Source organism: Triticum dicoccoides, chromosome 1B (genome assembly GCF_002162155.2).
Source record: "Triticum dicoccoides isolate Atlit2015 ecotype Zavitan chromosome 1B, WEW_v2.0, whole genome shotgun sequence".
In the NCBI taxonomy this organism is placed as follows: domain Eukaryota; kingdom Viridiplantae; phylum Streptophyta; class Magnoliopsida; order Poales; family Poaceae; genus Triticum; species Triticum dicoccoides.
In genome coordinates this window covers 327,631,837-327,703,925 of record NC_041381.1, presented here as the reverse complement: position 1 = coordinate 327,703,925, position 72,089 = coordinate 327,631,837, and positions in this window count along the sequence as shown.

Genomic DNA, 72,089 nt, shown 5'->3' with positions numbered 1-72,089 from the left:
CAGCCACCCATTTAGATGTGGGTGGTTAAGAAGAAGAATTAATCTCTTCTGGAGGGTTAGGTCTTCAGACACAATAAATGTCTGATGAATTTGTTGAAGTCCTGACACAATGCTTGACTGGGATGCAAGCTAATCATGATGAAATGAATTACTCATTTCACACATCCCTATGCTGCTAGTTATATGCTTACTGATGAAATTCACTAACAAAATTGATCATCATATTCTTCAACTGAAGTATATGAATTTGTAAGTGAAACTAATGCTTCTACAGGATGACACTCCAAAAGCTACTGAATGGGTATTGGACAGGGCTACACCAATCATATGACTAGTGACAGGAATCTCCTTACGAATGCTCTCCTTACTCCATCTCATCTAAAGCATATCACTTACGCAGACAAAGGAAAAAGCAAGGTATTGGGTCTAGGTAAGGTTGCTATCTCAAAGGATTGACACATGGAAAAAGTGATGCTTGTCGAGTCCCTAGGATACAACCTCATGTCTGTCTTAATGCTTTGTGATCTTGATATGATTGTCATCTTTGGCAAATATAGATGCACTGTGCTAATGGAACTGACAAGTCCAAACTCTTTGAAGGCTTTAGGAGATGTGATTTGTAAATTGTAGATTTCTCTCTAGGTTCTCAACCGGCCGCATGTCTACTGGCAAAATCTTCAGAGTGATGGCTATGGCATCGATGATTTGGACATGCTGGCATGAGGAATTTGAGCACACTCGTCAAGAAGAAGCACATCATTGGCAACAAGGGCGTCAAATTTGTCAAAGATCACCTTTGCGGTGCTTGTGAGGCCGGAAAGATGACCAGATCCAAGCACTCCGCGAAGACAATCATGACCACTACTCATCCCTTTGAATTACTTCATATGGATCTGTTTGGTCCTACTCATTATGCCGTAATAACCAATGTAGCATCACTTTATGGATTCGTCATTGTTGATGATTATTCTCGTTACACCTGGGTGCATATCATTACCTTTAAGACATAAGTGTAGAGTGTCTTCACACGATTAGCTAACCATGCCATGATGAATTATGGCATCAAGATCAAGCATATCAAAAGAGAAAACGACACCGAGTTCAAGAATACACACCTTGATAACTATCTTGATGAACTTGGTATTGCTCATGAGCTATATGCCCCTTATACTCCTCAGCATAATGGAATTGATGAACGCAAGAACATGACACTCATTGAGATGGCTTGCACTATGCATAATGAGTACATGACACCTCGTCGATGGTGGCCTGAAGTAGTTGATACTGCTTGTCACATCATCAGTCGGGTATATCTTCACAAATTCCTCAAGAAGACTTCATATGAGCTCCTCACTGTCAAAAATCCCAATGTAAGTTATTTCAAAGTCTTTAGTACTAAATGGTGGATTAGAGATCCTCATCACAATTCCAAATTTGCACCGAAAGCACATGAGGGTTTTATGCTTGGTTACGGAAAGAACTTGCACGCCTAGGAGTCTTCAACACCTATCATAACAAGGTTGTTGAAACTGTAGATGTACGGTTTGATGAAACTAACGGCTCGCAAAGAGAGCACCTGCCTCTTGTGCTATATGAAATGCCTCCTCAGGAATCTATCAAGCTGATGGGCACCGGCGAAATAGTGCCTAGTGAAGAAATAGCTAAAGAAGAAGTGATCATTCCTAGTCATGAATAAACTGCTGCTACTGAAGAAAATGACTCTGAGGAAAATGCTCAACCTTAACAAGGCCCTCGTCCAGCACATCCACGAGAGTGCAGATTGAGAAGATCCTCGACAATATCAATGCACCTGGCCCCCTCACTCACTCAAGAGCTTCACATCTAGCTAACTTTTGTGGGCATTTTGCATTTGTCTCTATCACAGAGCCCATCAAAGTTGTTGAAGCATTCTTGGAGCCTGAGTGGATTCAAGCCATGCAAGAAGAATTGCAACAATTCGAGCTCAACAATGTGTGGGAACTTGTGAATCATCCTGATCCATGCAAGCACAATATCATCGGCACTAAGTGGATCTACCACAAAAAGTAAGACAAAAATGGCCAAGCGGGTAAGAAATAAGGCCTGTCTTGTAGCACAAGGATACACACAGGATGAGGGTATTTATTTCGATGAAACATTCACACCTATTGCTAGGATTGAAGCTATTCATATATTTCTTGCATATGCTAACCATCACAATATTCTCTTATATGAAATGGATGCAAAAAGTGCATGCCTCAATGGTAAGCTTGAGGAAGAAGTATATGTTGCTCAACCACGAGGTTTTGAAGATCCAAAGCATCCTGACAAAGTCTTCAGACTGAACGAGGCTCTCTATGGCCTCAAGTAAGCCCCAAGGGCTTGGTATGATACTCTGAAGGAATTCCTAAAGAAAAAGGGTTTCAAACCCGATTTACTTGATCCTACTCTTTTCACTAAGTCTTATGATGGTGAACTATTCATATGCCAAATATATGTTGATGATATTATCTTTGGTTGCACTAGCAAGCGTTTCAGTGATGAATTTGCATATATGGTGCATGAAGAATATCAGATGTCTATGATGGGAGAATTGAAATTCTTCCTTGGTCTTCAAATTCGTCAACAACCCAATGGCATCTTCATCTCTCAAGAGAAACACCTCAAAGATTTCCTGAAGAAATTTGGCATGCAAGACTGCAAAGGCCTCACAATTCCAATGCCTACTAATGGTCAACTCGGCACCGGCGAAAATGGTAAAGATTTCGATTAGAAGGTATATCGCTCCATCATTGGTTCGCTTCTTTACCTATGTGCATCTAGGCTAGATATTATGCTTAGTGTTTTCATGTGTGCCCCATTTCAAGCGACACCAAAGGAATCACACCACCAGGCCGTGAAACGAATTCTTCTATATTCAGCTCACACACCAATGCTTGGATTATGGTATCCCAATGGATCATCTTTTGATCTAGCTGGATTTTCTGATTCTGTTTACGCTGGAGATCATGTGGATCATAGATCTACATCAGGCACATGCCATTTCCTCGGACGTTCTCTTGTCTGTTCGTCCTCAAAGAAGCAGACTAGCGTGGCACTTTGCACAACTGAGGCTGAATACATTGCTGCTGGTGCCTGCTGCTCGCAGCTTCTATGGATGAAGCAAACCCTGAAGGACTATGGCATCAATGTGAAGAAAGTCCCTCTCTTCTGCTACAACGAGAGTGCTATCAAGATCACCCACAACCCAATGCAACATTCCAAGATGAAGCATATTCAGATTTGTCACCATTTTCTTTGTGATCATGTGTTGAAGGGAGACATTGTCATCGACCACGTGAAGACTAAAGACCAGCTTGATGATATCTTCACTAATCCCTTGGATGAAAAGAGATTCTGCAAGTTGTGGTGTGAGCTAAACATCCTAGAATCTTCAAATGTCCTCTGAAGTGGACACACATCCTAATGCTTATGCATTTTTGATGACTTTGATGCACAACACACGAGTAAGGTTTTTCTTCAACCATTGAAGACTTACCCTCTAAGTGTGAAGAAATTAATGAAGAACTTGACTCTCAGAACCCTACGACAATTGTACGCGGTGTCTGAAGTCATCACAATTCTTATACGGTGGGTAACGCCACCACCTCTTTATGACATTCCTCAAAATTGAGTTTTTTTCATTTGCAATTTCGTCAAACTTTTCAAATTCATCATTTAAGGTTATTCTTCACTGTTTTTATTAATGGTTTTATTCGAGCTTTTCATGTCCTCAACATCATCCACATATTGCTAATTCTTCAATTCAATTTCTTCAACTATGTGGATGTGATTGGACCCGCTCCCCTATGTGCTAAGCTCAACCCACCCTGTTCACAAATTCTTCATATGCGTTCTACTTGACACCGTTCAAAGTCTTCACTATGTCCTTGACGGCTGAAGAAATTGTGAACACAATTTAAAACTCTCAAAGTTTTTCTTCTGGCGGTTCCAACAGTAACTTAATCCCGCGCTTCACATGCATGGATAAGTGTGAAAATGCATGCATGACATGTGTCACCGAGATGCGAATGGTCAGGGGCTTATCCGTCCAAAATCTTCGGACCCTCAGTTTTCATTGCAGCTATAAATAGCCTTGACCCTGTCAACGTCAGTTCACTTTGTTCCCTTGCTCCCTTCGCTCTCAATTCTCAAACCCTAGCACCACCGCTGGATATCATCGCCACTGGAGAAAAAGTGCTTCACTGCCTTGATGTCTACTACACAACCTTCTTCTTGTAGAGGTTATTGGGCCTGCAAGTGCATAGGTTTGTAGGACAGTAGCAAATTTCCCTCAAGTGGATGACCTAAGGTTTATCAATCCGTGGGAGGCGTAGGATGAAGATGGTCTCTCTCAAGCAACCCTGCAACCAAATAACAAAGAGTCTCTTGTGTCCCCAACACACCCAATACAATGGTAAATTGTATAGGTGCACTAGTTCGGCGAAGAGATGGTAATACAAGTGCAATATAGATAGTAGATATAGGTATTTGTAATCTGAAAATATAAAAACAGCAAGGTAACTAAAGGTAAAAGTGAGCGTAAACGGTATTGCAATGATAGGAAACAAGGCCTAGGGTTCATACTTTCACTAGTGCAAGTTCTCTCAACAATAATAACATAGATAGATCATATAACAAGCCCTCAACATGCAACAAAGAGTCACTCCAAAGCCACTAATAGTGGAGAACAAACGTAGAGATTATTGTAGGGTACGAAACCACCTCAAAGTTATTGTTTCGGATCAATCTGTTAAAGAGTCCGTACTAGAATAACACCTTAAGACACAAATCAACAAAAACCCTAATGTCACCTAGATACTCCATTGTCACTTCAAGTATCCGTGGGCATGATTATACGATATGCATCACACAATCTCAGATTCATCCAACCAACACAAAGTACTTCAAAGAGTGCCCCAAAGTTTCTACCAGAGAGTCAAGAACGTGTGCCAACCCCTATGCATAAGTTCATGGGCGGAACCCGCAAGTTGGTCACCAAAACATACATCAAGAAGCACATGATATCCCATTGTCACCACAGATAAACACGGCAAGACATACATCTCGTGGAGTCCTCGAGGATCTTATGACGTGCACTCCAAGTCTCCAGGATCATATTCTTCCAAAAAATCACGCTGCCGAAGGTTTCATTCCCTTTGGACTCCGTTTGATGTTCCTTTTCCTCGAAATACTGAAACAGGCAATAAAACAACAATATGGGCTGGGCCTCTGGTTAGTAGGTTAGTCCCAAAAATGATATAAATATGTAAAATAAAGCCCATAAACATCCAAAAGGGGTAATATAATATCATGGAACAATCAAAAATTATAGATACGTTGGAGACATATCATGCCTCAACTTCTTCATCGATGTACTCACGCCAGACGCAGATTTCTTCGCCTCCGTCGCCGCCATACACATCTTCCATCGCCGAGTTAGGGCACGAAAGATCTAAGCTGACGATTTCCATCGCCTCATCGTCCAATTTATCGAGTTCATCTCTGGGGTAAACTAGATGCTTATTTACTGCCCCATTTTGATCTTCACTCTACTCAAAAATCTTCAAGTGCTATTTTTACCACTTTTTCAATTCTTCAGCACTTCCTTCTGGCAAGTCGTATATTTCATCAATGTTATGCTTAACATCTAGATTCCTCAATTGTGCAAATTGCTTCAATCTGTACAACTCTGGAACCTTAGTCAAGAACACTTGATGAAATTCTTCAAGACGATAAGGGTCAATGTCCTCAACTGGTTTATTTTGAAATTCTCTGAGAACACATGTGACTCTTCCTATTTCCTCGCAACTATACTCTGTTCATAGGTACAATGTCTGCTAACGAATATCTAGGTTCTCATCAAATTAAATCATTTGCAACACAACTTCAGGAAAACCTTTAAACATCTTCAGAGTCCTCACGAGTGCAAAATCCTAAGTTGAAGAAAATGGCTGAAGGAAAGAGGCCACAAAAAGGTGGCAAGAGGATAGAGGAACACACTGCTTTTGAAATCCCTGAGGATATTTACTGAGGATAGTGTACGCTAGATGAAGCAACTCATGGCAAGGCAACAAAAGAGCAGCGCAAAACGCGTCTGCAAAAGATCAAACGATACTGGATGTATGAATGGAGGGATTACAGATTCGTCACCTCCAAATACATGAAAGACTTTGCTGTGACACCTTCGTGCAATAGGCCACTACTTGGTCCTGGTCAAAAGGCTGATCCCACAAGTATCATAAGAGGTGAAGAATTTCCCAAGGAATGGAAAGGCGCCAGGCCAAGTTGTCAAAACAAGCCAAGAAGGTTGTTGAAGATTTCAATAGGGCAGCAAAGGCTTCAGCTGAAGCCAGTGCTAGTGGAAGTGCTAGCGCAAGCGCTCCTAAGAAGGCTATGCAGAAGAAACCAAATACAAAGCCAAAGTCTTTTGTACCAATGCCCTCAAAGGCCCAACCAGCTGCTTCAAAGTCTTCAGCACCTAAGATTTCAAAGTCTTCAGTGCCTCCTCCTGCATCAAGTTCCTCAAAGGCTACAACAAGAGCTTCAACACCGGTTGTGCTATCATCTTTCCAACGCACCAAGGGCTTCCCAATAGCCTCCATTGTAGCATCAAGTGCCTCTGTTAGAGGGCAACCAACTGCCTCAACGCCCAAGCTGAAGCAAAAAGTCACTGCAGGCCGCTGAACTAGGACAAGTTCCAAGAGCAAGGTAGTGGTGCCTCAAGTTGACGAACATGGGCTAGCTGATGAGGATGAACTCGTTGAGTTCCTCAGATGAAAGCAAGAGCAATATGAAATAGCCAAGAACTCTTGAATTCCTATGCTACTGGATCCTAAGAAGCTCCTAGTCTTCATCAAAATCTGGTGCACCAACCCAGAACTCCTCTTGATGACTTGAATCTGCCTCCTGGACCAAGCCACATGATTTCCTCATTCATCTTGAATGAGAAGCACAACATAGCTCAGGCAGAACTTGTGAAGAAACAACAAATTCAGAAGGAGAAGGAACTAAGGAAAAATATGATGTCTATAACCCCTCAGCAGCTGTTGCAATTGCAATATGAAATTCTTTAGTTGTCTGAAGAATATGAAAGACAAGCCAACCATTGTTGTGGCATGAAAGAACGATTCATCACGGCCTCAACCAAGGTGGTAGAAGACCACAACAAATGAGAAGCTGCCAAGTTTGGCATGACACCACCACCCAGCTGCTCAGTTCCAACTACTAAACCACAAGCCAGTGAGACTGCGCCTCCATCTTGTCAATAGTTTGCCAGGGAAACTAAAGAAGTTGCGCCTGAAGAAATTGATCACACAACTGCTAATGTTGTGACTGAAGAAATTCCTAGGGCGACTGCAAGTGTCGTGCCTGAAGAATCTGCTAGGGTGACTGCAACAGTCACGCCTGATGAAATTGCTCCAACCAGTTCCTCAGCAGCAACTCCAACACAGTCTTCATCTTTAAAGCTTATCACCCTTCCTTGTGCATCAGAAGCGAAGAAGACAAAGGTTGTTGAGCATGAAGCAAAGAAGAGAAAAGCCAGCTCCACATGCGCCTGAATCCCTGAAGAAATTGAAGATGGCCTCATTATCTTCAATTGTTATTCCTATTGATGCAATTCCAATCTCACTGGCGCCCCTGCTCGCAATCTTGAAAATCTTCAAATGGTTCCATATGGCGTGGCTTAGCAAATCCCCTAGGCTGATGAAGAAAGAAGAAGATACCCATTCTGTGCTTGCACAGAGCAAATGGATGAAGAAATAGAGGTTCATACTGATGTATCGATGCCTCATGAACCTGTATAGACTCCTCCACAAGAATCAACGGGTGAACAAAATGAATAAGAAGTGGATATTTATGGAGATACCACTCCACCAATACATGACAAATTTTGGGAAGCATCTCACAAAAATTCGCCCCTCACCACACCCCTCACCTGAGAGCCTCAGTCGCCTGTGTGCACTGAAGAAATACACACTAGCTCTGAAGAACAACCACCATCAGTCCACAGTATTCCTGGAGAGATTCTAGCTACAATAGCTGATGATATTGCTCATGATGATCCTGATGTTGATGTCATCAATGCATCTCCTCCACGTGCAGACTCAATTCCCTCAGCCGACACTGACACAGTTCCAACTGCCACAACGGAGGAAGTTACTCGAGATCTTGCCATCACAGATCCTAATGATTCCACTGGGTCTCCAAGACCAGTGCTTGATGTCAGAACCAAAAGGAAAAATCTTCAACCAGTTCCCGTGATGCTCGAGATTGGCAAAGGACTCAAGCGGCCAAAGTTTGATAGTGCCAAATTTTTCGAAGGGAGGAATTTCTTCATTGGCGAGTCTCCCTATTACTCGTCCAAACTCAGGCATTTGAGGTTCTGGACAAGGACACAGATGAATTTCTATGCCTCATTGCCTTTTGACAAGAAGAAAGTATTCCCATATCACCATATTCCTCATGTGGATATGGAGTCAATTCCATGCTTTCGGCCAGTTTTGGTTGTTCTTCATGATGCCAGTCTACTGAATTTCTGCACTAACGTCTGTGACTGGAATGAAGAACTCATTCTTTAGTTCTATCCAACTGAACACTTCTCACGCAATGCTGACGACACCGCAACCTGGGCTCTAGACTGGATGAGTGAAGACACTCACTTCAAGGCACCAATTGACAAATTACTTCGTGCTCTTCTAGTTGATCCACCCCAAGAAGGAGCAAATAAAATTTATGAAGAACCGGAGCTACCAAATCATCGGATGCAATTGCTCATGAAGCTGATGGCTGAAGAAAATGCTCCAAGGACAACCTTCCTAGTGAAGGATTTGCTATATGTGCCAAAGACTGTCTATCGCATTCTAGATAAGACCCTCAGTCCGATCAAAGGCCACAATTCCAACACTGAAGAAGTTGTGGGAGTTATGAAGAACCCGTTGTTCCACATCATTCATGGAACTCCCATCAACATTCATGATTTCCTCCTAAGGAATTTGGTCGTTGTCGCTCAGTCCCCTTTTGAATTGAAGCCATACGCACAATGCATTATGAGATTCATCAGAAACCGGTCTTCAATCCACTACAAGGCTGATCGTTAGAATCACTTGAGTTATTTTTTTGAAGTTGAAATTCTTCAAAGCACGCTGTCCACAATACCTAGCAAAGGCAAGAATGTCATCGATGAAGGAATTCTTCCCCTTCATGGGCAATTCCGTCAGCCCATTTCCAGCTCCAATGCTGATGAATCTGCTAATGACCCACAATTATAGGGGATCAATCATAGTCCGTTCGATAAATAAGAGTGTCGAACCCAACGAGGAGCAGAAGGAAATTACAAGTGGTTTTCAGCAATGTATTTTCTGCACGCACTGAAATTGTCGGTAACGAGTAGTTTGATAACAAGATAATTTGTAACGAGCAAGTAACGGTAATGGCAAGTAAAGTGCAACAAGGTAGCCTAATCCTTTTGTGGCAATGGACAGGCCAAAACGGTCTCTGAAAGGATCGAGAAGAGATGTCTAGGGGGGGGGGGTGATTAGACACTCAACAAACAAAGTTGACAATTTTTAAGTTTTTCAAGTTTGGATGGAGTTTAATCACAAGTTTGACCATTCACAATACAAATCAAGCAAGCATGCAAAGAGTATATGGGCAGCGGAAAGTAAAGCATGCAACTTGCAAGAAAGTAAAGGGATGGGATTGGAGTGTGCAAACGCAATTGGAGACACGGATTTTTTTGTCTGGTTCCGATAGGTGGTGTTATCGTACATCCACGTTGATGGAGACTTCAACCCATGAAGGCTAACAGCTGCACGAGTCCACGGAGGGCTCCAGCCACGAAGGGTCCATGAAGAAGCAACCTTGTCTATCTCACCATGGCCATCGCCCACGAAGGACTTGCCTCACTAGGGTAGATCTTCATGAAGTAGGCGATCTCCTTGCCCTTACAAAATCCTTGGTTCACTCCACAATCTTGTTGGAGGCTCCCAAGTGACACCTAACCAATCTAGGAGACACCACTCTCCAAAAGGTAACAGATGGTGTGTTGATGATGAACTCCTTGCTCTTGTGCTTCAAATGATAGTCTCCCCAACACTCAACTCACTTTCATAGGATTGGATTTGGTGGAAAGATGATTTGAGTGGAAAGCAACTTGGGGAAGGCTAGAGATTAAGATTCATATGGTTGGATTGGAATATCTTGGTCTCAACACATGAGTAGGTGGCTCTCTCTCAGAAAATGGGTAGTGGAAGTGTAGGCACGATCTGATGACTTCCCCCTCGAATGAGGAGAGGGCGGAGGGGTATATATAGCCTCCACACAAAATCTAACCATTACACACATTATACCAAACTCGGTGGGACCGAATCAGAAAACTCGGTCGGACCGATTTAGTACATATGTGACCGTTAGGCAATTTCGGTGGGACCGATGTGATCAACTCGGTGGGACCGATATGCAAGGGTTAGGGTAAAACCTCATCCCGGTTTGACCGATTACACAACTCGGTGAGACCGATTTGGTAATAAGTAAAACAGAGAGTTGGTCAGGCAAACTCAAAACAGAGAGTTGGTCAGGCAAACTCGGTGTGACCGATTACATCTTCTTGGTGGGGCTGAAAATGTTGCAATAGATAACAGAGAGATTGCAAGCCCATCTCGGTGAGACCGAGATCCCATCGGTGTGATCGAACTGATTAGGGTTTTGGCAGTGGCTATGTCAAATGAACTCGGTGGCGCCGGATGGATCAAATCGATGGGGCCGAGTTTGACTTTTGATTTGGGACATATGTGGATATGAGAAAGTGGCTGAGGGCTTTGGAGCATATCACTAAGCACTTTGAGCAAGCAAGCCATTAAGCAACACCTCATCCCTTTTTAATAGTATTGGCTTTCCTATGTACTCAATGTGATCTTGGATCATTGAAAATAGAAAATGTAGAGTCTAGATCTTTGAGCTTGAGCCAATCCTTTGTCCTTAGCATCTTGAAGGGGTTCCACATCCTCTTGTCCATGCCACTCCATTGTTGGGCTTATCTGATATATACTAGATGAAAGTATTAGTCCAACAAGAGATATGTTGACATTAATTACCAAAATCACCCAGGGAGCACTTGTGCTTTTAATCTCCCCCTTTTTGGTAATTGATGACAACATACATCAAAGCTTTAGATAAAGATATAGAGAAAAGCAAGTAAAGCTTTGGAAAGGCATGTAACATGCATAGGCTCCCCCTACATGTATGCAATCATGTAAATATAGAACATAAGATCATGTGAGCGCATAATCATGACAGAGCAAGCAATGAGTTACATGTATCTTGGCTATATGCATCAGAGCAAATGGTGTGAACATGGGAAATGTACCTTCATGCTCATGAGTCCTTGCAAACAATATTTACATCAACAAGAGATCCTCATGTACATGAGTGTGATGCATATACTTACCTTTTGGTCTTGAACTAGCTTTGGAAGAGATAAACCTAAGTAAACAAGGTTAGACAACACAGAAACATCTACTAAGCAGAGCAAGAGCAGTAAACCACAAGAGTACCAAGATATGGGATGACATGTATAGAGTGAGTACTAGGTACTCTATTTGAGTGTAGACATGTCCCCAAAGGTAAAGATGTGCAATGAATTTTAAGATTTCCTTCCCTTAGATGTCTTGCTCCCCCTGAATCTTATAGTAGATATTGGGAGAAGATAAGGAAAAGAAAATCAGAGCAAAGCAAACACGAAACAACATAAACATGTCTTTCCCCTCTAAAGACATGTAACTTCTCTCCTCTTTGAATACCAAGCAACTGGGGTTTCTCTTTTGATAAGAATGTTTCTCTCCCCCTGTTGCTCTCTCCCTCTGATGGAGTAATTAAGCTTTGATGTGAACTCTCTCTCCCCCTTTGACATCAATTTCCAAGAAGGGTCTTCTGGAGTGTGAGTCAAAATAGGTTTGGTCCTTGAGTCACAGAACAAAGCAGCACATGGAATATGATGCTGGTAGAGGATAAGAATCATCGAGTGGAACTGGAACGAAGTGTGCAGAATGCATGTGACAGAGTGATTTCTCAGTATTGAAGTCGGCTAAACCGAGTTGGTTCCTTCGGTGGCACTGAAAAAATTCGATTTAACCGAAAGAGGCAAATCGGTTTGTCCGAGTTCATCACAGAGAAAACACTAGTCACCTCAGCTCACTAGGCAAGAATGATCTCACAAGGATTTGCAATGAATTAACTGAAGGATTTGCAATGAATTGGACTAAAGGATGTGCAATGAATTAGATGCAGAGAAATGCAGAACAGAAATGAAAGAGAAGAAATCTAGATGAAGTTTTTTTGAAAGGGGAACAAAAATGCATGAGACAGAATGCAAGAAAATAAAATACTAGAGAACTTCATCTAGAATTGGTCGGCGACAAGATCACCTATGTTAGAGTATATTGACTTAGGAGTCAAGTGAAGACACTTGATCATAGGTCATACTCATCGTTTAAGCTCAAAATGGGGTTGCCATTTTTCGTTTAAGCACTTTGATGTATTCTCATCTTGTTGAGCTGCTTTGACCCATGACTTGGGGTAAAGCTTCTCTAAGAAGCTGCAACCTAATCGGCGCGATGGCTCCCACCCCCACCCCCACCTCCACCCCATCTCCGGCAGCCTTCTCCATCTCCGGTGATCATGATCTCTAGGGTGGCCTCATGGAAGGTTTACTCCATTGGGATTTCAACCCCGGCCTCAAGGTCGAGGACCAGGTTCGTAGGAGATTCAAATCCACGGTTCATTTCTCTCTCCCTTCTGCATCCAAGGAATTTTTCTTGGTGGTCACCTTCTCCTCTGCCTCCTTTCCCCTCTCTTGTGCTTCGGTTGGTTTGGCAATGTTGCATTGGAGGTCTTGCTTCTGGCTTTAACGTGACACAAATTGGAACCAAGAACTTCTGATTCTCTGTGGCATCCAATAAGGTGGGCCATTTTATCTATGCCCTACGGGATAGAGTCTGGTCGGATTTTGTTTGTCATTTTGGTTTATTCAAACAGCCATGGACTGCACCTGTTGATGGGTCTGTGGGTTGGAACACGCCACATGAAATCTCTGAGTTATGGGCTAGAACTCCCAGGGCGGTTCGTTCTAACCTTGCATTTCTTGCGACTAGTGCTGCCAAAGATAATTCATCCAACCGTGAGTTGGCGAAATTTGGGTTTTCCAAGCACATCTCAACTAATCTTATGAATTCATTTGAAGAAGTTTCTTGCTCAGAGGAAATTCCGAGCAACACATCTATTCAGTTTGGCAGTTTGGTAATCCCATCGGTCAGCAATAATGTCCTTGCCAAAAAATATGTTGGAAAGAAACACCGTGAGCACAATTGGCGCAACATACCAATCTCCGTTTTGGAGCATATCTTGGATTTCCGTCAGGCTCAATATGACGAGGCAGCTATCCAAAAAATATATGACTTGAATGACCTGCCATCTTCGGAGATCATTCATGATACTCTGGGCCGATGTTTCCATTGTAGTGCAACTGACCACAGGTCCATAGATTGCCAGGCCAAGCTCTGTCATTTGTGCAACACGTTTGAGCGAGCATGTTTCTGTGGTAAGCAACCCATGGGCCTTTCTGTACGGACCAGTAACATATGCAATAGTCAATCGCATCAAAAAGTTTTCTGCCCTGGTCTCCTGAGATGTTCAAACTGCAACTGAGGGAGTCCTGGACTAGGGGGTGTCCGGACAGCCGGACTATCATCGTCCGCCGGACTCCAAGACTATGAAGATACAAGATTGAAGACTTCGTCCCGTGTCCGGATGGGACTTTCCTTGGCGTGGAAGGCAAGCTTGGCGATACGGATATGTAGATCTCCTACTATTGTAACCGACTCTGTGTAACCCTAGCCCTCTCCGGTGTCTATATAAACCGGAGGGTTTTAGTCCTTAGGACGAACAACCATTACAACAATCATACCATAGGCTAGCTTCTAGGGTTTAGCCTCCTTGATCTCGCGGTAGATCCACTCTTGTACTACCCATATCATCAATATCAATCAAGCAGGAGTAGGGTTTTACCTCCATCGAGAGGGCCCGAACCTGGGTAAAAACATCGTGTCCCTTGTCTCCTGTTACCATCCGCCTAGACGCACAGTTCAGGACCCCCTACCCGAGATCCGCCGGTTTTGACACCGACATTGGTGCTTTCATTGAGAGTTCCTCTGTGCCGTCACCGATAGGCTTGATGGCTTCTTCAATCAACAACAACGCAGTCCAGGGTGAGACTTTTTTCCCCGGACAGATCTTCGTATTCGGCGGCTTCGCACCGCGGGCCAATTCACTTGGCCATCTGGAGCAGATCGAAAGCTACGCCCCTGCCGCCAGGTTAGATTTGGAAGCCTAAACTTCACGGCGGATATCCGCGGAGACTTGATCTTCGATGGATCCGAGCCGCAGCCGAGCGTGCCGCACTGTCACGATGGGCATGATCTAACTCTGCCGCCGGACAGTACCTTGGAGGCCGCACACGAATCCGCTCCGACCCATAGTCCGGAGCCGATTGCGCAGATCAAGGACGAGTGGCTGGACACCGCCTCGAGAGCTGCGACTTCCACGGCGATGGAGCCAAACACTGGCCTTGTCCCTTATAAAGCTCGTGACTCCGAGGTGCCGGACTCCCTGCCGGACTCCGAACCTCCTGCGCCCCTGCCAATCGAATCCGATTGGGCGCTGATCATGGAGTTCACCGCCGCGGACATCTTTCAGCACTCACCCTTTGGTGACATCCTAAATTCGCTAAAGCATCTCTCGCTATCCGGAGAGCCCTGGCCGGACTATGGCCAGGATGGTTGGGATGCGGACGACGAATAAATTCAAAGCCCACCCACCACCCACTTTGTAGCCACTATCGACGATCTAACCGACATGCTAGACTTCGACTCCGAAGACATCGACGGTATGGACGACGATGCCGGAGACGATCAAGAACCAGCGCCTACAGGGCACTGGAAGACCACCTCGTCATATGACATATACATGGTGGACACCCCAAAGGATGGGGACGGTGAAGAAGCAGCGGAGGCAGATTCCTTAAAGAAACAGCCCAAGCGCCGACGTCAGTGGCGCCGCTCTAAATCCCGCCAAAACAAGAATGGAGATTCCGGCACAGGAGATAATAACACCCCAGAAAGTGCCGAAGACAATCCCCTCCTGCAAGATTCAGCGCAGGTGGACGCAAGCTCTCACGAGAGAGCGGCAGATGAAGAGGTTGAGGATGATAATTACATACCTCCCTCCGGAGACGAGGCAAGCCTCGACGACGACGAATTCGTCGTGCCTGAGGATCCCGTTGAACAAGAGCGTTTCAAACGCAGGCTAATGGCCACAGCAAATAGCCTAAAGAAAAAGCAGCAACAGCTTCAAGCTGATCAAGACCTGCTGGCCGACAGATGGACCGAGGTCCTCACGGCCGAAGAGTATGAACTCGAACGCCCCTCCAAGAGCTACCCAAAACGGAAGTTGCTCCCCCGACTAGAGGAGGAAGCATATATACCTTCATCAGCAGCGCACAATACGGCAGACCGACCACCCCGTGGTCGGGACAGAGAGGCACCTAGGCCCTCCACCAAGACCGTACCCCGGCATCACTCAAAAAGTACGAAGCCACAAGGGAACGCGCCAATTTGCGGGATATATTGGACGACAAGGCAAGACAATCCAGATCTATCTATGGATCACGTGGGCGCCCCACGACCCACGACGAATATCGTCGCGCCGGATACAACAACTCCGGCCGGGCCGAACATAGCAGACAACGCTCCCTTGAGCTACGTCGTGATATTGCTCAATACAGAGGCGCCGCACACCCACTATGCTTCACAGACGAAGTAATGGATCATCAAATCCCTAAAGGGTTTAAACCCGTCAACATCGAATCCTACGATGGCACAATAGACCCCGCGGTTTGGATCGAGGATTATCTCCTTCATATCCATATGGCCCGCGGCGACGATCTCCATGCTATCAAATATCTCCCGCTCAAGCTTAAAGGACCAGCTCGGCATTGGCTTAACAACCTGCCCGCAGAGTCAATTGGGTGTTGGGAGGACCTGGAAGCCGCATTCCTCGACAACTTCCAGGGCACATATGTGCGACCACCAGACGCCGATGACCTAAGCCACATAATTCGGCAGCCAGATGAATCGGCCAGGCAATTCTGGACACGGTTCTTAACAAAGAAAAATCAAATCGTCGACTGTCTGGATGCAGAGGCCCTCGTAGCCTTCAAACATAACATCCGCGACGAGTGGCTAGCCCGGCACCTAGGACAGGAAAAGCCGAAATCCATGGCAGCCCTCACATCATTAATGACCCGCTTCTGTGCGGGAGAGGATAGCTGGCTAGATAGCAGCAACAACCTCAGTAAAAATGCTGGCAGTCCGAATACTAAGGACCATAACGGCAGGTCGCGTCGAAGCAAAAACAAACACCGCGTTAACGGCGATAATAATGAGGATACGGCAGTCAATGCCGGATTCCGTGGCTCTAAACCCGGTCAGCGGAAGAAGCCATTCAAAAGAACCACCCCGGGTCCGTCCAATTTGGACCGAATACTCGACCGCTCTTGCCAGATACATGGCACCCCCGAAAAACCAGCTAACCACACCAACAGAGATTGTTGGGTATTTAAGCAGGCAGGCAAGTTAATTGCCGAAAACAACGACAACAGGCTGCACAGCGACGACGAGGACGAGACCCGGCCGCCGAACAGTAGATGACAGAAGGGTTTCCCCCCACAAGTGCAGACGGTAAACATGATATACGCAACCCATATACCCAAGAGGGAGCGAAAGCGTGCACTAAGGGACGTATATGCGATGGAGCCAGTCGTCCCGAAGTTCAATCCATGGTCCTCTTGCCCGATCACTTTCGATTGAAGAGACCATCCGACCAGTATCCGCCATGGCGGATTCGCCGCATTGGTTTTAGACCCAATCGTCGATGGATTTCACCTCACGAGAGTCCTGATGGACGGCGACAGTAGCCTGAACCTGCTTTATCAGGATACAGTGCGCAAGATGGGCATAGACCCCTCAAGGATTAAACCTACAAAGACGACCTTCAAAGGCGTCATACCAGGTGTTGAGGCCAATTGTACAGGCTCAGTCACACTGGAAGTGGTCTTCGGATCCCCGGATAATTTCCCGAGCGAGGAGTTAATCTTCGACATAGTCCCGTTCCGCAGCGGCTATCACGCTCTGCTCGGACGAACCGAGTTTGCAAAGTTCAACGTGGTGCCGCATTACGCATACCTCAAGCTCAAGATGCCAGGCCCTCGTATAGTCATCACGATCAACGGAAATACGGAACGCTCCCTCCGAACGGAGGAACATACAGCGGCTCTCGCGGCAGAAGTACAGAGCAGCCTTCTAAGGCAATTTTCGAGTCCGATCGTTAAACGACCGGACATGGCCAAACGCGCCCGGAGCAATATCAATCAAGACCACCTGGCACGTTCCGAGCACGCATAGCAATGCGGCCCCAACCCCAGCCCTCGCATGATTGCAAGACCAGCCCTCCGCGTACATCATTACGCTCTGGAGATACCATGGGCATAAGGGGAGGGGCACGACCACAACAGACCCAGAGTGCGGCTCGACCACACCAGGGGCTCCCAAGTGTGTCGCTCTTTTTATTTTTATTTTTCTTCTTTTTATACACAGGACTCCGTTCACCAGAGGCCCTGTCCGGTGGCGAACTCGCCGAACTCACGATGCAACAGCCAGGGAGGGAAAAAGGCTGCGACGAACACTCAGGTGGTCTCCACTACGAGCATTAAATTTGATTATATACACCAGTCCGTAGCCCACCCCTGGAGGGGGACATGTTTAATTAGTCCAATCCCTTGCTTACCGCACTATTTGTATCATTCCGCACTCATAGCAGAATTCCTTGAATAAATAATGCAGCACTTTTTGCTTATAATTGCATTACTTTACATATATGTTCATTAATGACATCTTGCACCCGTATATTTTGGTACGGCCGAATACACCAGGGGCTTATGTTCCCCGCATTATGGTGTGATAAGTCCGAACACTTTCACAAGTGCGGCACCCCGAACTTATAGCATTATATGAATCGGCTCTGAATCATGTCTTGGGTCAATAGTTGGGTTTGCCCGGCTCCCATGTTTTGGTACCTTACGTTCCGTTCTGTCGGCTAAGGTAGCACTGGGAGAACCACTGCGATTGCGCCCCGGTTGAGCTGGGCGAGCGCCTCAGTGGAGAAAGCTAAAACTGACTGGCATGATAAGGCGAGAGACTGGTCGCTGTTCGAGAGGTCTTTTCGAGTCCCTAAAGACTTACGCCGCTTCGAGCGAAGGACCGGATAATGTCCGGCCAAGGCGTGGATAGCGCACCGAACTCGGTCTTCCGAATACTAGGGGCTTCACCGAAATTTAAAATTATAGAATTCTATGGATAAGTGAGAGTGTTCAAGCATTATAAGTCCGGTTACCTTGTTCGTTGTGTTGAGCGCCTCCCTAGATGGACCCAAAAATGGGAACAAGAGTGCTCAAATTTATCCCGAACACCCCAGCACTCATGGCATGGGGGCTGAAGCCGACGACTTGCCATCTCTCAGATTTTATAAACGGCCGCACAGAAGGTAATATTTTAAATCAATAAGCGTTGCTTAGCGCATATGAACAAAGTTTTCAGCGCATAGGATAACACATTGCGAGTTTACTCAATAATTACATCTCTGGGGCACTCATCCGCAATCTTGCGGGGACCCTTCAGGACAGTCTTATAGTACATCTCGGGCGTACGATACTCCTTGCCCGCTGGCGGCGCGTCAGTGATAAGCCTCTCCGCATCCAGCCTGCCCCAGTGCACCTTTGCGCGGGCAAGGGCCCGACGAGCACCTTCAATACAGGCGGAGCGCTTGATGACCTCCACCCAGGGGCACGCATCCACCAGCCGCCGCACGAGGCCGAAGTAGCTCCCGGGCATGGCCTCTCTAGGCCACAGCCGGACTATGAGGCCCTTCATGGCCTGCTCGGCTACCTTGTGGAGCTCGACCAGCTGCTTCAGCTGGTCGCTAGGGGGCACCGGATGGCCGGCCTCATCGTACCGAGACCAGAAGACCTTCTCTGTTGAGCTCCCCTCCTCGGCTCGGTAGAATGCGGCGGCATCGGACACGCTGCGAGGCAGATCTGCAAACGTCCCTGGAGATCTCCGAATTCGGGTAAGTATCAGGAAGTTTACATTAACATGCTTGCTTTGCATGAAAAATGCCTTACCCGCCGCTATTTTCTTCACATCCTCAACCTCCTGAAGGGCCTTATGGGCCTCGGCCTTGGCGGCTTTGGCACTTTCGAGAGCCGAGGCAAGCTCGGACTCTCGAGTCCTTGAGTCGCGCTCCAAACTCTCATGTTTTTCCATGAGAGCTTGGAGCTCTTGCTGCACCTCCGCCACCCGCGCCTCCTGCTTCTCTCGCTCTGCCCGTTTCACGGCCGCATTGCGTTCGGCCGCGGACACAGCCTCCTTCAGGGTTGCCACCTCGTTCGTTGCCCCTGCAGTACCCATGTTATCCTTGTTATTTTTATCGCAACCTAAATCCTTTTCTGTAAGGTAACTATTCAAAGGGGTGTTACTCACCTTCTTTGTCCTCGAGCTGCTTCTTGGCACGGCCGAGCTCTTGCTCGGACCGCTCGAGGTCCTGCTTCAAAGCACCGACCTCCGCAGTCAGTGCGGCAGAGGTCAGCAGCGGAGCCTGCACACCCATATTGACATAATTTTTAGCAACCCTGCGCATATCTTTTTAGATCCTCAGTCCGACTTTTCTTTCCGAACACCAAACCGAGCATTAGGGGCTACTGTCTATGTGGTATTACATTGCATATTTTTAACTTCTTACCTCAAAGCCTATTAGAAGGCTACTGCAAGCTTCGGTCAGCCCGCTCTTGGCGAGCTGAACCTTCTGAATCACCGCACTCATGATAGTACGATGTTCTTCCTCGATGGAAGCGCCTTTGAGTGCCTCCAACAAGTTGTCCGGCGCCTCCGGTTGGACGGGGGCCGCCGGCGTCACGGTCTTGCCCTTCTTGCGAAGGGGCCGCCTACCGGACTCCGGAACCACTACGGGTTCCGGCGTGGAGTCCGGCGCAAAGTCCGGGAGGCTGCCTTGCGGCGCCTTCGGAGCCTCCTCCTGATGGGTCCCTTCCTGGGATCCCACCTCGGCATCCTCAGCGGCGCGAGGGGTGGAGGTAGTCGGGATTGAATCTACATCCTACGGAGCCAACGACCCGCTCGACGAAGCGGGAAGATCATCATCGACCGGACTGCAGGCAGAGTGCGGCATTAGAAGGACACTATGTGACACAAAAGAGAAATTATAAATCATTCAGGAATCCGGATGCTTACGATCTTGCCGGAGGCCTGGCCCTTGAGGGCCACTCTTCATCGCCAACGTTGGCGTTGGCGGAGCTGTCTGGGGTAATAGTTCTTCCCCTCTTGGACCCTTCGGCCTCCCCTGTTGGGGAGGCCTTCCTCTTCCTCTCTTCCTCCTCTGGGAGAGAGTCCTCTTCCTCCTCCTCGCCTTCGGGGGAGGAGTCCGCCCCGGAATCGTCGGACACCTGAAAACGGGAACTCTTTCAAGTACCCGTGGCCTCCTTCTTGGCCTTCTTCTCTGGCACCACATGCGGTGCCGGAACCAGCAGCCATGCTAGACGGGCGTCTACTGGGTTTTCTGGCATGGGAGCCGGGCAGATGATCTGCTCGGCCTTCTTCATCCAGTCCTGTCAAAGGAAAAGGAAGATTGAAACCAGCATAGGGTCAAACTATTAAAAACAAGTGTCCCGTAAAGGGGTAGAATCACTTACCTCGTCACCTGGTCACTGCGAGCGAAATCCGTGATCTTCAGTAGCGGATGCGGGAGCTTCGGCGCCCTTGAACAACACCCTCCAGGCGCCTTCGTACGTCGTGTCGAAGAGCCCGCTCAATGCCTGGTGCTGTGCCGGATTGAACTCCCACAATTTAAATGCCTGTTGTTGGCAGGGGAGAATCCGGTGGATGAGCATGACTTGGACCACATTGACAAGCCTGAGCTTCTTGTTCACCAGCTTCTGGATACAGGCTTGGAGTCCTGTCAGCTCCTCCGAACTACCCCATAGCAAGCCCTTCTCTTTCCAGGAGGTGAGCTGCACAAGGATACCAGATCTGAACTCGGGGGCCACCGCCCACTTAGGGTCGCGCGGCTCGGTGATGTACAACCACCCTGATTGCCACCCCTTGACGGACTCCACAAAGGCCCCTTCGAACCAGAGGACGTTGGGCATCTTGCCCAACATGGCGCCTCCGCACTCCGCTTGAGTGCCCTTCACTACCTTCGGCTTGACATTGAAGGTCTTGAGCCATAAGCCGAAGTGGGGCTGGATGCAGAGGAAGGCCTCGCACACGACGATAAACGCTGAGATGTTGAGGATGAAGTTCGGCGCCAGATCGTGGAAATCCAGGCCGTAGTAGAACATGAGCCCCCGGACAAAGGGGTGAAGTGGAAAGCCCAATCCACGGAGGAAGTGGGGAAGGAAAACGACCCTCTCATGGGGCCTCGGGGTGGGGATGAGCTGCCCCTTTTCGGGCAGCCGGTGCGCGATGTCGCCGGAAAGGTATCCGGCGCTGTGCAGCTTTGCGATGTGCTCCTCCGTGACGGAGGAGGCCAACCATTTGCCTCCCGCTCCAGACATGGTCGGAGAAGGTCGAGACGAGATGCGCGAACTTGGGCGCTAGAGCTCGAGTGCGCGGAGATGGATAAGCAAAGGCGGAAGAAGGCGTAGGTGAAAAGGTGGATCCTTATCCCCTTATATATAGGCGGACGAAGACTATGCGTCCCCACCAGCCTAGTAAAACTCGCTTATCTCCCAAGCGCCACCATCAATGGCGCAGTTGGGTTACCCACGTTCGTATTGATGAGAATCCCGGAATAAGGGGAACACGATCTCTGTCGACAAGACGTGCCAAGGAAACCGCTTCGCTAAACGCGCTGAGGTGGTATAATAAAAAAACGATTCAAGTAAAGGCTTGGTAGTGGCGTGACGTCATGCCACGAAATACGTCAGCAGATTGAACTTGTGTACATATTATTCTCTCTACGGTGGAATGTGGAATTTATTTTGCAGAGCCGGACACTATCCTGGTGTTCACAATCTTCTATGGATTATTCGGAGGAGGAACCCGCCTTGCAATGCCAAACATTATGCGCGCCGGACTCATCGTCATTGAAGCCAGGTTCAGGGGCTACTGAGGGAGTCCTGGACTAGGTGGTGTCCGGACAGCCGGACTATCATCGTCCGCCGGACTCCAAGACTATGAAGATACAAGATTGAAGACTTCGTCCCGTGTCCGGATGGGACTTTCCTTGGCGTGGAAGGCAAGCTTGGCGATACGGATATGTAGATCTCCTACCATTGTAACTGACTCTGTGTAACCCTAGGTAAAAACATCGTGTCCCTTGTCTCCTGTTACCATCCGCCTAGACGCACAGTTCGGGACCCCCTACCCGAGATCCGCCGGTTTTGACACCGACATTGGTGCTTTCATTGAGAGTTCGTCTGTGCCGTCACTGATAGGAAGGATGCCTCTTCCCGTCTTCAAGGACGGTATCTTCACCAAAGGAGCCTTGGCCGCCGGCCAAACTATCCGGCTAGGTGGCTTTCTCATGACCGCCTGTCCGGCCACCGCTTCGACAATGACCTCTCAGGTCGTCAAAAGAAATCTTCACGTCAGCTCGGAATTCGCCGAGCGGCTGGATCCAATGGAGCTCTCGTCCGTAAACAAGCTCTTGGACCGCATCGCCGCCCTGGGAGTCGCTACAGACTACAATCAGATTGGGCTTAAAACCGATCTGAGAGAGATTAACTCTCCCCAGGTCACCCACCACGTCACAGTGGTAGAGGAACAATGCGGCGACTCTTCTCCTGTATTGAAAACTAGTCATGTCCGGACTCCCGAACCCTCCATGCCGGATTCCCGCGGAGGGGCGGACTTCGATCAAGCACTGAACCTAAAGTCAGGCACCAGACCGGACTCATTGGACAACATCCAGCAATCCAAGCTTCCAAATTTGGAAGCTCCTCGGCCCTTGAGCCTCGAGATGGGTAGGGTTCTGGACTTAATTCCACCCACCCGCCCAGACATATGCGATCTATCTCTAATCCGGCAAGAGCCTGCTGAAACAGTACATCATTACTGGGCCAGATTCCTCCTGGTTATGGACAGGATAAAGTACTGCCGAGAGGAAAACACAATCTCAATCTTTTGCAATAATTGCACGGACGAGGGAATCTTGAACGCCATCAGCCATCGTGAAGTTACACACTTCGCCGACCTGGCATCCATAGTACGAAAGTACTGTGCGATGGAGAGTTTTCGGAAAACCGAAATTAAGTTTTGGGACAATCCGGCCCCGAATACAACCCCAGTCCGCAACAAAAGGGTGCATTACACTCAGGCACCAGGTACAAAAACCAAAAAGCAAAAACCCCATAAAGGGCACAGAATCGTACTGGAGGGGTGGCTTAGCGGACCCTGTAAAATTCACAGTACAGAGGGCGCCACCCAAACACATAGCCTTCGAGCATGTTGGATATTACGGCAGGTGGCCAAAAGTGGCGAGGAGCTTCTAGCCCCGGGAAACCACTCCACCAATACCGGTACAGTATCAACAGTCTTCGAGACTTTTGCATCAAATAACATGCGGAAATGAACAATCCGCAGCCTCGCCGAAGTCTACCAAGTAGCAACAACAAATCCATGGAGCGACACAGCCATCACCTTCAACGCCAGCGACAAACCTAAATTCCGAACAGCCCGAGCACCAGCTGCACTGGTACTTAGTCCAACAGTGAACGACTTTCGACTCACCAAGGTACTCATGGATGGCGGCAGCGGATTAAACCTCATCTACGAGGAAACTCTTCAAAAAATGGAAATAGACTGGAGCCTCATTGAGTGAAGCAGCACAACCTTCAGAGGAATAATCCCTAGCCGGGAAGCGCACTGCACCGGAAAAATCACACTCGATGTGGTGTTCGGCTCGCCGGACAATTACAGATCCGAAGAAGTCATGTTCCAAGTGGCCCCGTTCAACAGCAGATATCATGCTATATTAGGACGAGAGGCATTCACAATTTTTCAAGCCGTACCCCACTATGGGTACATGAAGCTCAAAATGCCTGGGCCCGGCGGAATAATCACTCTCGTTAGTGATCCGGACATAGCACTCCATGCCAAAAACAAGACAGCCGCATTCGCCCTGGAGGCACTATCCGAAGCCCTAGCGGCAGAAGAACTCACCGCGCTACGCTCTACGGTGAGTAGGGATGATGTGATACTCGATAAGAGATCCAAGTCCACCTCCTTTAAACCAGCGGACAAAATAGTAAAATTCCAGGTCCATCCAATGGACCCGACAAAGACGGCCTCCATCGGGGCACAGTTGAACCCTGATGTAGACGCCGCACTGCGAGAATTCCTTTGGGAAAATTGGGACATCTTCGCCTGGCACCCTTCAGATATGCCGGGAATCCCATGCAGATTGGCAGAGCACATCCTAAACATCCTAAAAGGATTCAAGCCAGTCAAACAGGCTCTTCAACGATTTTTCGAACCCAAAAGACAGGCAATGGGAGAAGAGCTAGCCAAACTATTGGAAGCCGGATTCATCAGAGACATCAAACATCCAGATTGGCTAGCAAACCTGGTAATGGTACCAAAGAAGGACAAATCCTGGCGCCTATGTGTCGATTTTAAAGACCTCAACAAGGCTTGCCCAAAGGATCCCTCCCCCCTCCCCCGCATCAACCAGATAATCGATGCTACCGCAGGACACGATTCATTGTGCTTCCTTGACGCGTACTCCGGCTACCATCAAATCAAGATGGCAGAAGCGGACCAAGCCGCAACGGCATTCATCACTCCATACAGACCATTCTGCTTCAACACGATGCCCTTCGGACTTAAAAACGCCGGCGCAACATATCAGCGCATGATTCAAACATGTCTGGCCACCCAGATCGGCAAAACAATAGAGGCATACGTAGACGACGTAGTCGTCAAAACCAAACACGTCGAAACTCTAGTAGACGACTTGAGGCTCACATTCGACAACCTCAGAGCATATGACATCAAGCTGAATCCGGAAAAATGCGCTTTCGGCATACCAGCCGGAAAGCTCCTGGGCTTCATTGTATCCGGCAGAGGAATCGAAGCGAACCCAGCCAAGATTCGAGCTCTGTCACAGCTGGATATCCCAAAGGACCTCAAACAAATACAAAAATTGACTGGATGCGTGGCGGCTCTAAGCCGCTTTATCTCCCGCCTAGGAGAAAAGGCATTGCCCCTCTATCGCCTCCTTAGGCGCACCGAACACTTCGAGTGGACGGATGCTGCCACTGCCGGACTCGAAGAAATAAAAGCCATATTGGCAACAAATCCGGTCCTGGCTGCGCCCAACCTGGGCGAACCAATGTTGTTATACATCACGGCAACACATCAAGTTGTAAGCGCGGTACTCGTCGTCGAACGAGAGACAGAAGGGCATAAATTCGGTCTTCAAAAACCAGTGTACTACGTATCCACTGTGTTAACCCCCTGCAAGTCCCGTTACCCGCACTATCAAAAGATAGCGTATGCGGTGTTCATGGCATCCTGGAAGCTCCGACACTACTTTCAAGAGTGTTCGATAATAGTGGCCTCCGAAGTACCCCTCAACGACATTATAAACAACCGCAACGCGACGGGCAGGATTGCAAAATGGGCCATTGAGCTCTTACCATTAGATATAACTTACAAACCTCGGCGAGCTATAAAGTCACAAGTTTTGGCTGACTTTGTCGCTGAATGGACCGAAGCCGAACTCCCTAAAGAGTATGGCGCATACTCCAATCGGACTATGCACTTCGACGGCTCTAAAATGTTGGCCGGATTGGGGGCTGGCGTCGTATTGACGTCCCCAACCGGGGACACAGTCCAATACGTACTTCAGATAATGTACACGGACTCCAACAACGCAGCCGAATACGAGGCCCTTTTACACGGCCTCCGAATGGCAATCTCCATGGGCATTCCACGCCTAGAGGTGCGCGGGGATTCAAACATTGCAATATCCCAAGTAAATGGAGACTTTGATGCCAAGGATCCGAAAATGGCAGCCTATCGTAACGCTGTCCTCAAACTGTTAGCTCGAGTCGACGGACTCGAATTCCACCATGTAGCCCGGGATAATAACCAAGCAGCCGACGTACTGGCATGCATCGGCGCAAAACGTGATGCTGTCCCTCCAAACATCTTCCTGGAACGGCTCTTTAAGCCATCCGTACTATGGGAAGAGGAGTCCGGAAATAACAAACCGGAAGCAGCCGCACCAACTGACACAGAGCAATCTGACATAACCGGTGATTCAGCCGATGAAATAACACCTTCAGCCCACGATATAATGGCAGTAATCGCCCCGTGGACAGAGCCATTCCTAGCCTACTTGCTTAGGCAGGAACTTCCCGAAGACCAAAATGAGGCCCGCTGCATAGTCCGGCGATCTAAAGCCTACAAGGTCCATGAGGGAGAACTCTATAAGAAAAGCACAACCGGAGTCCTTCAAAGGTGTATCTCTGAAGAGGAAGGGCGAAACCTTCTGGATGAAATTCATGCCGGACTAGGCGGACACCACGCTGCAGCTCGGGCCCTTGTAGGAAAGGCATTCCGTACAGGATTTTATTGGCCGACGGCCCGGGCAGATGCTCAGGACTTAGTCCAAAGATGCGTTGGTTGTCAGCTCTTTGCTAATCAGAGCCATATGCCACCCACCGCCCTCAAAACTATACCCATTACCTGGCCGTTCGCGGTCTGGGGGCTTGACATGGTTGGACCCCTTAAAGGAGGAACCCACAAGCAAAGGTACCTATTGGTCATGGTGGATAAATTCACCAAATGGATAGAGGCCAAGCCAGTTAAAACGGCAGAGTCCGGACCAGTGATAGACTTCGTATCTGGGGTAGTACACCGTTATGGTGTCCCCCATAGCATCATCACCGATAACGGCACGAACTTCACGGCCGACGAGGTTAAATCATGGTGCAAAAATATGGGCATTAAGCTCGATTACGCTTCAGTCTATCATCCTCAAACCAACGGTCAAGTGGAACGGCAAATGGTCTAATAATGAGCGGCATCAAACCCAAACTAGTGCGGTCCCTTACGAAATCTGACACGCACTGGGTAGAGGAGCTCGACTCCGTACTCTGGGGGCTGCGGACAACACCCAACCGTACTACCGGATTCACACCATTTTTTATGGTATACGGCGCAGAGGCAGTTTTGCCCTGCGGCATCATTCATGACTCACCTCGAGTGCGCATGTACGAAGAAAGAGAAGCCGAGCTGGATCGGCAGGACAACTTGGACGCACTGGAGGAAGAACACGACATCGCCAAGGCTCGTTCCGCATTCTATCAGCAGCAGGCTCGAAGATATCAAAGCAGAGAAGTACGGGCCAAGACTTACAACGTTGGCGAACTAGTTCTATGCCTGCCGGACAAGAAAAAGGACAAGCTCAAGCCCAAATGGGAAGGCCCCTTCGTTATCGATCAAGTCTTGACCGGCGGAGTGTACCATCTACGAAATGCGTCGGACAACCGACTCGAGCCGAACCCATGGAACGCAGCCCGCCTCCGAAGATTCTATGCCTAGCGCCGGACTAAGAGTTCGTCCCCTTCCCCCGTCCAAATTTTTACACTTCAGCTGTCTTTTGTTTCTCCTTCTTCTCTCACCCCTTTTCCTAAAAAGCCCTTGAAGGCCTACTTGCGCATTGTTTGCACACACTTGACGTGCCATCCGCACTCATTATACCTGGGGCTTCTTTACCAGAAGCTTAATTATAAGGGCTTCATGCCCAACACATGTGTCAAACTTCCACATGTACCTTTTATTCACCATTATATGCATCGATATGACTTAAGTTTTGGCCAAGCTGGGTTGCCTGGCTCCTGTGCTTACCCCTACGTTCCCGATTGTTCGGCTAGGAGGTAAAGGGAGCACCTCTGCGATCGTTACTGCCGGGTCAGCCGGATGTGTACCTCAGACTGGGTGAAGCCGAAAGCTAGCGTTCTTAAGGGAATATTCGGTCGGTGACTTGAAAGATGATTTTTACCTACTTATTTATCTGCCCCCAGATGTTTTTCTGCTCTTTTCGCAGTCCGGACATGCACTTTAGGGCATGCCTCCCAGGGAAAGGAACCCTTAACGGAACTATTCTCCCTGGAAGATGTTTCTTACTAACCATGTAATATAACATAACTAGTTGGGCACTTGTCTGATAAAGAACTAATGACCCCTACGCCTGGTCTCCATGCATGCCCCAGTTGTTTCTTAACCGAGAAGGTATTCGGACACACTCCGGACTCTAGGGTCCCGAGGTTGAAGCGAAAAGGTCGGCAAAGACAAACGATCTACAATCCGGCTAGAAGGCATTTCACATGTCATTTTAAAATACATTGTCAAATTTACTGACTGTATTCCTCCTCAATCCCGTCTAACAGGCTGTCTAATTTACAGTCCCGTTGGGAAAATTTAGCAGCCAACTCTACTTGGCCGTATACTAAACTCACAGGGATCTCCTTCCCATCAGGCCCCACAGGTCTGACCTGGGCCATGTGGTTGGGATCCGCCTTCTTGTACCGCGTCTTCACCATGGCCCAGGCCTTCCTGGCACCTTGGCGGCAGGCCGAAATCTTCCATAAACGGAAGCGCTGCCGCACTCCCTGAAGCTTCTCCGCAAGCTCCCCAAGGCCCTCGGGTAGGGAGAGGGCTGGCCATAAAGCCTGGACGACGCCAATCATTGCCTGCCGAACTCGTTCGAGCAGCTGCAACAGCTCGGGAAGTTGATCACCCGTTGATACGGGCATCTCCTCCGCAGGGCGACCTGTGAGTATACCTACAGACATATTTTGTCAATTGACTTCCTCGCCGAACTCTTCTTTTCAAAGGAGTTCGCTCAAGCACTTACTATAGATGCCGCGACGAAGCCGCTCATTCTCCTTAACGGAGCCAGACAGCTCGGCCCGAACACCTTTCAGCTCTTCTCTGAGCTGGGCGTGGGCATCCTGGAGCTTGTTCCTTTCCTGCTGCACCTTATTCAGCACCCTCTCGCCGGCCTTCAGCTGGCGCAGTAGTTCTTGCCTATCCGGATCTTGTCCGGCAGCACCTGCAAAGTCATTATTAGACTTGCGCGCACGCCGCACACCACTTATCTTTTTAAAATAATGTGTTACTAGGAGGGGTCTCTATGTTTCCTCCTGCGGCAGCAAGTGCGGCCTCGAGTTGGGCCTTGCACTCTTGCAGCTCCTGAGACAGTTGGGTATTCTTCTCCATAATATCCTGCGTTTCAAATGATCCTTAAATCAGTTAATATAACTACTTTAAGTCTCGGGGGCTACTGGCATATACAACTATTAAATTCTTTTACCCGCATGTCTTTTACATACTGCTCCGTGGCTCTGGTCAAACCATCTTGAGCAGCACGGAGGTGCGCGTCCCCCGCGTTAAAGGCATTCAACGCCTCAGGGGAGAAGCACGCGTCACAAAAAACTGTCCGGCGGCGCCTGTGGTTCATGGCGCTCTCCACCTCAGACTTGGTGGTGGACAGTCTGTCAGCATCCTCCATTGGAGGAGTATCCGGCTCGCGCCTTGCGCTCGCCTCCCCCTCCAGACCAGGTGCTGGAGCCTGGCTGGTAGAGGTTGGATTGGCAACCTCTACGCCCGTAGTCCGACGGGCGCTTTTTCTCCTACAAAAGTCATGAGCATTCAAACGTTTCCTAGGAACGTTGCTCTAGATAACGAACTGTGAGCTATACCTTTGCGGCGACGTTTCAATCCGCGCCGCACTCCTCTTCCGCCTACTTGGCCGGGCTGACCCCTGTTGGTTAGCCGCCGCGGGCTCACCTTCCCGCCTTGGAGGCGCCTCCTGCAAAGTGCCATCGTATACGGTGGTCAGAAATGAGCAAGGAAGGAATAATGGTGTTAGGACTTCAGTCACAATCACCTGGGAAGCCGGATATAGTCCGGGGTAGTCAGCCGTAATGGCGACTAAAGCATTATCCATGCTGAGCTGGTGGAACACCCCGTCGATTAGCTCCACCTTTATGTCTAGATCCTCTTCGGAGGCTGGATCCTGGGATCTCTCTGGATCCTCGGGTTGCGGAGCTGGACTAAGCATGCCCTCGACCCGACGCAGCTCCTGCGTTGAAAACATAATATAAGAAACTTAAACTTCGAAAGCATAGGTCGGGCACACAGAGTGTTCGCTTACCCAACACCGGGGATTACTCATGGAGAACCCATTCAACGGGTTCGTCTGGAGGAAGTCCTCCTTCTCCCCCTTGTACAGGCCGGACAGGATCTTCGCCAGGTCCTCGGCCGAACCCGGCCCTTTGCAGCCATGACGGGTGGCATCGTCCTCCCTGTTAAAATCCCACATAGGGTGGCCCCTATATTGCAGTGGCTGCACCCCCCGCATAATGCATGTTGCCATGACTCCAATCATGGTCAACCCGGAATGGGCCAGTAACCTTATCCGGCCCATCAAATAATGGACGCTCTTGTCTTCCTCCAGTTGGGGGCTCCGTGGGCGCCAACTAAGGCATTTCTTCAGAGGAGCATTACTGAACTCCGGGAGGCCGATCCGAACAGGGTCCGGCAGCGGAGCGTCTTCTATGTAAAACCATTCCGAAGGCCAGTCTTCGGACGCCTTCTTAGGGGTTCCGGATGGATATCCGGTCCCGGCGATGCGCCATATTTCGGCACCGCCCACTTGATATATGGACCCCTCGTAAGAACGGGGCACAAGGCAGAACAACCTCTTCCACAGCGCAAAATGGGGCTCAATGCCCAGGAATAGCTCGCAAAGAGCTACGTAACCCGTGATATGCAGGATAGAGGCGGCCGTAAGGTGATGGAGCTGGAGTCCATAGAACTCCAGGAGCCCGCGGAGGAACGGATGTATAGGAAATCTGAGCCCCCTTATCAGATAGGGGACGAAGCATACCCGCTCCCCTTTGTTGGGATTTGGGGTAGCCTCCGCTTGCTTCCCACCTTGGTAGGTGGCCAGCCCGGCTCGAACCGGGACCATGAAGGCCGGAGGGAGATATCCCTCCGCTTGGAGCGTCACTAGCTCGCTGTGCGGGACAGAACATCTCCGCTAGTCTCCTGGCAGAGGGCTGGGAGCGCGAGAGGAGGAGCCGCGTCGATGGTCCATGATGGAATGGATTTTTGGTCGGAAGCGCTCCGATGAGTACTCGCGGAAGGAAGATGGTGTGATTTGGATCTGGATTCTTGCCTCTCTTATAGGCAGATTATTTGCGCAGCTAGGGGGTAAAACATAAAAGATACCCTGGCTTTTCGCATTCGTGCGACGCGTGGAAGAAGGCCATTATTGGGCGTGGAAGCCAAGAAGCGCGACATTGATAAGGAGGTCGGACACTGTTCGGCAGGTACATGGAACTTAAGGGAGAACCCGCCTTGCAACGCCGAAGACTACATACATGCTGGACTTATCGTCATTGAAGCCTGGTTCGGGGGCTACTGAGGGAGTCCTGGACTAGGGGGTGTCTGGACAGCCGGACTATCATCGTCAGCCGGACTCCAAGACTATGAAGATACAAGATTCAAGACTTCGTCCCGTGTCCGGATGGGACTTTCCTTGGCATGGAAGGCAAGCTTGGTGATACGGATATGTAGATCTCCTACCATTGTAACCGACTCTGTGTAACCCTAGCCCTCTCCGGTGTCTATATAAATCGGAGGGTTTTAGTCCGTAGGACGAACAACCATTACAACAATCATACCATAGGCTAGCTTCTAGGGTTTAGCCTCCTTGATCTCGTGGTAGATCCACTCTTGTACTACCCATATCATCAATATCAATCAAGCAGGAGTAGGGTTTGACCTCCATCGAGAGGGCCCGAACCTGGGTAAAAACATCGTGTCCCTTGTCTCCTGTTACCATCCACCTAGACGGACAGTTCAGGACCCCCTACCCGAGATCCGCCGGTTTTGACACCGACATTGGTGCTTTCATTGAGAGTTCCTCTGTGCCGTCACCGATAGGCTTGATGGCTTCTTCAATCAACAACAACGCCGTCCAGGGTGAGACTTTTCTCCCCGGACAGATCTTCGTATTCGGCGGCTTCGCACCGCGGGCCAATTCACTTGGCCATCTGGAGCAGATCGAAAGCTACGCCCCTGGCCATCAGGTCAGATTTGGAAGCCTAAACTTCACGACGGATATCCGCGGAGACTTGATCTTCGATGGATCCGAGCCGCAGCCGAGCGTGCCGCACTGTCACGATGGGCATGATTAAACTCTGCCGCCAGACAGTACCTTGGAGGCCGCACACGAATCCGCTCCGACCCATAGTCCGGAGCCGATTGCGCAGATCGAGGACGGGTGGTTGGACACCACCTCGGGAGCTGCGACTTCCACGGCGATGGAGCCGAACACTGGCCTTGTCCCTTATAAAGCTCATGACTCCGAGGTACCGGACTCCCTGCCGGACTCCGAACCTCTTGCGCCCCTGCCAATCGAATCTGATTGGGCGCCGATCATGGAGTTCACCGCTGTGGACATCTTTCAGCACTCACCCTTTGGCGACATCCTAAATTCGCTAAAGCATCTCTCGCTATCCGGAGAGCCCTGGCCCGACTATGGCCAGGATGGTTGGGATGCGGACGACGAAGAATTTCAAAGCCCACCCACCACCCACTTTGTAGCCACTGTCGACGATCTAACCGATATGCTAGACTTCGACTCCGAAGACATCGACGGTATGGACGACGATGCCGGAGACGATCAAGAACCAGCGCCTACAGGGCATTGGAAGACCACCTCGTCATATGACATATACATGGTGGACACCCCAAAGGATGGGGACGGCGAAGAAGCAGCGGAGGCAGATTCCTTAAAGAAACAGCCCAAGCGCCGACGTCAGCGGCGCCGCTCTAAATCCCGCCAAAGCAAGAATGGAGACTCCGACACAGGAGATAATAACACCCGAGAAACTGCCGAAGACAATCCCCTCCTGCAAGATTCAGCGCAGGAGGACGCAAGCCCTCACGAGAGAGCGGCAGACGAAGAGGTTGAGGATGATAATTACATACCTCCCTCCGGAGACGAGGCAAGCCTCGACGACGACGAATTCGTCGTGCCGGAGGATCCCGTTGAACAAGAGCATTTCAAACGCAGGCTAATGGCCACAGCAAATAGCCTAAAGAAAAAGCAGCAGCAGCTTCAAGCTGATCAAGACCTGCTGGCCGACAGATGGACCGAGGTCCTCGCGGCCGAAGAGTATGAACTCGAACGCCCCTCCAAGAGCTACCCAAAACGCAAGTTGCTCCCCCGACTAGAGGAGGAAGCATATATACCTTCATCGCCAGCACACAATACGGTAGACCGACCACCCCGTGGTCGGGACAAAGAGGCACCAGGGCCTCCACCAAGACCGTACCCCGGCATCGCTCAAAAAGTACGAAACCACGGGGGAATGCGCCAGACTTGTGGGATATATTGGAGGACAAGGCAAGACAATCCAAATCTATCTATGGATCACGTGGGTGCCCCACGACCCACGACGAATATCGTCGCGCCGGATACAACAACTTCGGCCGGGCCGAACACAGCAGACAACGCTCCCTTGAGCTACGTCATGATATTGCTCAATACAGAGGCGCCGCACACCCACTATGCTTCACAGACGAAGTAATGGATCATCAAATCCCTGAAGGGTTTAAACCCGTCAACATCGAATCCTACGATGGCACAACAGACCCCGCGGTTTGGATCGAGGATTATCTCCTTCATATCCATATGGCCCGCGGCGACGATCTCCATGCTATCAAATATCTCCCACTCAAGCTTAAAGGACCAGCTCGGCATTGGCTTAACAGCCTGCCTGCAGAGTCAATTGGGTGTTGGGAGGACCTGGAAGCCGCATTCCTCGACAACTTCCAGGGCACATATGTGCGACCACCAGACGCCAATGACCTAAGCCACATAATTCAGCAGCCAGATGAATCGGCCAGGCAATTCTGGACACAGTTCTTAACAAAGAAAAATCAAATCGTCGACTGTCCGGATGCTGAGGCCCTCGCAGCCTTCAAACATAACATCCGCGACGAGTGGCTAGCCCGGCACCTAGGACACGAAAAGCCGAAATCCATGGCATCCCTCACATCATTAATGACCCGCTTCTGTGCGGGAGAGGATAGCTGGCTAGCTCGCAGCAACAACCTCAGTAAAAATGCTGGCAGTCCGGATACTAAGGACCATAAAGGCAGGTCGCGTCGAAGCAAAAACAAATGCCGCGTTAACGGCGATAATAATGAGGATACGGCAGTCAACGTCGGATTCCGTGGCTCTAAACCCGGTCAGCGGAAGAAGCCATTCAAAAGAACCACCCCGGGTCCGTCCAATTTGGACCGAATACTCAACCGCTCTTGCCAGATACATGGCACCCCCGAAAAACCAGCTAACCACACCAACAGAGATTGTTGGGTATTTAAGCAGGCAGGCAAGTTAATTGCCGAAAACAACGACAAGGGCTGCACAGCGACGACGAGGACGAGACCCGGCCACCGAACAGTAGAGGAAAGAAGGGTTTCCCCCCACAAGTGCGGACGGTAAACATGATATACGCAACCCATATACCCAAGAGGGAGCGGAAGTGTGCACTAAGGGACGTATATGCGATGGAGCCAGTCGCCCCGAAGTTCAATCCATGGTCCTCTTGCCCGATCACTTTCGATCGAAGAGACCATCCGACCAGTATCCGCCATGGCGGATTCGCCGCATTGGTTTTAGACCCAATCGTCGATGGATTTCACCTCACGAGAGTCCTGATGGACGGCGGCAGTAGCCTGAACCTGCTTTATCAGGATACAGTGCGCAAGATGGGCATAGACCCCTCAAGGATTAAACCTACAAAGACGACCTTCAAAGGCGTCATACCAGGTGTTGAGGCCAATTGTACAGGCTCAGTCACACTGGAAGTGGTCTTCAGATCCCCGGATAATTTCCGGAGCGAGGAGTTAATCTTCGACATAGTCCCGTTCCGCAGCGGCTATCACGCTCTGCTCAGACGAACCGCGTTCGCAAAATTCAACGCGGTGCCGCATTACGCATGCCTCAAGCTCAAGATGCCAGGCCCTCGTGGGATCATCACGGTCAACGGAAATACGGAAAGCTCCCTCCGAAGGGAGGAACATACAGCGGCTCTCACGGCAGAAGTACAGAGCAGCCTTCTAAGGCAATTTTCGAGTCCGGCCGTTAAACGACCGGACACGGCCAAACGCGCCCGGAGCAACATCAATCAAGACCACCTGGCACGTTCCGAGCATGCGTAGCAATGCGGCCCCAACCCCAGCCCTCGCATGATTGCAGGACTAGCCCTCCGCGTACATCATTACGCTCTGGAGATACCATGGGCATAGGGGGAGGGGCACGACCACAACAGACCCAGAGTGCGGCTCGACCACACCAGGGGCTCCCAAGTGTGTCGCTCTTTTTATTTTTATTTCTCTTATTTTTATACACAGGACTCCGTTCACCAGAGGCCCTGTTCGGCGGCAAACTCGCCGAACTCACGATGCAACAGCCAGGGAGGGAAAAAGGCTGCAACGAACACTCAGGTGGTCTCCATTACGAGCATTAAATTTGATTATATACACCAGTCCGCAGCTCACCCCTGGAGGGGGACATGTTTAATTAGTCCAATTCCTTTCTTACGGCACTATTTGTATCATTCCGCACTCATAGCAGAATTCCTTGAATAAATAATGCAGCACTTTTTGCTTATAATTGCATTACTTTACATATATGTTCATTAATGACATCTTGCACCCGTATATTTTGGTACGGCCGAATACACCAGGGGCTTATGTTCCCCGCATTATGGTGTGATAAGTCCGAACACTTTCACAAGTGCGGCACCCCAAACTTATAGCATTTAATGAATCGGCTCCGAATCATGTCTTGGGTCAATAGTTGGGTTTGCCCGGGTCCCATGTTTTGGTACCTTACGTTCCGTTCTGTCGGCTAAGGTAGCACTGGGAGAACCACTGCGATTGCACCCCGATTGAGCTGGGCGAGCGCCTCAGTGGAGAAAGCTAAAACTGACTGGCATGATAAGGCGAGAGACTGGTCGCTGTTCGAGAGGTCTTTTCGAGTCCCTAAAGACTTACGCCGCTTCAAGCGAAGAACCGGATAATGTCCGGCCAGGGCATGGATAGTGCCCCGAACTCGGTCTTCCGAATACTAGGGGCTTCGCCGAAATTTAAAATTATAGAATTCTATGGCTAAGTGAGAGTGTTCAAGCATTATAAGTTCGGTTGCCTTGTTCATTGTGTTGAGCGCCTCCCTAGATGGACCCAAAAATGGGAACAAGAGTGCTCAAATTTATCCCGAACACCCCAGCACTCGTGGCATGGGGGCTGAAGCCGACGACTTGCCATCTCTCAGATTTTATAAACGGCCGCACAGAAGGTAATATCTTAAATCAATAAGCGTTGCTTAGCGCATATGAACAAAGTTTTCAGCGCACAGGATAACTCATTGCGAGTTTACTTAATAATTACATCTCTGGGGCACTCATCCGCAATCTTGCGGGCACCCTTCAGGACAGTCTTATAGTACATCTCGGGCGTACAGTACTCCTTGCCCGCTGGCGGCGCATCAGTGATAAGCCTCTCCACATCCAGCCTGCCCCAGTGCACCTTTGCGCGGGCAAGGGCCCGATGAGCACCTTCAATACAGGCGGAGCGCTTGATGACCTCCACCCAGGGGCACGCATCCACCAGCCGCCGCACGAGGCCGAAGTAGCTCCCGGGCATGGCCTCTCCAGGCCACAGCCGGACTATGAGGCCCTTCATGGCCTGCTCGGCTACCTTGTGGAGCTCGACCAGCTGCTTCAGCTGGTCGCTAGGGGGCACCGGATGGCCGGCCTCAGTGTACTGAGACCAGAAGACCTTCTCCGTTGAGCTCCCCTCCTCGGCTCGGTAGAATGCGGCGGCATCGGACACGCTGCAAGGCAGATGTGCAAACGCCCCTGGAGAGCTCCGAATTCGGGTAAGTATCAGGAAGTTTACATTAACATGCTTGCTTTGCATGAAAAATGCCTTACCCGCCGCTATTTTCTTCACATCCTCAACCTCCTGAAGGGCCTTATGGGCCTCGTCCTTGGCGGCTTTGGCACTTTTGAGAGCCGAGGCAAGCTCGGACTCTCGAGTCCTTGATTCATGCTCCAAACTCTCATGTTTTTCCATGAGAGCTTGGAGCTCTTGCCGCACCTCCGCCACCTGCGCCTCCTGCTTCTCTCGCTCTGCCCGTTCCGCGGCCGCATTGCGTTCGGCCGCAGACACAGCCTCCTTCAGGGTTGCCACCTCGTTCGTGGTCCCTGCAGTACCCACGTTATCCTTGTTATTTTTATCGCAACCTAAATCCTTTTCTGTAAGGTAACTATTCAAAGTGGTGTTACTCACCTTCTTTGTCCTCGAGCTGCTTCTTGGCACAGCCGAGCTCTTGCTCGGACCGCTCGAGGTCCTGCTTCAAAGCACCGACCTCCGCAGTCAGTGCGGCAGAGGTCAGCAGCGCAGCCTGCACACCCATATTGACATAATTTTTAGCAACCCTGCGTATATCTTTTTAGATCCTCAGTCTAGCTTTTCTTTCCGAACACCGAACCGAGCATCAGGGGCTACTGTCTATGCGGTATTACATTGCATATTTTTAACTTCTTACCTCAAAGCCTATTAGAAGGCTACTGCAGGCTTCGGTCAGCCCGCTCTTGGTGAGCTGAACCTTCTGAATCACCGCACTCATGATAGTACGGTGTTCTTCCTCGATGGAAGCGCCTTTGAGCGCCTCCAAAAAGTTATCCGGCGCCTCCGGTTGGACGGGGGCCGCCGCCGTCACGGTCTTTCCCTTCTTGCGAAGGGGCCGCCTGCCGGACTCCGGAACCACTACGGGTTCCGACGTGGAGTCCGGCGCAAAGTCCGAGAGGCTGCCTTGCGGCGCCTCTGGAGCCTCCTGCTGATGGGTCCCTTCCTGGGATCCCACCTCGGCGTCCTCAGCGGCGCGAGGGGTGGAGGCAGTCGAGATGGAATCTACATCCGACGGAGCCAACGACCCGCTCGACGAAGTGGGAAGATCATCATCGGCCGGACTGCAGGCAGAGTGCGGCATTAGAAGGACACTATGTGACACAAAATAGAAATTATAAATCATTCAGGAATCCGGATGCTTACGATCTTGCCGGAGGCCTGGCCCTTGAGGGCCACTCTTCATCGCCAATGTTGGCGTTGGCGGAGCTGTCCTGTTGGGGAGGCCTTCTTCTTCCTCTCTCCCTCCTCTGGGAGAGAGTCCTCTTCCTCCTCCTCGCCTTCGGGGGAGGAGTCCGCCCCGGAATCGTCGGACACCTGAAAATGGGAACTCTTTCGAGTACCCGTGGCCTCCTTCTTGGCCTTCTTCTCCGGCACCACATGCGGTGCCGGAACCAGCAGCCCCGCTAGACGGGCGTCTACTGGGTTTTCTGGCATGGGAGTTGGGCAGATGATCTGCTCGGCCTTCTTCATCCAGTCCTATCAAAGGAAAAGGAAGATTGAAACCCGCATAGGGTCAAACTATTAAAAACAAGTGTCCGGTAAAGGGGTAGAATCACTTACCTCGTCAGCTGGTCGCTGCGAGCGAAATCCGCGATCTTCAGTAGCGGATGCGGGAGCTTCGGCGCCCTTGAACAGCACCCTCCAGGCGCCTTCGTACGTCGTGTCGAAGAGCCCGCTCAATGCCTGGTGCTGTGCCGGATTGAACTCCCACAATTTAAATGCCCGTTGTTGGCAGGGGAGAATCCGGCGGATGAGCATGACTTGGACCACATTGACAAGCCTGAGCTTCTTGTTCACCAGCTTCTGGATACAGGCTTGGAGTCCTGTCAGCTCCTCCTAACTACCCCATAGCAAGCCCTTCTCTTTCCAGGAGGTGAGCTGCATAGGGATACCAGATCTGAACTCGGGGGCCGCCGCCCACTTAGGGTCGCGCGGCTCGGTGATGTGGAACCACCCCGATTGCCACCCCTTGACGGACTCCACAAAGGCCCCTTCGAACAAGAGGACGTTGGGAATCTTGCCCAACATGGCGCCTCCGCACTCCGCTTGAGTGCCCTTCACTACCTTCGGCTTGACATTGAAGGTCTTGAGCCACAAGCCGAAGTGGGGCTGGATGCAAAGGAAGGCCTCGCACACGACGATAAACGCCGAGATGTTGAGGATGAAGTTCGGCGCCAGATCGTGGAAATCCAGGCCGTAGTAGAACATGAGCCCCCGGACAAAGGGGTGAAGTGGAGAGCCCAATCCGCGGAGGAAGTGGGGAAGGAAAACGACCCTCTCATGGGGCCTCGGGGTGGGGATGAGCTGCCCCTTTTCGGGCAGCCGGTGCGCGATGTCGCCGGAAAGGTATCCGGCGCTGTGCAGCTTTGCGATGTGCTCCTCCGTGACAGAGGAGGCCAACCATTTGCCTCCCGCTCCAGACATGGTCGGAGAAGGTCGAGACGAGATGCGCGAACTTGGGCGCCGGAGCTCGAGTGCGCGGAGATGGATAAGCAAAGGCGGAAGAAGGCGTAGGTGAAAAGGTGGATCCTTATCCCCTTATATATAGGCGGACGAAGACTATGCGTCCCCACCAGCCTAGTAAAACTCGCTTATCTCCCAAGCACCACCATCAATGGCGCGGTTGGGTTACCCACGTCCGTATTGATGAGAATCCCGGAATAAGGGGAACACGATCTCTGTCGACAAGACGTGCCAAGGAAACCGCTTCGCTAAACGCGCTGAGGTGGTATAATAAAAAAACGATTCAAGTAAAGGCTTGGTAGTGGCGTGACGTCATGCCACGAAATACGTCAGCAGATTGAACTTGTGTACATATTATTCTCTCTACGGTGGAATGTGGAATTTATTTTGCAGAGCCGGACACTATCCTGGTGTTCACAATCTTCTAGGGATTATTCGGAGGAGGAACCCGCCTTGCAATGCCGAACATTATGCGCGCCGGACTCATCGTCATTGAAGCCAGGTTCAGGGGCTACTGAGGGAGTCCTGGACTAGGGGGTGTCCGGACAGCCGGACTATCATCGTCCGCCGGACTCCAAGACTATGAAGATACAAGATTGAAGACTTCGTCCCGTGTCCGGATGGGACTTTCCTTGGCGTGGAAGGCAAGCTTGGCGATACGGATATGTAGATCTCCTACCATTGTAACTGACTCTGTGTAACCCTAGCCCTCTCCGGTGTCTATATAAACCGGAGGGTTTTAGTCCGTAGGACTAACAACCATTACAACAATCATACCATAGGCTAGCTTCTAGGGTTTAGCCTCCTTGATCTCGTGGTAGATCCACTCTTGTACTACCCATATCATCAATATCAATCTAGCAGGATTGGGGTTTTACGTCCATCGAGAGGGCCCGAACCTGGGTAAAAACATCGTGTCCCTTGTCTCCTGTTACCATCCGCCTAGACGCACTGTTCGGGACCCCCTACCCGAGATCCGCCGGTTTTGACACCGACATTGGTGCTTTCATTGAGAGTTCCTCTGTGTCGTCACCGATAGGCTTGATGGCTCCTTCAATCAATAATGCCGTCCAGGGTGAGACTTTTCTCCCCGGACAGATCTTCGTATTCGGCGGCTTCGCACTGCGGGCCAATTCACTTGGCCATCTGGAGCAGATCGAAAGCTACGCCCCTGGCCGTCAGGTCAGATTTGGAAGCCTAAACTTCACGGTGGATATCCGCAGGGACTTGATCTTCGATGGATCCAAGCCGCAAACAAGCGTGCCGCACTGTCATGATGGGCATGATCTAACTCTGCCGCCGGACAATGCCTTGGAGGCCGCACGTGAATCCGCTCCGACCCATAGTTTGGAGCTGGGCGCGCAGATCGAGGATGGGTGGCTGGACACCGCCTCGGTAGCTGCAACTGTCACGGCGATGGAGCCGAACACTGACCTCGTCCATTATAAAGCTCGTGACTCCGAGGTGCAGGACTCCTTGCCGGACTCCGAACCTCCTACGCCCCTGCCAATCGAATCCGATTGGGCGCCGATCATGAAGTTCACCGCGGCGGACATCTTTCAGCACTCACCCTTTGGCGACATCCTAAATTCGCTAAAGCATCTCTCGCTATCCGGAGAGCCCTGGCCGGACTATGGCCAGGAGGGTTGGGATGCGGACGACGAAGAAATTCAAAGCCCGCCCACCACCCACTTTGTAGCAACTGTCGTTGATCTAACAGACATGCTAGATTACGACTCCGAAGACATCGACGGTATGGGCGACGATGCCGGAGACGATCAAGAACTAGCGCTCACTGAGCACTAGAAGGCCACCCCAACCCATGATGTATATATGGTGGACACCCCAAAAGGAAGTGATAACGAGGACCAACGGGGCGCGGCAAAGGATAATCCCGCCGACAAACAACCAAAACGGCGACGCAGACGCCACACTAAGTCCCGCTCCGACAAAAACAACGCTCCTAATGACCCAGCAATAGAGCAGGGAAAACCAGTGGACGACGAACATGCAACCAAACAACCGTCCGAACAGGACGAATCGGATAATCAATCCATGCCCGGCGAAACAAACAGTCCAGACGACCTCACGCCGGACACACCACCGGAGCATAAGAACCTTCACAAAAGACTCGTCGCCACTGCAAGAAGTCTGAAGAAGGAAAAAACGGAAGCTCAAAACAGCGGAAGACATACTCAGAATGAGGTGGAGCAAAGTGCTCAAAACCGCAGACAAATACGACAATGGCCATCAATTAAAGAGCTACCCGAAGTGCAAGCTGCTGCCAGAATTTGACGAGGATGCCATAGAGCCACCACAGTCAAAAATTAAAGAAGCCGCCTGGCCGGATAGACGGCCAGATGACAGGCCAAAAGCGACAAGCGGCGCCGCACACAAGCCAACTCAGGATCCTGGGAAAACAGACGGCCCAGCCAGGTCCATTTACGGGCCAAAAAAGGGGGCCCCAGGAAGCAACACAACACGCCAGGTGTTCGAAGACAGCGGCACACCCAAATACAGGGGCGCCGCACACCCACTATGTTTCACCGATGAGGTGCTGGACCATGAATTTCCAGCAGGGTTCAAACCCATAAACATAGAGTCATACGACGGAATAACAGACCCTGGAGTCTAGATAGAGCATTACATACTACACATACATATGGCTAGAGGAGATGATCTCCATGCCATAAAATATCTACCCCTCAAGCTCAAAGGGCCAGCTCGGCATTGGCTCAAAAGCCTCCCAGAAAACACTGTTGGAAGTTGGGAAGAGCTCGAGGACGCGTTTAGAGCAAATTTTCAAGGGACTTATGTCCGCCCTCCCTATGCAGACGATCTAAGTCATATAACTCAACAGCCCGGAGAGTCAGCACGCAAATTCTGGAACAGGTTCCTTACCAAAAAGAACCAAATAGTCGACTGTCCGGACGCTGAAGCCTTAGCAGCTTTTAAACACAACGTCCGAGACGAATGGCTCGCCAGACACCTCGAGAAGCCGAGGAGAATGGCCGCGCTAACAAGCCTCATGACCCGCTTTTGCGCGAGGGAAGACAGCTGGCTAGCAAGACGCAGCACCAGCGACCCGAGTACATCCGAGATCAGAGATGGAAACGGAAAATCACGGTGCCGAAAGGATCAGCGCCGGAATAAATAAAAAAGCCCAAAGAACACGGCGGTCAACGCCGGATTAAAAAGCTCGCGGCCAAACAACAAAATACTGCCTCTTAAGGACAACAGTGATGAGCTATCCAACTTAAACAAAATTTTGGATCGGATATGTCAAATCCACAGTACCTCCGGAAGGCCTGCAAAGCACACCCACCGAGATTGTTGGGTTTTCAAACAGTCCGGCGGACTCAACGCCGAACACAAGGGGCTCGACGCATCAAGCGAGGATGATGATCAACCCCACCAGCAGAGCACCGGAAAACATAAGACTTTCCCACAAGAAGTCAAAACAGTAAACTCACTTCATGTGATATTATGGGAAAACAATGCGGCACCCGCTAAAATAAGTGCCGCACGGTCCACCCCAGCGGAACCTCGAAGTTGGATGTCAAAACCAATCACTTTCGACCACCTAGATTATTCTAGAAGCATTCAAAACACAGGATGGACTGCTCTGATATTGGATCCTATAATCGACGGACTACAATTTACACAAGTCCTGATGGACGGCGGCAGCGATTTAAACCTGCTATATCCGAACACAATCCGCAAGATGGGGATAGACCTTACTAAAATTCGACATAGCCGCACTTCCTTTAAAGGAGTGACGCCAGGCCCTTACGCCAAGTGCATAGGCTCCTTATTACTAGAAGTTGTGTTCGGGTCACCGGACAACTTCCGACGCGAAAAGCTAATCTTTCATGTCGCCCCATTCAAAAGTAGCTATCAAGCACTATTGGGACGTGAAGCTTTTGTCCGCTTTAACGCAATACCACATTACGCGTCTCTTACACTTAAAATGCCCGGTCCACGTGGCATCATTTCATTAAGAGGGTCATTCAAAGACCCCGGACACGGCTAGACGAGTCTGGCATAAATAAGCTAGGGGCTCCCTAGCCACACACCCCTTCACAAGGGGCTATGCATATAAGCAACAATGAGCTAATATAGGCTCAGCTTTATTAATTTATTAATATTTCAATTTTTTATGCACTTTTCGCACGATTTCTTTTCAAACTAAGTTCCTCTCTTTTTATAGATAAACAACATGCACACCCGTCCAGGATACGGTACAACGGAGACACAGGCGTAGACGTGCAGTAGGGACCCGTTGCAAGGATTCTTTTCAGATTAAGACCCTGCGCAAACCTTTTTTACTGTCTCTTGTTGCTATAATCCCCTGGTTTTTCATGATAACCAGAGAGGAGACTGACGTTTTGGCATCGGCCGCGTCAGAGGACCTCGCCCGTACCTGGACACTAGGGGCTTAGGGCATTGTTCCGCCCGTTATTATAAAGACCGAACACCTTAGGGAGTGTTCGGCATCTCGAGTTAGGCCTTATATGCATCAGCTCCGAATCATGTCTTTGGTCAAATGTTGAGTTTGCCCGGCTCCTGTGTTTTGCCGCCTTACGTTCCGTATCATCGGCTAACGCGGCACCAGGAGAACTACTGCGATTGTGCCCCAGTTCGGCTGGGAGAGCACCTCAGTAGAGAAAGCCAAAAACTGACTGCCATGATACAGCGAGAGACTGGTCAACCACTCGATCGACCACCAGAATGTTTAGAATTCCTCCGCTTTGACGAAGGACCATTTCCCGGTCAGGCACATACGCGCCCCGAATTCGGAGAGCGGGGTGCCCCCAGAGGCTATATCGTAGTCCCACCCTCAAACTCCAATGGCTAAGTGAAAGTGATAAAGCATTATAGTCCGGTTGCCTCGTTTGCTACGCTACCACCTCCTTAACAGGACCGAGACGTCAGATTAAGTGTGAAAATACGCTATTTTTGCAAACACCCCCGCACCTTGTGCGTGGGGGCTGAAGCCGACGACTGCCATCTTTCAGGTTATACATACGTATACATAAACGGCCGCACAGGAGATATTTCAATACTTGAACGCACAAGTACAAAAAGCGCCTACATCATAAACATTGTTTTATAAAATTAAACGTTCATTTGAACGTGACATTTTTTGAGCACTGCGACTCTATTACACGAGCACCACGCAGAACTTCCCCAAAATAGTGCTCGGCGGGTAAACGGGTCTCGTCCGAACCCTGGGTCGCAATGGTGGTGGTATCCATCTCTGTCCAATGTGTCTTCACACGGGCGAGTGCCATCCGTGCACCCTCTATGCAGGCCGACCGCTTCATCGCCTTGATATGCGGCACCGCCCCAAGAAATTGCTGCAATAAGCCAAAATAGCTCTTCGGCTTAGGCCTATCCGGCCAGACATGAGTCACGATATCTGTCATGGCAAGTCCGAACAACCTATTCAGCTCAGCCCATTCGGCTAACCGATCGGTCAGCGGAAGTGAACGATCCGGACTATGGAATTGAGACCAAAACAACTCTTCCGTCTTGTGATCCTTTTGACTTCGGAAGTGCACAACGGCATCCGCCGCACTCGCCGCTAAGTCCATATAAGGATCCTCCGGACCCCACAGCTGGCCAAGCTGGGCATACTTTGGATCCGTAAACCTGCGGCGCAGCAGAAAAGGCTTGCCAGCCACAATGTCTCCGGCCTGGTGCAGCTCCTCCTTTATAGCCCGCATTGCAGAACGGGCATCCTTGGCTTCGGCGGTGGCCTTCCCCAGGTCTTCTCGCTCCGACAGGCGCTCCTTTTCAAGAGCCTCACTGCGGTCGGTAGCATCCTTCAACTTAACGGCCATTTCGGCCATCTCTTCCCTGCTCCGGCAGTGTGCAGCCCTTTCGGCTTCTAACTCCTCGGCCGCCCTTGAGGCAGCCGCATCACTCCTTCTAGCTTACTCCTTGGCTTGAGCAAGTTCTGCCCGAAGGCTCTCCACAGCAGCGGCACCATCTGCATCAAGCACAAATATTGTAAGAGGTGGGCTTTGGATCCCTTAATAGGTGACTATGGAGAAACAACTTACCTTGCGACTCGTCAAGTCGCTTGTTGACTAGCGCGATGTCCGCATCCGCAACATCGAGTTGCCGCTTTAATTCAGCAACTCCATCAGTCCGGCTAGCCCCCGGACTATCCGCCACCTGCATAGGAAAGGCGACACTCAATACCTACGATTTTGATCCTCGGCACGCTGTCGCTTTCGACAACCTACCGAGTCTCAGGGGCTAGTATCTATACAGGGCGCACTTTATGTGCAAAACTGTCAAAAAGGGATGTCATTTTTACATACCTCAAACCCCGCCAGCAAACTCCTCACGGCATTATGCAATCCGCTTTCGGCGGACGAAATCCTTCCAATCACCATGCTCATCAATGCACGGTGATCTTCTGAGATGGACACCCTCTCAAGCAGATCCTTCAGCTCCCCCGGCCGAACACTAGTCGGCGCCGAACTCTTCGGCTCTGCTGGGCTCGGGGATACCCTCCGTGATGACACTTCAGGCTCGTCCGCCCTATCTGACGGCGCAGCGGACGGAGGCGTCTCGCTCTCCACCATCTCCGGACGAAGATCCCCCGAAGATGAGCTCATCTGAGAAGGTCGGAGATCCGAACTACAAGGTAAAAATTCGCTTATCCTCAGAAACACAAATAGGGATGTCTCTTATTACCGAGCTCACTTTTTTCTACTTACGACACGCTGGAGGGCTGATGCTTTAGGGGAGACTGTGCGGCCGGGGCCTCCCCGGACGCAGGACCCTCTGGTGAAGACTTCTTCCCCCGCTTAGGGGCTTTGGCCTCCGGGTCTCCAGAGGCGGTCCTCTTCTCCCCTTGGAGGGAGGGATTCTCGATCCCCCCTCTTTCAAGAGCCTCCTTGGGCGAGGCGGTAGCTCCCTTATTTTCCCCTTCGCCTTCTTCTGAAGGCGCAACCTCTAGCATCTTGACCAGCATGGGATCCGGCGCGGTCTCTGGGAGGGGGGCCGGACACCGTATCAGCTTTGCTTGCGCTATCCACTCCTGTTGAAGGATAACGGGTTAAAAGGCGAATTGTAGAAAGGCAAACAAACGGTACGTCCAAACACTGAGCTACTTACTTGAGTATCCTAGCGATTGCAGCTTAGGCTGGCGTCCTCGGTCAATTCCGGACACACCGCCCGTGATCCGAAGAACAACTTGTACATCTCCACGGGTGTCATGCCCATAAAGTGTTGGAGAATCCATGGTCCCTCTGGATTGAACTCGCATAGCCGGAGAGGACGTCGTTTGTAGGGCAGGAGACGCCTAATTAGCATAACCTGCATCACCACGACCAGATCGATCTCCCTCGCCTGGAGGTCTCGAATCCGGCCCTGCAATAGGGGCACGTCTTTTGACGGCCCCCAGTTGAGCCCTTGGTTGACCCACGACATCAACCGTCGAGGAGGTCCCGAGCGGAATACGGGCGGTGGCTTCTGCCTGCTACCCTTCAGAGCGGTGATATAGAACCACTCCTGCTACCACAAGCCGAGCTCCTCTTGGAAGGAGCCCTCGGGCCACGGGGCATCGGCCCTCCTGCTTATGGCCGCCCCGCCGCACTCTGCTTGGCGCCCCCCGATCATCTTCGGCTCCACATTGAAAGTCTTCAGCCACAGGCCGAAGTGGGGGGTGACGCGGAGGAAGGCTTCGCAGATAACAATAAATGCGGAAATATGGAGGATGGACTTCGGAGCCAAGTCGTGGAATTCCAACCCATAGTAGAACATGAGCCCTCTCACAAAAGGATCCATCGGGAAGCCTAAACCCCGACGGAGGTGGGATACAAAGACGACGTACTCGCCGGGCTCGAGGGTAGGGATGGTCTGCCCTTCGGCGGGCAGCCTATGCGAAATCTCGTAGGGAAGGTACTTGGCCTCTCGCAGCTTTAGCACGTCCTCCTCCGTGACGGAGGAGGGCATCCACCGGCCCTGAAGGTCGGAGCCGGACATTGTTGAAGGTCCGAAGCGCTCGAATATGGGGCTCTGGGTGTTGGAACTTGGAGCAAGGAGAAGATTCGATGGAGGATTGAAGAAAAGAAACGGGCCTTGGTCCTATTATAAAGAGGGAGAATACCAAGAGCCGTCTCCATGACCGTTCGGGACTCGCCTTCGATAGAGGGGGCGTGGCAACGGGCGCGGTTGGGTTACCCATGTCCGTATTGATGAGAATCTCGGAATAAGGGGAACACGATCTCTGCTTCGACAAGACGTGCCAAGGAAACCGCTTCGCTAAACGCGCTGAGGTGGTATAATAAAAAACGATTCAAATAAAGGCTTGGTAGTGGTGTGACATCATGCCACAAAATACGTCAGCAGATTGAACTTGTGTACATATTATTCTCTCTACGGTGGAATGTGGAATTTATTTTGCAGAGCCGGACACTATCCTGGTGTACACAATCTTCTATGGATTATTCGGAGGAGAAACCCGCCTTACAATGCCGAACATTATGCGCGCCGGACTCATCGTCATTGAAGCCAGGTTCAGGAGCTACTGAGGGAGTCCTGGACTAGGGGGTGTCCGGACAGCCGGACTATCATCGTCCGCCGGACTCCAAGACTATGAAGATACAAGATTGAAGACTTCGTCCCATGTCCGGATGGGACTTTCCTTGGCGTGGAAGGCAAGCTTGGCGATACGGATATGTAGATCTCCTACCATTGTAACCGACTCTGTGTAACCCTAGCCCTCTCCGGTGTCTATATAAACCGGAGGGTTTTAGTCCGTAGGACGAACAACCATTACAACAATCATACCATAGGCTAGCTTCTAGGGTTTAGCCTCCTTGATCTTGTGGTAGATCCACTCTTGTACTACCCATATCATCAATATCAATCAAGCAGGAGTAGGGTTTTACCTCCATCGAGAGGGCCCGAACCTGGGTAAAAACATCGTGTCCCTTGTCTCCTGTTACCATCCGCCTAGACGCACAGTTCGGGACCCCCTACCCGAGATATGCCGGTTTTGACACCGACATTGGTGCTTTCATTGAGAGTTCCTCTGTGCCGTCACCGATAGGCTTGATGGCTTCTTCAATCAACAACAACGTCGTCCAGGGTGAGACTTTTCTCCCCGGACAGATCTTCGTATTCGGCGGCTTCGCACTGCGGGCCAATTCACTTGTCCATCTGGAGCAGATCGAAAGCTACGCCCCTGGTCATCAGGTCAGATTTGGAAGCCTAAACTTCACAGCGGATATCCGCGGAGACTTGATCTTCGTTAGATCCGAGCCGCAGCCAAGCGTGCCGCACTGTCACGATGTGCATGATTTAACTCTGCCGCCGGACAGTACCTTGGAGGCCGCACACAAATCCGCTCCGACCCATAGTCCGGAGCCGATTGCGCAGATCAAGGATGGGTGGTTGGACACCGCCTCGGGAGCTGCGACTTCCACGGCGATGGAGCCGAACACTGGCCTTGTCCCTTATAAAGCTCGTGACTCCGAGGTGCCGGACTCCCTGCCGGACTCCGAACCTCTTGCGCCCCTGCCAATCGAATCTGATTGGGCGCCGATCATGGAGTTCACCGCTGCGGACATCTTTCAGCACTCACCCTTTGGCGACATCCTAAATTCACTAAAGCATCTCTCGCTATCTGGAGAGCCTTGGCCGGACTATGGCCAGGATGGTTGGGATGCGGACGACGAAGAAATTCAAAGCCCACCCACCACCCTCTTTGTAGCCACTCTCGACGATCTAACCGACATGCTAGACTTCGACTCCGAAGACATCGACGGTATGGACGACGATACCGGAGACGATCAAGAACCAGCGCCTACAGGGCACTGGAAGACCACCTCGTCATATGACATATACATGGTGGACACCCCAAAGGATGGGGACGACGAAGAAGGAGCGGAGGCAGATTCCTTAAAGAAACAGCCCAAGCGCCGATGTCAGCGGCGCCGCTCTAAATCCCGCCAAAGCAAGAATGGAGATTCCGGCACAGGAGATAATAACACCCCAGAAAGTGCCGAAGACAATCCCCTCCTGCAAGATTCAGCGCAGGAGGACGCAAGCCCTCACGAGAGAGCGGCAGACGAAGAGGTTGAGGATGATAATTACATACCTCCCTCCGGAGACGAGGCAAGCCTCGACGACGATGAATTCGTCGTGCCTGAGGATCCCGTTGAACAAGAGCGTTTCAAACGCAGGCTAATGGCCACAACAAATAGCCTAAAGAAAAAGCAGCAGCAGCTTCAAGCTGATCAAGACCTGCTGGCCGACAGATGGACCGAGGTCCTCGCGGCCGAAGAGTATGAACTCGAACGCCCCTCCAAGAGCTACCCAAAACGCAAGTTGCTCCCCCGACTAGAGGAGGAAGCATATATACCTTCATCACCAGCGCACAATACGGCAGACCGACCACCCCGCGGTCGGGACAGAGAGGCACCTAGGCCCTCCACCAAGACCGTACCCCAGCATCGCTCAAAGAGTACGAAGCCACGGGGGAATGCGCCGGACTTGCGGGATATATTGGAGGACAAGGCAAGACAATCCAGATCTATCTATGGATCACGCGGGCGCCCCACGACCCACGACGAATATCGTCGCGCCGGATACAACAACTCTGGCCGGAACGAACACAACAGACAACGCTCCCTTGAGCTACGTCGTGATATTGCTCAATACAGAGGCGCCGCACACCCACTATGCTTCACAGACGAAGTAATGGATCATCAAATCCCTGAAGGGTTTAAACCCGTCAACATTGAATACTACGATGGCACAACAGACCCCGCAGTTTGGATCGAAGATTATCTCCTTCATATCCATATGGCCCGCGGAGATGATCTCCACGCCATCAAATATCTCCCACTCAAGCTTAAAGGACCAGCTCGACATTGGCTTAACAGCTTGCCCGCAGAGTCAATTGGGTGTTGGGAGGACCTGGAAGCCGCATTCCTCGACAACTTCCAGGGCACATATGTGCGACCACCAGACGCCGATGACCTAAGCCACATAATTCAGCAGCCAGACGAATCGGCCAGGCAATTCTGGACATGGTTCTTAACAAAGAAAAATCAAATCGTCGACTGTCCGGATGCAGAGGCCCTCGCAGCCTTCAAACATAACATCCGCGACGAATGGCTGGCCCGGCACCTAGGACAGGAAAAGCCGAAATCCATGGCAGCCCTCACATCATTAATGACCCGCTTCTGTGCGGGAGAGGATAGCTGGCTAGCTCGCAGCAACAACCTCAGTAAAAATGCTGGCAGTCCGGATACTAAGGACCACAATGGCAGGTCGCGTCGAAGCAAAAACAAATGCCGCGTTAACAGCGACAACAATGAGGATACGGCAGTCAACACCGGATTCCGAGGCTCTAAACCCGGTCAGCGGAAGAAGCCATTCAAAAGAACCACTCCGGGTCCGTCCAATTTTGACCGAATACTCGACCGCTCATGCCAGATACATGGCACCCCCGAAAAGCCAGCTAACCACACCAACAGAGATTGTTGGGTATTTAAGCAGGCAGGCAAGTTAATTGCCAAAAACAACGACAAGGGGCTGCACAGCGACGATGAGGAAGAGACCCGGCCGCCGAACAATAGAGGACAGAAGGGTTTCCCACCACAAGTGCGGACGGTAAACATGATATACGCAACCCATATACCCAAGAGGGAGCGGAAGCGTGCACTAAGGGACGTATATGCGATGGAACCAGTCGCCCCTAAGTTCAATCCATGGTCCTCTTGCCCGATCACTTTCGATCGAAGAGACCATCCAACCAGTATCCGCCATGGCGGATTCGCCGCATTGGTTTTAGACCCAATCGTCGATGGATTTCACCTCACGAGAGTCCTGATGGACGTCGGCAGTAGCCTGAACCTGCTTTATCAGGATACAGTGCGCAAGATGGGCATAGACCCCTCAAGGATTAAACCTACAAAGACGACCTTCAAAGGCGTCATACCAGGTGTTGAGGCCAATTGTACAGGCTCGGTCACACTGGAAGTGGTCTTTGGATCCCCGGATAATTTCCGGAGCGAGGAGTTAATCTTCGACATAGTCCCGTTCCGCAGCGGCTATCACGCTCTGCTCAGACGAACCGCGTTCGCAAAATTCAACGCGGTGCCGCATTACGCATACCTCAAGCTCAAGATGCCAGGCCCTCGTGGAATCATCACGGTCAACGGAAATACGGAACGCTCCCTCCGAACGGAGGAACATACAGCGGCTCTCGCGGCAGAAGTACAGAGCAGCCTTCTAAGGCAATTTTCGAGTCCGGCCGTTAAACGACCGGACACGGCCAAACGCGCCCGGAGCAACATCAATCAAGACCACCTGGCACGTTCCGAGCACGCGTAGCAATGCGGCCCCAACCCCAGCCCTCGCATGATTGCAAGACCAGCCCTCCGCGTACATCATTACTCTCTGGAGATACCATGGGCATAGGGGGAGGGGCACAACCACAACAGACCCAGAGTGCGGCTCGACCACACCAGGGGCTCCCAAGTGTGTCGCTCTTTTTATTTTTATTTTTCTTATTTTTATACACAGGACTCCGTTCACCAGAGGCCCTGTCCGGCGGAGAACTCGCCGAACTCACGATGCAACAGCCAGGAAGGGAAAAAGGCTGCGACGAACACTCAGGTGGTCTCCATTACGAGCATTAAATTTGATTATATACACCAGTCCGCAGCCCACCCCTGGAGGGGGGCATGTTTAATTAGTCCAATCCCTTGCTTACCGCACTATTTGTATCATTCCGCACTCATAGCAGAATTCCTTGAATAAATAATGCATCACTTTTTGTTTATAATTGCATTACTTTACATATATGTTCTAATGACATCTTGCACCCGTATATTTTGGTACGACCGAATACACCAGGGGCTTATGTTCCCCGCATTATGGTGTGATACGTCCGAACACTTTCACAAGTGCGGCACCCCGAACTTATAGCATTATATGAATCGGCTCTGAATCATGTCTTGGGTCAATAGTTGGGTTTGCCCGGCTCCCATGTTTTGGTACCTTACGTTCCGTTTTGTCGGCTAAGGTAGCACTGGGAGAACCACTGCGATTGCGCCCCGGTTGAGCTGGGCGAGCGCCTCAGTGGAGAAAGCTAAAACTGACTGGCATGATAAGGCGAGAGACTGGTCGCTGTTCGAGAGGTCTTTTCGAGTCCCTAAAGACTTACGCCGCTTTGAGCGAAGAACCGGATAATGTCCGGCCAAGGCGTGGATAGCGCCCCAAACTCGGTCTTCCGAATACTAGGGGCTTCGCCGAAATTTAAAATTATAGAATTCTCTGGCTAAGTGAGAGTGTTCAAGCATTATAAGTCCGGTTGCCTTGTTCGTTGTGTTGAGCGCCTCCCTAGATGGACCCAAAAATGGGAACAAGAGTGCTCAAATTTATCCCGAACACCCCAGCACTCGTGGCATGGGGGATGAAGCCGACGACTTGCCATCTCTCAGATTTTATAAACGGCCGCACAGAAGGTAATATTTTTAATCAATAAGCGTTGCTTAGCGCATATGAACAAAGTTTTCAGCGCACAGGATAACACATTGCGAGTTTACTCAATAATTACATCTCTGGGGCACTCATCCGCAATCTTGCGGGCACCCTTCAGGACAGTCTTATAGTACATCTCGGGCATACGATACTCCTTGCCCGCTGGCGGCGCGTCAGTGATAAGCCTCTCTGCATCCAGCCTGCCCCAGTGCACCTTTGCGCGGGCAAGGGCCCGACGAGCACCTTCAATACAGGAGAAGCGCTTGATGACCTCCACCCAGGGGCACGCATCCACCAGCCGCCGCACGAGGCCGAATTAGCTCCCGGGCATGGCCTCTCCAGGCCACAGCCGGACTATGAGGCCCTTCATGGCCTGCTTGGCTACCTTGTGGAGCTCGACCAGCTGCTTCAGCTGGTCGCTAGGGGGCACCGGATGGCCGGCCTCGGCGTACTGAGACCAGAAGACCTTCTCCATTGATATCCCCTCCTCGGCTCGGTAGAATGCGGCGGCATCGGACACGCTGCGAGGCAGATCTACAAACGCCCTTGGAGAGCTCCGAATTCGGGTAAGTATCAGGAAGTTTACATTAACATGCTTGCTTTGCATGAAAAATGCCTTACCCGCCGCTATTTTCTTCACATCCTCAACCTCCTGAAGGGCCTTATGGGCCTCGGCCTTGGCGGCTTTGGCACTTTCGAGAGCCGAGGCAAGCTCGGACTCTCGAGTCCTTGAGTCGCGCTCCAAACTCTCATGTTTTTCCATGAGAGCTTGGAGCTCTTGCCGCACCTCCGCCACCCGCGCCTCCTGCTTCTCTCGCTCTGCCCGTTCCGCGGCCGCATTGCGTTCGGCCGCGGACACAACCTCCTTCAGGGTTGCCACCTCGTTCGTGGCCCCTGCAGTACCCACGTTATCCTTGTTATTTTTATCGCAACCAAAATCCTTTTCTGTAAGGTAACTATTCAAAGTGGTGTTACTCACCTTCTTTGTCCTCGAGCTGCTTCTTGGCACGGCCGAGCTCTTGCTCGGACCGCTCGAGGTCCTGCTTCAAAGCACCGACCTCCGCAGTCAGTGCGGCAGAGGTCAGCAGCGCATCCTGCACACCCATATTGACATAATTTTTAGCAACACTGCGTATATCTTTTTAGATCCTCAGTCCGGCTTTTCTTTCCGAACACCGAACCGAGCATCAGGGGCTACTGTCTATGCGGTATTACATTGAATATTTTTAACTTCTTACCTGAAAGCCTGTTAGAAGGCTACTGCAGGCTTCGGTTAGCCCGCTTTTGGCGAGCTGAACCTTCTGAATCACCGCACTCATGATAGTACGGTGTTCTTCCTCGATGGAAGCGCCTTTAAGCGCCTCTAACAAGTTGTCCGGTGCCTCCGGTTGGACGGGGGCCGCCGGCGTCACGGTCTTGCCCTTCTGCATCGAAGGAATTTTTCTTGGTGGTCACCTTCTCCTCTGCCTCCTTTCCCCTCTCTTGTGCTTCGATTGGTTTGGCTTTGCAATGTTGCATTGGAGGTCTTGCTTCTGGCTTTAACGTGACACAAATTGGAACCAAGAACTTCCGATTCTCTGTGGCATCCAATAAGGTGGGCCATTTTATCTATGCCCTACGGGATAGAGTCTGGCCGGATTTTGTTTGTCATTTTGGTTTATTCAAACAGCCATGGACTGCACCTGCTGATGGGTCTGTGGGTTGGAACACGCCACATGAAATCTCTGAGTTATGGGCTAGAACTCCCAGGGCGGTTCGTTCTAACCTTGCATTTCTTGCGACTAGTGCTGCCAAAGATAATTCATCCAACCATGAGTTGGCGAAATTTGGGTTTTCCAAGCACATCTCAACTAATCTTATGAATTCATTTGAAGAAGTTTCTTGCTCAGAGGAAATTCCGAGCAACACATCTATTCAGTTTGGCAGTTTGGTAATCCCATCGGTCAGCAATAATGTCCTTGCCAAAAAATATGTTGGAAAGAAACACCGTGAGCACAATTGGCGCAACATACCAATCTCCGTTTGGAGCATATCTTGGATTTCCGTCAGGCTCAATATGACGAGGCAGCTATCCAAAAAATATATGACTTGAATGACCTGCCATCTTCGGAGATCATTCATGATACTCTGGGCCGATGTTTCCATTGTAGTGCAACTGACCACAGGTCCATAGATTGCCAGGCCAAGCTCTGTCATTTGTGCAACACGTTTGAGCGAGCATGTTTCTGTGGTAAGCAACCCATGGGCCTTTCTGTACAGACCTGTAACATATGCAATAGTCAGTCGCATCAAAAAGTTTTCTGCCCTGGTCTCCTGAGATGTTCAAACTGCAACCTTCTGGGCCATGAGCCGCAACGTTGTTCGCCCAAAAATGTTTTTCGTTTAACCTGGCGTAGAAGGAAGTTGGAACGGCAAGCCATCACCACCACAGATCCTATGCCCCTTCCTAGGAAACGGGTACGTCCACGGAATCCCCACCTACCAAAAATTAACAAGATTTGGCGACCCAAAAAGAATGCACCAGATATTGGGCCCATCCCCTCCTCCGCTATTGGCTTGACGACTCCGCTTCCAAACATACACCAGCTACCCTCTCTGCCACCCCAGCCGACCAATGAGCAGCAAGGCAAACCCCCATCAGGCAGAACACCTCCATCGACAGTAGATCTTCGAGGCGCCAAGCTGTCTGCGGCCATGGCAAACTTCCCCGTCCGCCCGTTCCAGTTCGTGCCGATGGGAGCTCAGATCGAGAGAGGGCCTGACAATCGATTGGCGCGCAACATGATAGTGGTCGATGACCCACCGCTCAGCCATGAAAGGTACGCCATTGTCACTGCCACACCTCCCGTGCCTGATCATCAAAAGCAGTTATTTATGAATGAAGTGGTCTGAATCATGACTGAAGATTTCCACCTTGAAGTTCCTGATGCTTTTGTCTATCCGATTGGGGTGGGCATGGTTGCTTTTGCGGATGTTGCCCTGAGAGATCAGTTTATCATGGAAAGTCCACACCAACTAGATCCCCTGGATGATGATATGACATTGTCTTTTGTACCACATGATGAAGGGGAGAATATGCGTCAATGCCCCTTCTAGTATGTGGCCTGGGTTCTTTTCTTGGCTTTCCCCATGGATTATCAAACGGATCATTACATCAACAAGGCAGTTTCTTGCTTTGGTAAGTTGGATCTCTGGCACAAGCCTGGTCAGAATAAGGAGAGAGTGCTCGTCCGTGTAATCATCAGTAACATTGCGCAGGTGCCCCATAGCCTTGTGGTCAAACGCAGTGGTACTCTGCCAGGTATGGGTCGCTCATGGTCGGTGCCTGTGTATGTTCTTAACGGCCGAGACACAATCCCTGGTCTAGTTGGCAATGAGGATGATGCTCCACCCATGAATGCCTCTCCACACCCGTACGAATTTCCCTATCTCTCTGCTGCACAGCAATGGGCTCTCGAGCATCAGCAGGCGCTGCAACAGCAGATAGATGCAGCATGGGAACAGCAAGCTCCTCAGCAGCAGCAGCAGGTGCAAGTAGATGGTTGGGGTGTTTGGCCTCTTGCACCTCCTCCTTATCGCGGCTTCAGTTTCAGAACCTTGTTCCAATATACTGGCCCCTCCCTCATGGACGGCGTGGAACAGGAGAGTAACATCACTGATGACCCCCAAGATGAATGGTCAGTTTACTCTGACATTGAATAGGTCGCCGATGCATTGATCAATGCTAGGTAGACCTCAGGAGCTCACTTTGTTCGTGCGGTAGGCAATTCGTACACTGTTGAGGTGAGAGCGGCAGAAGGGCTATCATTTCTTCAGTTTCTCTGGATGATCTCTTTTGGGAGGTTCACTCGCTGCATTGAGGGCCCGGTTGCTACCACCCCAACTCTGAATCAGGGTCTGCTGCCGATCAATCCCCTCGTCTTTTTCCAAGCTATTTTTGTTGCTATTCTCAGTGAGACAGGCTCTGCTTATGCCCAGCCTACCAATTTGACTGAAATTCTGTTCCCCCTGGACGAGCCAGTCGTCATTCCTTCAGAAATTTGGGACATCTTTGCGGTGCAAATACCAGCTACTGGAGACGAGCGTATCCCTTCACTGCAGCGGGCCTCGGCTAGCTCCACCCTTCTCGCATCGGCCAAGCCTACCCCTGGTGGTAAGCCACGCCAAGGGTATCTTCAGAAGATGGTCTCTAAAGAAACAGTGCCTGTTGATACTGCTCTTCTCCGTCGCAGCACTAGGTCCACAAAGTACGACGGATTCAAAGTGCCTCTGATCACTGACACCAAGAAGGGGTAGTCAAAAGTCAAGGCTAGGGGTGCCCCCTTGATTGCCTGCTCCTCGAAAGCGACCAATCCCTGCAACACCAAGCTGCTGAATCCTTCTGTGTCTAATGAGCAGCTGCCTCCTCCAACGCCCATTGATTAGCTACAGTATGTGGGCACGACTCTGTGTGGAATACCCCCTGATGATCTCAACACTGAAAAGCTCCTGGTGGGCGACAATGGGGGTGATCCAGACCAACACTAGGTGTGATGTCAGCGAATAAGCAGTGGAACATACTATGCTGGAACGTGCGTGGAATCAATTCAGAGAAGAAACATCTCGCGATCCATAATGCAATCGATATTAGTGGATGTTTTGTCGTTTGTTTTCAGGAAACTAAACATACTTCTTTTGATGCTTCTTTTGTTAAGCTTTTCTGTCCTAAAAAGTTTGATATGTTCGAATTTATACCCTCTGTGGGTAACTCTGGAGGGATCTTAACTGCGTGGATGAGCTCGGTTTTCACTGGCGTGGCTGTTTTCTCTGAAACTTTTGCGTTAGGCGTCAGACTTACCTCAACACAGTCAGGTGACTCTTGGACGCTCGTAAATGTGTATGGCCCATGTAATGATCCGAACAGAGCGCTTTTCACTTCGTGGCTTTTTGACCTTGATATCCCCACGGGTGAAGATGGGCTTCTCCTAGGAGATTTCAATTTCATCCGAGCGCCAGATAACCGCAATAGAGGAGGAGGGGACGCTAACGATATGATGCTCTTCAATGAATTTATACGTCGGCAATCTCTCGTAGAAATTCCAATTAAAGGGCGCTTGTTCACTTGGAGCAATATGCAAGCCGATCCGCTTCTTGAACAACTTGACTGGCACTTCACGTCCGTCGACTGGGCACCCAAGTATCCGAACACAATGGTTATGCCTCTGGGTAAACCCACTTCAGACCATGTCCCGTGCTATGTAAGTATTCAATCCAAGATACCAAAATCCTAAGTTTTTCGTTTCGAGGACTATTGGATCAAACAACCAGGGTTTTTTGAAGTGGTGCAACGATCTTGGGTTAAGCACTGCTATGCTCCAAACTCAGCCGCTATCCTGTGCAAGAAACTTAAGACCTTGCGTTATGATCTGAAACAGTGGAGCAAGAAAATATCCAAATTATCCATGCTGATAGAGAACTGCAATAAAACCCTGCTGGAGATAGATGGGTTGGAAGAAAGAAGGAAGTTGTCCTTACCTGAAGCTAATTTCAGAGGGATTTTGAAGCAACACCTACTTCACCTGCTGGAGTGCAAAAAGGCTTATTGGAGGAAGCGCTGCACTGTCAGGCAATTCAAATTTGGAGACGGCAACACCAAATTCTTCCATAGAGTGGCTACAGAACGGTACCGTAGAAACAATATTGCCACGCTGAAACTACCTGATGACTCGGTCATCCATGACCACCTGGGTAAAGAAGCTGTTCTTTTTCAGGCCTTCAAAGAAAGGCTGGGCTGTTCCAACCAAACCAACATGAAATTTGATTTGAAACATATTATAAAAAAGGTGGAAGGGCTCCAACATCTGTCGGCCCCCTTCACTCGCAGTGAAATTGATCAAGTGGTCAAGGAGCTGCCTTCTAACCGAGCTCCTGGACCGGATGGCTTCAGTGGTAGCTTCATCAAAACATGCTGGCACATCATCAAAGAGGACTTTCACCGGTTCTATTTTGATTTTCATGCAGGTAATCTTGACCTCGAAAGTTTGAATACTGGGTTTATCACTCTCATCCCCAAAACCCAGTCCCCAGAATCTGCCAATGATTATCGCCCCATAACCCTGCTGAACTGCTGCCTGAAACTGTTGACGAAGCTTCTCGCTAACTGCCTATAGAAAGTAATTCTTAAGATCATACACAGAAACCAGTATGGTTTCCTGCGCGGGAGGTCGATCCAGGACTGCGTAGCATGGGCTTTTTAATTTATACACCAATGCCAAGCGTCGGGGCGAGCGATCGCCATTCTTAAATTAGACTTTGCCAAGGCCTTCGACATGATCGAGCACGTCCCGATGATGGAGATCATGGAATGCATGGGATTTGATGATAAATGGCTTGGGTGGATGAACAATCTGTTTTCAACTGGCAAATCCTCCGTCCTCCTCAATGGGACCCCGGGCAAAAATTTCTTCTGCCTGCGTGGGGTGCGCCAAGGCGACCCGCTGTCCCTGCTCATTTTTGTGCTTGCGGCCGATCTTTTACAAGCAGCCATTAACGATGCGTACAGAGTGGGCGCACCGCAACTTCCGATCCCTGTCCCAGATGATGATTACCCCGTCATTCAATACGCTGATGACATGATCCTAGTGATGCCCGCGGATCAATCTCAAGCAGAAACCATCAAGGTCATTCTTCAGGACTATGCGGCGTCGGTGGGTCTGCACATAAACTTTCAAAAATCCACTCTGATCACTGTCAATACTGATGTGCCTACGACTGCTAGTTTGGCACAAGTCTTTGGCTGTGCAATCGGTTCTATGCCATTCACATACCTGGGATTACCCATGGGACCACCCGGCCAACAATGACCGATCTCATGCCGCTGGTAGCATCGGTGGAATGCAAACTCTCCACTGCAGCTACTCTTCTCGATCTGGGCTCAAAACTTACGCTGGTTAACTCAGTGATTACGTCGCTTGCGATCTATGCCATGTGCTCCATCAGATTGCCGCCGAAGATTCTCGAGCACTTGGATAAACTCAGACGATATTGCTTATGGGCTAAGACCACGGACGATGGCATGAAAGCGGTCTCGTTGGCAGCTTGGGATTTAGTCTTCCGCCCCAAAAACAAAGGTGGCCTCAGCATAATTGACCTAAGGGTTCAGAACCAAGGCCTTCTCCTCAAGCAACTACACAAGTTCTATAATCACATGGACCTGCCATGGGTGAAGTTGGTCTGGACGGCCTATTACAATGGGCTGGTCCCGCATGCGACTGAGCCATGTGGATCATTCTGGTGGCGTGACATCATCCACCTTGCACCGATATACAGGGGGGCCACGACTGTCAATGTTGGGGATGGGAACACGGCCCTATTTTGGAAAGATGTGTGGCATAAGGATGTACTGGCTGACACTCACCCCCGGCTATTTTCCTACTCACGGCATGAAGACGTGTCTGTGCAGAATCTCCTGACCGCGTCCACGCTTGGCTGGAAGTTTCATTTGCCGCTTTCAGTGCAAGCGAGGGGCGAGCTCGAGGATCTCCAAAACTGCGTGGCCCTGATAGAACTGACTGAGTCAAATGACTGGGGGTCGGAGGGTTTTGATTCTGGTAAATTCTACCTACATTGCCTTCGCGATGTGGTTGCTGACCCAGCCTTTGAGTGGATCTGGAAGACAAATTGCACCAATAAGTGGAGGGTTTTCGCCTGGTTGCTGCTGGCTGACAGACTCAACACGAGGGGCCTACTCAAGAGAAAAAATATGAAACTCAGAGATAACAACTATGCCTGCTTGTTGTGTGATAATCCCCCCCCCCCGAGGAGATCGTGGAGCATCTGTTTTTTCAGTGTGAATTCAACAAAGTGTGTTGGGCAAAGTTAGGGATCTCGTGGCCCATGTCTGGAAACAGACTACAGCTGGTGCATGCAGCAAGAAGAGCGTGGACTGGGCCTATGTTCATGGATGTCTTCATCGTGGTAGCCTGGAGCATCTGGAAAGAACGCAACAACAAACACTTTAGGGGGGTGGCGCCCATGGTGGGTGGTTGGCGGCAAAGATTTCACTATGATTTTGGCATGATGAGGCACAGAGTCAAAGAGGCCCTAGTGCCATTTGTTGAGCGGCTGGTTGCTTCCACTTGAGTATTCTTCTCTCTGTTGTGTGATGTTGTTGGTTTTTGTTTTCTCTTCTTCCTTCTCTGTACCCTTGTTGTACAGGCCCTCTCTTAACCTCTCAGTAGATGTAAACTTTCGTATGTAAGCTCTGTTTGTTGAGGTCTTAATATAAAGTTAGTGGGGGGTGCCCTCACTGTCCTAAGTTCCTCAAAAAAAAAGCTTCTCTAAGATGGAATAACATACCTTGGGTGGTGGTGTTGAACTTGATCATGTAGTTGAACTTGTGTGGGATGCTCAATGTTGATGTAGTTCATTTGGAGCACCACTTGTAATTGGAGTTCATCTACCTACATGGATTAGATTTGCAAGGAAAAACACTTGTGTATCCAAAATGACAATCATGAAATTTGATATAGGAATTTTTCAAAGGATATATTTGAAGGGTTTCATGCTTCCTTGTCTTCAACCACCGTAAAGTAGAGACTTGGTGATGTAGAGATCGCTCAAGATGTGAATGAGTTGCAATCTCATAGATTTAGATCCATCCAAGTACCATAACATGCAAGGGTGCAATTGTATCCAAGATATATGATCATCATCATGAGAGAAATGTCTTGCATGTATCCAAATGGAGTTCCTACTCCAAGTCTGAGGCATCAATGATGTTCAATTCACCTCTCAACCTGCAAAGCACTTTCTTGTCAAGTGGTTTAGTGAATATATCCGCCAATTGCTTGTCGGTGCGAACATGCTTAAGGTTAATATCACCCTTAGCAACATGATCTCGAGTGAAATGATGACGAACTTCAATGTGCTTAATTCGAGAGTGTTGCACGGGATTGTGAGCAATCTTAATAGTGCTCTCATTGTCACAAAGCAAAGGAACATGTTTCACATATATCCCATAGTCTTTAAGAGTTTGGGTCATCCAAAGTAATTGGGCACAACATGAACCAGCGGCAATGTGTTCTGCTTCGGCGGTGGATAAGAATACCGAGTTTTCTTTTTTGGAGGACCAAGACATAAGAGATCTACCAAGAAATTGACAAGTACCCGAAGTGGACTTTCTATCAACCTTGTCTCCGACATAGTCTGAATCGGAGTAGCCAACAAGATTAAAAGAGGCCCTCTTTGGATACCAAATGCCAAAGTTTGATGTATGAATTAAGTATCTCACTATCCTTTTCACGGCCTTAACATGACACTCTTTAGGGGCCGCTTGATATCATGCACACATGCACACACTTAGCATGATATCGGGATGAGAGGCACATAGATACAATAATGAACCAATCATAGAGCGATAAACCTTTTGATCAACGGGTTCACCATCTTTGGTCAAGTCAAGATGTCCACTAGTAGGCATGGGTGTACTCATACCTTTGCATTCTTGCATATTGAACTTCTTGAACAAGTCTTTGGTGTACTTCGTTTGAGAGACGAAGGTGCCTTCCTTAGTTTGCTTGATTTGGAAACCAAGAAAGAACTTGAGTTCACTCATCATAGACATCTCAAACTTCTCCGACATAAGCTTCCCAAAATTCTCACTAAAATGAGGGTTAGTTGATCCAAATATAATATCATCAACATAAATTTGGAACACAAATAAGTCTCCATTAACCCTTTTAGTGAAAAGAGTAGAATCAATTTTTCCAATCTCAAAGCCTTTTTCAATAAGGAACTTGGTCAAGCATTTATACCATGCTCTAGGAGCTTGTTTAAGACCATAAAGAGCTTTGTGAAGCTTGTAAACATGATTGGGTTTCTTAGGATTAACAAAGCTGGGAGGTTGTTTAACATAAACTTCCTCCTCAATTTCACCATTTAGAAAAGCACTTTTAATGTCCATTTGGTATAAAGTGATATCATGGTGATTAGCCTATGCAAGTAAGATGCGAATGGACTCAAGTCTAGCAATGGGGGCATATGGCTCACCATAGTCCATACCTTCAAATCGAGTGTAGCCTTGGGCGACGAGACGTGCTTTGTTGCGAACTACTTGTCCATCTTCATCTTGCTTGTTGTGAAACACCCATTTGGTACCGATGATGTTGTGGTTGTTGTCAGGCTTCTCGACCAATGTCCACACTTGGTTTCTCTCAAAGTTGTGTAGTTCTTCGTGCATGGCGTTTATCCAATCCGGATCTTCCAATGCTTCTTCAACCTTCATAGGTTAAATGCTAGAGATGAATGAATAATGTTCACAAAAATTAGCCAAAGGAGAATTAGAGCGAGTGATTCTCCCGGTTTGGATATCATTGTAGATTTTCTCGACGGGATGGTCTCTAGCAACTCTTGCTCGAACTCGTGAGAGCTTTTGCTTTGATCGGGGTGGAACATCTTCTTCATCATCTCGTTCTTCTTCTTGACCTTCATCATGGTTGACGTTGTCGTTCTCTCATCATGGTGGAGAAGGAGGTTGATGCGGTTCATCTTGGTGTAATTCCTCGTTTACTTCATCTTGGTGTGTCCCACTTGTGGATGCTTCCATATCAACTCTTGGTTCACCTTGTCGTGAGGTCGAAGCTTCCACTTGGACGAATGAGGTACTCTCCTTCACCTCCGTTGGATGAACCTTGCCAATAGACAAGTCTTGGATTGCTTCCGAAGGATCTTTATCTCCTACATCAATTGGCAATTGCTCTACTTGCGAGCCATTAGATTCATCAAACTCCACATCTACCGTCTCCTCAACCTTTTGGGTGAAATTATTGTAGACATGGTAAGTGTGAGAGTTTGAGCCATAACCAAGTAGGAAACCTTCATGAGATTTAGGAGCAAATTTAGAATGACGATGTTTATCAAGAATGTAGCACTTTGAGCCGAATACTCAAAAGTATCCAACTTGGAGTTTGTTATCGGTGAGGAGCTCGTATGCCGTCTTGCCGAGTAGCTTGTGAAGATACAAGCGATTTGTCACATGACAAGCTGTCTCAACCGCTTCCGCCCAAAAGTGCTTTGGCGTCTTGTACTCATCAAGCATCGTTTGCGCCATTTTGATGAGCGTCCAGTTCTTCCTCTCAACAACTCTATTTTGTTGAGGTGTGTACGTAGCCGAGAACTCATGTGAAATCCCTTCTTCGTCAAGAAATGTGTCCACATTTGCGTTCTTGAACTCCGTTCTGTTGTCGCTGCGAACCTTCTTGATCTTCACTTCAAACTGATTCTGGGCCTTCCTAGCGAAGTTTTTGAAGATCTTTTGGACTTGCGATTTATCATCGAGAAAGAACACCCACGTAAATCTTCAAAAATCATCAACTATAACTAGACCAAATGAGTTTCCACCGAGACTTTTGTAAGCGTTAGGACCGAAAAGACCCATGTGAAGCAGCTCGAGCGGCCTCCTTGTGGTCATGATGTTCTTCACGGGGTGGCTTCCTCCAACCGTTTTACTTGCTTGACAAGCGCTGAAAAGTCTATCCTTATCAAATATGACATCTTTAACACCAAGGATATGATCTCCTTTAATAAGCTTGTCAAGGTTTCACATGCCGACATGACCTAACCGTCTATGCCACAACCAACCTTTAGAGGATTTACCAATTAAGCAAGTTCTAGGTTGAGCCTTTTTAGTGAAATCAACAATGTATAGATCACCTTTGCGTATACCGGTAAAGACCATTTTATGATTATCTTTACGAAACACCTGGAAATCTACTTTGGTAAATAGGACATTGAAGCCAAAGTCAGCTAATCTAGAAACAGAAAGCAGATTATAGCCAAGAGATTCAACGAGCATGACATTTTGTATGGAGACATCATGTGAGATGGCCACCTTACCGAGGCCAACCACCTTACCCTTTGAGTTATTACCAAAAGTGACATACTTTTGAGGGCTATCATTTTCAGTAACCTCATGAAACATATCTTTATTCCGGTCATGTGATCGGTACAACCACTGTCAAGAACCCATTCCTTTCCTCCTGCCATGTATGCCCAAAGATTTGCCATAAGACCAAAGTGTCTCATTGCATAATGAAGATCAAAGTCACTATCATCACCCTCATCATAGTATCCATGTTCAACATCGTCATGTGGTGGATCAATTCCTAGAGAGGGTGATTCATTAGATAAATGAGTCTGACAATGATCTTCTTTATGAATTTTAATAGCTTCAGAAATAATATTGCTAATAATTCCAACATCTCCTTTGGCATGCAAAAGATTTGTAAGCTCAAATAGACAATCACCAAACTTAGGATCATTGGAATTCATCTTACTCACGGCAATAGACTTATGGAGAATTTCATCTAGATTTTGCAAGGAATAATTTGGAAATCATTCCTCAAGAAATCTCCATATAGTGTAGGCACACTTAAGAGTAGGCAAGCAACCTATCAAGTTTGTAAGCAAACCTCTAGTGATAAGATTAACAGTTCTAAGATTGTGAATCATGTCAATTGACTCATCAAGGGTAGGATGCATAGGATCAACATGAGGTGCACAAGGGCTAGTAATGTACTTGTTCAAATGATATTCATCCAAAGCAATGGAGACCAAAGCTCTGATACCAATTGAAAGGATCGAGAAGAGGTGTCTATAGGGGGGGGGGTGATTAGACACTCCACAAACAGAATTGACAATTTTAAGTTTTTCAAGTTTGTGTGGAGTTTAATCACAAGTTTGACCATTCACAATACAAAACAAGCAAGCATGAAAAGAGTATATGGGCAGCGGAAAGTAAAGCATGCAACTTGCAAGGAAGTAAAGGGATGGGATTGGAGTGTGCGAACGCGATTGGAGACACGGATGTTCATGGTTCTGATAGGTGGTGCTATCGTACATCCATGTTGATGGAGACTTCAACCCACGAAGGGTAACGGCTGCGCGAGTCCACGGAGGGCTTCATCCACGAAGGGTCCACAAAGAAGCAACCTTGTCTATCCCACCATGGCCATCACCCACGAAGGACTTGCCTCACTAGGGTAGATCTTCACGAAGTAGGCAATCTCCTTGCCCTTACAAACTCCTTGGTTCACTCCACAATCTTGTTGGAGGCTCCCAAGTGACACCTAACCAATCTAGGAGACACCACTCTCCAAAAGGTAATAGATGGTGTGTTGATGATGAACTCCTTGCTCTTGTGCTTCAGATGATCGTCTCCACAACACTCAACTCACTTTCATAGGATTGGATTTGGTGGAAAGATGATTTGAGTGGAAAGCAACTTGGGGAAGGCTAGAGGTCAAGATTCATATGGTTGGATTGGAATATCTTGGTCTCAACACATGAGTAGGTGGCTGTCGGTGTCAAAACCGGCGGACCTCGGGTAGGGGGTCCCGAACTGTGCGTCTAGGGGGATGGTAACAGGAGACAAGGGACACGATGCTTTACCCAGGTTTGGGCCCTCTTGATGGAGGTAAAACTCTACGTCCTGCTTGATTAATATTGATGATGTGTATTACAAGAGTGGATCTACCACGAGATCAAGGAGGCTAAACCCTAGAAGCTAGCCTATGGTATGATTGTTGTAACGGAGGTTATGTCCTACGGACTAAAGCCCTCCGGTTTATATAGACACCGGAGAGGGCTAGGGTTACACAGAGTCGGTTACAATGGTAGGAGATCTACATATCCATATTGCCAAGCTTGCCTTCCACGCCAAGGAAAGTCCCATCCGGACACGGGACGAAGTCTTCAATCTTGTATCTTCGTAGTCTTGGAGTCCGGCGGACGATGATAGTCCGGCTGTCCGGACACCCCCTAGTCCAGGACTCCCTCAGTAGCCCCTGAACCTTGCTTCAATGACGATGAGTCCGGCGCGCATAATGTTCGGCATTGCAAGGCGGGTTCCTCCTTTGAATAATCCAGAGAAGATTGTGAGCACCAGGATAGTGTCCGGCTCTGCAAAATAAATTCCACATTCCACCATAGAGAGAATAATATATACACAAGTTCAATCTGCTGACGTTTTTTGTGGCATGACATCACACCACTACCAAGCCTTTACTTGAATCGTTTTTTATCATACCACCTCAGCGCGTTTAGCGAAGCGGTTTCCTTGGCACGTCTTGTCGAAGCAGAGATCGTGTTCCCCTTATTCCGGGATTCTCATCAATACGGACGTGGGTAACCCAACCGCGCCATTGATAGTGGCGCTTGGGAGATAAGCGAGTTTTACCAGGCTAGGGGGGGACGCATAGTCTTCGTCCGCCTATATATAAGGGATAAGGATTCATCTTCTCACCTACGCCTTCTTCCTTCTTTGCTTATCCATCTCCGCGCACTCGAGCTCCAGCGCCCAAGTTCGCACATCTCGCCTCGACCTTCTCCGACCATGTCCGGAGCGGGAGGTAAATGGCTAGCCTCCACCGTTAAGGAGGCGCACATCACAAAGCTGCGCAGCGCCGGATACCTTTCTGGCGACGTTGCGCACCGGCTGCCCGACGAGGGGCAGCTCATCCCCACCCCTGGGCCCCATGAGAGGGTCGTTTTCCTCCCCCACTTCCTCCGCGGACTGGGCTTTCCACTTCACCCCTTTGTCCGGGGGCTCATGTTCTACTACGGCCTGGATTTCCATGATCTGGCGCCGAACTTCATCCTCAACATCTCGGCGTTTATCGTCGTGTGCGAGGCTTTCCTCTGCATCTAGCCCCACTTCGGCTTGTGGCTCAAGACCTTCAATGTCAAGCCGAAGGTAGTGAAGGGCACTCAAGCGGAGTGCGGAGGCGCCATGTTGGGCAAGATGCCCAACGTCCTTTGGTTCGAAGGGGCCTTCGTGGAATCCGTCAAGTGGTGGCAATCGGGGTGGTTCTACATCACCGAGCCGCGCGACCCTACATGGGCGGCGGCCCCCGAGTTCAGATCTGGTATCCCCACGCAGCTCACCTCCTGGAAAGAGAAGGGCTTGCTGTGGGGCAATTCGAAGGAGCTGACGGGACTCCAAGACTGTATCCAGAAGCTGGTGAACAAGAAGCTCAGGCTGGTTAACGTGGTCCAAGTCATGCTCGTCCGCCGGATTCTCCCATGCCAAGAACGGGCATTCCATCTGTGGGAGTTCGATCCGGAACAGCACCAGGCGCTGAGCGGGCTCTTCGACACAACGTACGAAGGCGCCTGGAGGGTGCTGTTTAAGGGCGCCGAAGCCCCCACATCCGTGACGGAAGATCGCGGATTCCACTCGCAGCGTCCAGCTGACGAGGTAAGTGATTCTACCCCTTTACGGGACACTTGTTGTTAATAATTTGACCCTAAGCGGGTTTTTTAATCTCCCTTCTCCTTTGACAGGAATGGATGAAGAAGGCCGAGCAGCTCGTCTGCCCGGCTCCCATGCCAGAAGACCCAGTGGACGTCCGTCTGGCGGGGATGTTGGTTCCGGCACCGCACGTGGTGCCGGAGAAGAAGGCCAAGAAGGTGGCCACGGGCACTCGAAAGAGTTCCCGTTTTCAGGTGTCCGACGACTCTGAGGCGGATTCCTCCCCCGAAGACGAGGAGGAGGAAGAAGACTCTCTCCCAGAGGGGGGAGAGAGAAAGAGGAAGGCCTCCCCAACAGGGGAGGCCGAAGGGTCCAAGAGGGGAAGAACTATTCCCCCGGACAGCTCCGCCAACACCAACGTTGGCAAAGAAGAGTGGCCCTCGAGGGCTAGGCCTCAGGCGAGATCGTAAGTATCCGGATCCCTGAATGATCTGTAATTTCTTTTTGTCACATAGTGTCCTTCTAACGCCGCATACTGTCTGTAGTCCGGCCGATGATGATCTCCCTGCTTCGTCGAGCGGGTCGTTGGCTGCGTTGGACGTGGAATCCGTTCCGACTGCCTCCACCCCTCGCGCCGCTGAGGGAACCGAGGTGGGATCCCGGGAAGGGACCCATCAGGAGGAGGCTCCGGAGGCGCCGCAAGGCAGCCTCCCGGACTTTGCGCCGGACTCTAGGCCGGAACCCGCAGTGGTTCCAGAGTCCGGCAGGCGGCCCCTTCGCAAGAAGGGCAAGACCATGACACCGGCGGCCCCCGTCCAACCGGAGGCGCCGGACAACTTGTTGGAGGCGCTCAAAGGCGCTTCCATCGAGGAAGAACACCGCACTATCATGAGTGCAGTGATTCAGAAGGTTCAGCTCGCCAAGAGCGGGTTGACCGAAGCCTGTAGCAGCCTTCTAACAGGCTTTGAGGTAAGAAGTTAAAATTATGTAATGTAATACCGCATAGACAGTAGCCCCTGATGCTCAGTTCGGCATTCGGAAATAAAAGCCGGACTGAGGATCTAAAAAGATATACGCATGGTTGCTTAAAAAATATGTCAATATGGGTTTGCAGGCTGCGCTGCTGACCTCTGCCGCACTGACTGTGGAGGTCAGTGCATTGAAGCAGGATCTCGAGCGGTCCGAGCAAGAGCTCGGCCATGCCAAGAAGCAGCTCGAGGACAAAGAAGGTGAGAAACACCACTTTAAAGATTTACCTTACAGAAAAGGATTTAGGTTGCAATAAAAATGACAAGGATAATGTGGGTACTGCAGGGGCCACTAACGAGGTGGCAACCCTGAAGGAGGCTGTGTCCGCAGCCGAACGCGATGCGGCCGCAGAACGGGCAGAGCGAGAGAAGCAGGAGGCGCGGGTGGCGGAAGTGCGGCAAGAGCTCCAGGCTCTCATGGAGAAGCATGAGAGTTTGGAGCGCGACTCAAAGACTCGAGAGTCCGAGCTCGCCTCGGCTCTCGAAAGTGCCAAGTCCGCCAAGGCCGAGGCCCATAAGGCCCTTCAGGAGGTTGAAGATGTGAAGAAGATAGCGGCGGGTAAGGCATTTTTCATGCAAAGCAAGCATGTTAATGTAAACTACCTGACACTTACCCGCATTCGGAGCTCTCCAGGGGCGTTTGCAGATCTGCCACGCAGTGTATCCGATGCCGCCGCATTCTACCGTGGCTAGGAGGGGAGCTCGACGGAGAAGGTCTTCTGGTCTCAGTATTCTGAGGACTGCCATCCGGTGCCCCCTAGCGACCAGCTGAAACAGTTGGTCGAGCTCCACAAGGCGGCTGAGGAGGCCATGAAGGGCCTCATAGTCCGGCTGTGGCCTGGACAGGCCATGCCTGGGAGCTATTTTGGCCTCGTGCGGCGGCTGGTGGATGCGTGCCCCTGGGTGGAGGTCATCAAGTGCTCCGCCTGTATTGAAGGTGCTCATCGGGCCCTTGCCCGCACAAAGGTGCACTGGGGCAGGCTGGATGCGGAGAAGCTGCTTACTGACCCGCCGCCAGCGGGCAAGGAGTATCGTACGCCCAAAATGTACTATAAGACTGTCCTGAAGGGTGCCCGCAATATTGCGGATGAGTGCCCCAGAGATGTAATTTTTGAGTAAACTCGCTATGTATTATCCTATGCGCTGAAAACTTTGTTCATATGCGCTAAGCAACACTTGTTTAATTTAAAATATTACCTTCTGTGCGGACGTTTATAAGATCTGAGAGATGGCAAGTCGTTGGCTTCAGCCCCCAAGCCGCGAGTGCTGGGGTGTTCGGGATAAACTTGAGCACTCTTGTTCCCATTTTTGGGTCCATCGAGGGAGGCACTCAACACAACGAACAAGGCAACCGGACTTAGAATGCTTGAACACTCTCACTTAGCCATAGAATTCTATAATTTTAAATTTCGGCGAAGCCCCGAGTATTCGGAAGACCGAATTCGGGGCGCTATCCACGCCTTTGTCGGACATTATCCGGTACTTCGCTCGAAGCGGCATAAGTCTTTAAGGACCCGAAAAGACCTCTCGTACAGCGACCGGTCTCTCGCCTTATCATGCCAGTCAATTTTAGCTTTCTCCACTGAGGCGCTCGCCCAGCTCAACCGGGGCGCAATCGCAGTGGTTCTCCCAGTGCCACCTTAGCCGACAGAACGGAACGTAAGGCAACAAAACGTGGGAGCCGGGCAAACCCAACTATTGACCCAAGACATGATTCGGAGCCGATTCATATAATGCTATAAGTTCGGGGTGCCGCACTTGTGAAAGTGTTCGGACTTATCACACCATAATGCGGGGAACGTAAGCCCCTGGTGTATTCGGCCGTACCAAAATATACGGGTGCAAGATGTCATTAATGAACATATGTGTAAAGTAGTGCAATAACAGGCAAAAGATGCTGCATTATTTATTCAAGGAGTTCTGCTATGAGTGCGGAAGGATACAAATAGTGCGGTAAGCAAGGGATTGGACTAAATAAACATGTCCCCCTCCAGGGGTGGGCTGCAGACTGGTGTATATAATCGAATTTAATGCTCGTAATGGAGACCACCTGAGTGTTCGTCGCAGCCTTCTTCCCTCCCTGGCTGTTGCATCATGAGTTCGGCGGGTTCGCCGCCGGACAGATCCTCTGGTGAACGGAGTCCTGTGTATGAAAAAGGAAAATAATAAAAGGCGACACACTTGTGAGCCCCTGGTGTGGTCGAGCCGCACTCTAGGGCTATTGTGGTCGTGCCCCTCCCCCCAGGCCCATGGTATCTCCAGAGCGTAATGATGTACGCGGAGGGTTGGTTTTGCAATCATGCGAGGGCTGGGGTCGGGGCCGCATTGCTATGCGTGCTCGGATCGTGCCAGGTGGTCTTGGTTGATGTTGCTCCGGGCGCGTTTGGCCGTATCTGGCCGTTTAACGGCCGGACTCGAAAATTGCCTTAGAAGGCTGCTCTGTACTTCTGCCGCGAGAGCCGCTGTATGTTCCTCCGTTCGGAGGGAGCGTTCTGTATTTCCGTTGACTGTGATGACTCCACGAGGGCCTGGCATCTTGAGCTTGAGGTATGCGTAATGCGGCACCGCGTTGAACTTTGCAAACGCGGTTCGTCCGAGCAGAGCGTGATAGCTGCTGCGGAACGGGACTATGTCGAAGAT